At 38.1% G+C, this 72,089-nt stretch overlaps 3 protein-coding genes and 1 long non-coding RNA gene across 4 annotated transcripts; 3 read left to right on the top strand and 1 right to left on the bottom strand.

Annotated features, from left to right (window-relative positions):
- The first annotated feature begins 32,203 nt into the window (after positions 1 to 32,203).
- LOC140036274 (uncharacterized) lies at positions 32,204 to 34,106 on the top strand. The gene is made up of 2 exons (XM_072077625.1): positions 32,204 to 32,217; positions 33,182 to 34,106. Exons 1-2 carry the CDS (start codon positions 32,204 to 32,206, stop codon positions 34,104 to 34,106), a joined length of 939 nt encoding a protein of 312 aa, XP_071933726.1.
- Positions 34,107 to 42,447: 8,341 nt separating this feature from the next.
- LOC113731921 (uncharacterized) lies at positions 42,448 to 44,831 on the top strand. The gene is made up of 3 exons (XR_003458620.2): positions 42,448 to 42,632; positions 43,857 to 43,919; positions 44,601 to 44,831. It is a non-coding gene; the product is annotated as an uncharacterized lncRNA (long non-coding RNA).
- Positions 44,832 to 45,171: 340 nt separating this feature from the next.
- On the top strand, positions 45,172 to 45,940 carry LOC140036273 (uncharacterized). Its single transcript, XM_072077624.1, has 2 exons — positions 45,172 to 45,214; positions 45,339 to 45,940. Exons 1-2 carry the CDS (start codon positions 45,172 to 45,174, stop codon positions 45,938 to 45,940), a joined length of 645 nt encoding a protein of 214 aa, XP_071933725.1.
- A 24,788-nt stretch (positions 45,941 to 70,728) lies between these two features.
- Positions 70,729 to 71,778, bottom strand: LOC113729038 (uncharacterized). Its single transcript, XM_027253365.1, has one exon. The coding sequence runs from the start codon at positions 71,776 to 71,778 to the stop codon at positions 70,729 to 70,731; it is 1,050 nt and encodes a 349-aa protein (XP_027109166.1).
- Between the last annotated feature and the right edge of the window lie 311 nt (positions 71,779 to 72,089).

Raw genomic sequence — 72,089 nt, 5'->3', positions numbered from 1 at the left:
GGCAATTTAGCCCATTTTTAACGGAACTGGTCACGTGAAAATCACATGACCGTTAAGTAAACTTAAATCACATTTTTAACAAAACCTGCCAGTTTCCTGCATGCAATTAGTCAACTTGTGGCAATTTTGACTAAGCAGCCATCAATAAACACTTGCGTCTCGTACGTAAGGGGGGAAAAAGCTAAAATAAGGATAAAATGAAAAATAGGCAAGAAAAGAAATAATCAGCATGAAAAATGAAAAGGGATAATTTCACAAACATCCCTTGAGATTTTTAATAGTTACAAAAAACTCCCCTCAAAATTTAAAAATTACATATACTTTGCATACTTTTACTATTTATATAAGAGCAAATTATTTGAGCAGGCATTGAACTATTTGAATAGTAAAAATTTGGCCCTTCAATTATTCATAACATATATTTAATTTACCCATTGAACTATTAAAAGTATAAACTTTGAGTTATTCATAACATATTTTTACCCATTGAACTAGTATGTTTTGTATTTAACATAAATTAAATATGTGAAAGTTAAAAAAAAATAATAAATTGCCCATAACATACCAGTTCTTTATGGGAAACTGGCAGGTTTTGTAGTATGTTTTGTACCAGCTTTTTATGGGAAACATACCAGCTCTTTATAGGAAAAATTGATTAAATAGTGCCCAAAGGAAAACTAGTATGTTTTGTATTTAATATAAATTAAATATGTGAAAGATAAAAAATAAATAAATTGCCCATAACATACCAGCTCTTTATGGGAAACTGGCAGGTTTTGTAGTATGTTTTGTACTAGCTCTTTATGGGAAACATACCAGCTCTTTATAGGAAAAATTGGTTAAATAGCACCCAAAGGAAAACTAGTATGTTTTGTATTTAACATAAATTAAATATGTGAAAGTTAAAAAAAAATAATAATAAATTGCCCATAATATACCAGCTCTTTATGAGAAACTGACAGGTTTTGTAGTATGTTTTGTACCATCTCTGTATGGGAAACATACCAACTCTTTATAGGAAAAATTGGTTAAATAGCGCTTAAAGGAAAACTAGTATGTTTTGTATTTAACATAAATTAACTATGTGAAAGTTAAAAAAAAATAATAAATTGCCCATAACATACCAGCTCTTTATGGGAAACTGGCAGGTTTTGTTAAAAATGTGATTTAAATTTACTTAATGGTCATGTGATTTTCACGTCACCAGTTCCGTTAAAAATTGGCTAAATTGCCATTTGAGGATGACATTGGTAAAAAATTATTAATTCAGACATCAAATGTGTCGTGCCCAAAAGTTGAGGGACGAAATGTGTCCTTACCCCAAAGTTTGGGGATGAAAACCCGCATTTTCCCTTCTTCAAAATGCACTCGATACTCATAATACTCAATAGAGGGGAAACAATTATACATAAATTTAACCATATACAAATCATTCTCTAACCCTAACTTGTCTTCACAAATAACCGACTCATATAGTCACAAGGTAATATTTTCCTTCATATCCATTTTTTTTTTCAAAATTTTACTACAAAAGGGTATCATAAATATATGCTAAATAGCAACACTTGAACATTGCAAATGCCTTTTTACGCGAAGGTCGACACTTTTAGGTGAAAACCCCCGGTTACTCTGCACTTACATATCAAGTTCACAATACCTTTTTACCCGAAGTATTTTTTTACGTGAAAATCGATATTTTTAGATGAAGATTCCCGGTTGCTCAGTACTTAGTAGTCGGTGCAATTTTATTGCTCTCTCTTTCTCTTTTTTTTTTCTTTTTTCTAGAACATATATATATATACATATATATAACCCTCTTTTATCATGGAAATGAAAAAATATTACCAATAAACTATAGCAATCACCTATTTGTTAATCAAAGTGAAGGGAAAGATCTCATTAAAGATAGAAATAAAGGCATAATTGTCCCTACTTTATTAAGTATACTTTCTAAAATGCACTTATCAGAATCACATAATATTAATCACAAGTCACGAAAGAAATGAATTCTTCAAAAGCATATTTGAATTTGTTCAACCATTAGGAAAATTTGACAATCCATCACGATTTCTTGGGCCAAAGTGCAATTTTGAAAAGGATTTTGGAAAATTTCTGTAGAGTTTCCCCTATAAATAGACGAAACTCCCTGCCAGCAAACCACAATTCAACAAGAATTTAGTCATAATCTATATTTCCATAATCATTTCCAGCATTTCTCAACAAAAGTAAAGAGTTAACATGCACTAACAACCATAGAAACCACACCTTTCTCCACACTTAATAGTCACATTGTCCTCAATGTGAAAAGAGGGTAAAGAAACAATACTCCCCTAATCAATGTGCACGAGAGATCCAACAGTCAATACGAACATTTCGAACATCACGAACATCCCAAAATCTACTTAGACTGTAGGGGGAGAAAGTATATAACAGTAGGGGAGTAAGACAATCCAAAAGACTTAACTAAACAAAACACTTAACTAAAAGAAAAATAAACAAAAGACAATCCAAAACAAAAGAAAACAAAGGAAATTAAGTTGAGTGTCCGCCAAGTTCCAAGGCTTCTTCTTCTTTGACTTCAACATGAGCTTCTTGCTCAACTTCGCCTCTGGGTTCAGGAATGGACCTAGCTTGACCCTCACCATGTGTGGGAGGCGGAGTCGATGTAAGTGAACGGCGAATTTGGAAATGGTCCTCCAATGCACGAAGATGCCAATCATGCCTCTCCAACCTCGCCGTCATAATGCGCTCATGTTGGTCAATGCGCTCCATTACTGTTGTCTCCATACAGGAAATGGCATTGAGGACCTCTTGCCACCGAGACCTAGAGGGAGGTGGTGGAGGTCGTACAGGAGGTGGTTGAGTCAGTTGCGCTTCCGTTTCTTGAGCTTCTGGTCTTGGTTGAAGGTGAGGTGGAGGTTGAGTGGACGTAGAAGCTTCCCCAATAGCGCATTCTTGAAGTAAAGAAGCACCAAAGTCGGTAGAGATGGCTAATGATCTTAGCAAGGTGATAGTCACCACATCAATGGACTTGGTGGTCATTGCCTTGTCAGTACTCACATCGACTTGGAGCTTCTCAAACAACAAGGAGAGGAGTCGAGGAAATTCGAAGCAAGAATCACCGGGTCGCATCCTAGCTGTGGTGCGCATATAACTTATAATTACGCTCGGCAATGGAATGCCAGTCAGTTGTGCGCCCACCCCATGTATCATCTTGTCGAGGAAATAGAGGTCACTATTCTGTAGCTCTCGTTTACCACTTTTCTTAGGAACCACATTGTGAGCAAATAGATAAATATTAAGTGGTGTCGAGCTTCAAAAGAATCGGCATACACTATCTTCTTCCCGGAACATCTTCGATCTCTACATTGCCTCTTAAGGCATGCCACAGCTTCCTCAACTAACCACGGGTCACGCGCCTTGAATTCCTTAGTCAACTTCACGTCATCCCCGTCATTTTTTACCTTGATAAACTTGGCGATTGTTTCCCTTTTTATGACTAAGCACTTCCCACGGACCCAAGAAACAATTTTATTAGCGTTGTGTCCAGGTTTGTCCTCCACATTTGCATAAAATTCCCTCACCAAGTTTGGATAGTAATGTCGCGACAATTGAAGAATGCTTTCCTATCCAAGTCGAGCAAATGCTGCCAACACCTTATAGTAAGCATCCATCTCATGGCGCCAAGTGTTTCTCGATGATAATCTCCTTGAGCAGCCCAACGTCATCCCACTCTTGATTCTCGAGTGATGTGAATCGAGTGACATCATACTCTGGAGGTGCTTCCTCTCGACTTGTGGATGCTTGTTTACGTCTTGACCATGGTGGTTGCTCAGGTGAAGAAGATTCTTCCTCCACTGACGGTGTTGCTTCAGGACTTGGTGAAGGAGTAGGCATTCAAGTAATGGCTCTTCTTGTTCTAACCATCTTACCTTCATTCACAAACAAGTGAGCTTATATGAGTATACAAAAATAGGAGTGGAATTCTAAACAAGTTAAAGGCCCCTTCTTATGCTAATTGTCCTTTTCAAATCCAACCTAATTCACATTAATATGAGTTGAATGGTAACTTAAGCATTTTAGCATTGTCACTCATACAATCAGCTCCAAAATCACCTAAAAATCACCATTCCCTAACATCTTAATATCTTAAAATTGCATCGTTAACTCATGGTATTTCTCTTCAAGTCATGTGAGCAATATTCATACCATTTGCCACAATTGGTCATGCAAAGAAATCAAGATGTTCTAACAATTGCTCAACACATCAAATTCACCAAAAAATAGGGCATTGAAACACATGTGAATTGCACAAATTCTATGAAGTTAATAAATGAGAGAAAATAAGATTACTTCACCAAAGGTACAAATTCCTCAATATTAAGCATCACAACAAGTTTAATGACATTTCTAAGCATCAAAGAGCAACTAAACAACAACAATGCATCATTACAATATACCTCACAAAATATGTCAGAAAACTCAGGAAATGGAATTCTTCAAACTGTAAAATATTATAAGAAATCAAGAAAACTTACCTCAAACGTGTAAAGTGATGTTAGAGGATGCAAAAAATGCAAAATGCAGAACAAACAAGCCCAATTTCAACCCCCAAATGAAAGAAATTCAGTTTGTCCTACTCCTCTTTGGTGACAATCAAAAGCCCTAAATTTGATGTTTATAATGTGACATAGATGGGGGTTAATGATCACAAAAGGTTGGGGGATATTTTTCTTATGAAAGATTGGAAGATTAGTGGTTGAAATGGAAGACTGGGCAAAGGGGACTAGGGTTTGTGGAGAACAGCTAGTGAAGGAAGTGTCGCGCCCCATTTTTCGCGATGGAAAATAAATAAATAATTAATGGTTTAAAAAGTGAATTTTTGATTTGAAAAATGATTTTTGATTTACAAAGAAAGTGGGTCTAAATGGGACTTGAAAATGCGACGATTTGACCCAAAATATAGTTTAAAAGGGTTTTGAAGAAAAATTAGGAGTCGCCACTTGGTATGGAGTTTTGGTGTACCAAGTCACCCAAAAAAATATTTTTTGACAAAAATAAAATAAATCAAAACCCTTTTTGACAACTCCAGGTCTTTGAAAACAAGAGAAAATAGGTTCGGGAGTCACGGTTGAAGAAAGGGAAGACAAAGGTTTAATTGACTCAAACCTAAGGCACTCTTTCAACCTAGTCTAAGCTAGTTGCGAGATATAGTCAAAATTTTCCTAATCTAACCCTTAATTTTATCACGTTTGGATGTTTCCTACATGGATGCAAATCTAAATTTGTAAAAACATCGAAAGGGACAAAATGTTCATTCAAGGGTTTGATTGAACCAATCGCATTAATTGCGAAGGCCAAAATGATTCCTTGAAAGTGTCACGAGTATGCGAATGATGAAATTAAAATAAAAGAAAAGAAATTAAATTATATACATATATAAGTGATCAAAGAAAAAGGGAATGCAACATAAAGGGTATGGGAGGCAAAAACTCGTGACATAATTTTCTTATCCAGGGATCAATGGGGTATTTAAACTAAAAAGCTATAATCACCCATTTTCCATGTTTGAAAAACAATTATCCTAACATGAACAAGCAAATGAACTAGCTTAAATGAGATGCAATTCTAAATGACATGATTAGCGCCTATAGAGGGTAGGGGATAATATAATAAGAAATATCATGCAAATGAGAAAAGATCCTAAAAATAAAAATATGCATGAAGATGTAGTGAATAGCACACAAAGATGAATCTAACGCAAGACGGCCTAAAGGGTCTAGCGTTGGACTAGCCCATTTCTAAAAATCCTTACTAGCATTGGACTAGCAATTAAGCGTAGGGAGAATCCACAACTAGCGTTGGACTAGTGTGGTGACGCCATGCATTAACAATTTATAGCGAAGCAAATAAAGCATAAATTAAAACAAATAAACACATAAGAGCACGTAACACATAACACGTAAGCATAATATCTAGATGCCAAAATCCTAAGAAAAGCGGATAAAACACTTAACACATAAGCCACATAAACACGCAACCTATCTATTACATCGGGGTGCGCCTAACTACAATCTAGGAGGGAAAAATATAATAAAACAAATCTAATTATCCTATCTATTACATTTTTGAGGTATTTAAATACCTCTAGAATCATTATAAAAACTAACTAAAACATATATAAGAAAATTTGAATGAATATTTAAATCAAATAAATAAAGCATATAAAGATATATAAACACATAGGAACACATAGGAGCACATAAGAGCACGTAATTGACATTGAAATAATAAAATAGGAGTACCTCCCGTTTGAAGTGGTGACTAAATGGAGTCAAATTGTCCTAATTATACTCACAATGAACAAAAGGATCATGGCACCAATTTAATTGAAAAAGAAAATAATAATACAAGCACTAAATTCACACTAATATGTCAGACGTAAAGAAATTTAAGCAAATATAAAAATTACAAGTTAAGTATATTCAAAAGTAGCATAATTAGCTATTAAAGAAAAGAAACAATCATAATAAAGAGAGTCAAAATTCACCAGGGACTGAATTGCAAAAATTGAAAAACTTTTGGGGGACAAAAATTATATTTTTCAAAGTTCAGGGGTCAAAATTAAATGAAAGATAAAATTCAGGGACCAAAGTGAAATTAATTTAAGGACCTAGATGAAAGGAATCTAAAATGTTCTGGGCTGCAGTAAAACTACTCCAAAGATCAGGGGTTAAAGTGCAACTTTCGGTTTCTGATTTGAGCAAGGAAAAGGGCCACTGGGCCATCATTTTTATTTCTTTGGGCTGGAGACTACCTAAGCCCAGCCGAAAGCCCAAGCCAAAACACACAGGCCAGCCCGTCTTTTTATCCCTCAAGCCCAACCAAAACCCAAAAAAAATAAACCAAAACCCATTTTCAAAACCCAACCAAAACTACCACAAACCCTCCTAAAAAAAACATTAGCCCAAACCCCCTTTTCTTTTTCCTTCTTTCTTTCTTTCCTTTCTTTTCTTTCTTTTCTTTCTTCCCCAATCGTTTCTTTCTCTGTCAATTTTTGGCGCCGTTGCCGGGGACTGGTGCCAGATTAATTTGTTTCTTTTTGGGTTCATCTTGTTTTTATTTTTTTATTTATTTTTTTTTCTTATTTTTTTCATTATAGTTTATGGCTTCTAACACTCCGTATTTTGGTGATATAATGGATTTTGTTTTCGGGGAAGGCAATGAGACTGATTGTTTTTCTAAGTTTGCATATTTAGAGGCAATAAACTCTATTAAAAAAAGAATGGCTGCTGCAACCTGTGAAATTTGTTATGCCAGGGATCATTCGACCGGTATGTGCCCCGAATATCAAGATAATCTGAGTGTCCCACTCAATAATTATCGAGATTTTTTACCATGGTCTCAAACGTGGTATAACCCTAATCCAAACGGGTATGATCAAGGATGGTGGGATAACTCCAGTTATAATTATACAACAGGGCCAATGAATTTTCAGCAGTATGAGTCTCAAGAATCATCATCTATGTCAGGTATGTCTCTTGAAGAAATAGTTGAATTAATAGCTACTAACACATATCAAATTCAACAGGAGGTACATCAACTTCAACAGGAGACACAAAGGATGAGTGAAGAGATGAAAGAAGGAAGACTTGAATGGGCATCTAAAATGACCAAATTGATTTCTCCAGTTTATGAAGAATTGCCCTCACCGACTATTATCGACCATGAGGAAGATGAGAGTGCAATTATTCTGACAAATGGCATGGTACTGCAAGAGTCTCAAGAAGAAGAATCTAAAGATGTAGTTGAAAAGAAAGTTGAAGAGCAAGAATTGAGACCCCAACATCAAATGGTTCAAGTGAATGAATCCAGTGAACAATCTCCAAATGCGGTGACATCTCCTCCATTCCTCGATCAATATTTTCCTGACTCTTATTCTTTAATTCCTGTTAGTGAGATTGATTTTATTATACCAGACGATTTTGAATTTCATGCCAGGAATGAGTTAAGAGTCATGATGGCAAAATATTTCGAACCAATAAGTGCTCGTGATGGAGGAGTGAGTGAAGATTTAAGATCATCACTTGTTTGTTTGGCGCCATCTACTAATCCATGGAAGACCGTAGCTCGGGTGGTCAAGAATTACTCCATTTACGAGGGCTATCAGGATTACATAGAAGATGAAGCACTGAAGCGAGCTACACGATTTTATCCTCCATGAATAAATATGGCAATGTCTAGCCAAAGACATTAAAGAAAGGCGCTGCTTGGGTGGCAACCCAAGGCTCTTTATTTTAGTTTTCTTATGCTTTTTGGAATTTTTGTTAAGTGTTAGTTGCATTTAGTGATTTGTTGCTTTTGTGGCAGGAAATTGGCAGTTAGACGTGCCCACGTCAGGTGGTCACGCCTGAGGGAAAGAAATTTTCGTGCAGGATCTGCGGACTCTATAGCAGTTAGACGTGCCCACGCCAGGTGGTCACGCCTGAGGGAAAGAAATTTTCGTTCAGAATCTGCGGACTCTATAGCAGTTAGACGTGCCCACGCCGGGTGGTCACGCCTGAGGGAAAGAAATTTTCGTTCAGGTTCTGCGGACTCCATAGCAGTTAGACGTGCCCACGTCAGGTGGTCACGCCTGATAGAAGGAATTTTTGTTCAGGTTCTGCGGACTCTATGGCAGTTGAGCGTGCCCACGCTAGGTGGTCACGCTAAAAAAAAAAAATGAAAAGAAGAAAAAACCGTAGCCCTACTTCTTCTTTTCTTTCTTTTTCTTCTTCTTTCTTTTATTTCTTCTTCCTTTTCTTTTTTTTTCTCCTTTTTCTTCCTTCCTTTCTCCTTAGCCGCCGCCCATCGCGCTGCCGCCGCCGTCCATCGAGCCGCTGTCCAGCCGCGCCTCGCGGCCATCAGCAGCCCGTGCGCGCATCCCCCGCGCAGTCATCCACCAGCGCGCCTCGCCTGCAGCCCAACCCAGCAACCGAGAGCAGCAACTCATCCGCAGCAGCGTCCACAGCGCGCGACCTCCGCTTGCTTGCCTTCGCACGCGCGCTGCTCGATCTCCATCCCTGCCTTCCATTTCACCCACGGCCAGTCAAACACTCCGGTGATTTCTTTCTTTATTTTTCTGTCTCTAAGTAGCTGAGGCCAGATTACTAGCTTTTATTAGCTGATGCCAGATTTTAATTTCTTAGCTGAGGCCAGATTTTTGATTTGCTAGTTGAGGACAGAAAATTTGTGCTTGTTTGGGTGCTGTGACATATTTGTGGATTGATTGTTGATTATTTGGTTAACGTTGTGCCCAACCAGTGATATTTGGGGAAAGTTTTTACTCTAGTTGCCTGTTTAATTAGTTTTTGGGGGAATTTTGCTGTGTTTATCTAATTAATTTTTGGGTTGAATTGGTAGTATTTGGGAAAAATTTGTCGTTTACAGGTTTAATTAGTTTTTGGGGTGTGTTCATCGGCCGTTTCTGCACTTGTCTGTGATTGGAAGCTGTATTTAGTTGTCATTTGCTTTGTTGGCTGTTTGTTGACCTCTTTGGAATCCCATCTCCTTGACTCCACCCTGCCCTCTGATTTCCAATGACTAAATCAAAAAAGGGCACGAGCAAATGGACACTCGTATGGAGCGGATGGAGCGTCAAATAGGCGGGATGGCCCAGAATTTAGCACAGTATCTCCATCACGTGGGTTTTCGCCCGCCTTTTCCTCCACAGCCGTAGTTCAGTTCTGCCCTCCTCCGTTTTAAGGGAAGTGTCGTTGCCCCAATATCTCTGTTTTGCTCTTTCTTTGCTTACATTGAGGGCAATGCAAGATTTAGGTGTGGGGGGGTAGTATATTGGCATTTTATTGAAAAAGTGCAAGTGTAGGCATTTTTGTTGGAATTTTTGTTTGACTTTGTCGAATTTTGTCCAATTTTTGCCTATCTTTGTGCTTATTTGTGATTATTCCTGATAAACGATAGCTAGATGTCTCAAATTTTTCTATTGCTAAGATTTTACATTTTTAAGGTGTTGAGTATGACATGGTTGAGTTTAAGGGTATCTCTTTGGTGAATATTTGAGATTTTGTGACTTTTGCACTTTTTGGTTAACTTTTCTAAGTATTGTAAATATTTGTCTAGCATTTTTTTTTGTGCAAATTGGTTCAGCTATTAATCTTAGTTCTCCATGTTTAAGAAATGAAGCGGGTTTGTGTGGTATTTAATTTTATTTTTGGGTGCTTGTTTATGAATAGTATTCAGCTATACTCCGCTAGTATCGTTGTCTAGTAACCGGAGGTCTTCACCACAAGTGTCGACTTTCGCGTCAAAAAGTGACGATAACTATGAGTATGTGGTTTTTAAGCGATGATGGCTGAGTAACCGGGCTCCTTCATGTGGCCAATGTCGGAGTTCGCGTCAAAACGCTCGAATGGCTGAAAACTAAGCATTCCCCCGAGAAAAAATAAAAAAATCAATCAAGTGGGGATATTAAAAAAAAAAAAAGTGCTAATAGTGAAAAATATGAATGAATTGCTAGCCCGCTGACCCATGAATTTTATTGTTGAGATTTTGCTTAATAGTCGAACCATTTGCTTATGGATGCTGGTTGAATATTTTATATTCTTAGACTAGTTAGTCATAAATTGGAAGAGTTCTTAATCTTGAAGGCTAACTGGAGAGATATTGCTTGAGAAATTATCACTAATACTTGACATATGTTTTAATTGTATCTTGGCAATAGAAGATTTGAGCAATAGCTATTATTTGAATTTGATTTGTTGTTCTCATGCTTGAGGACAAGCATGGTTTAGGTGTGGGGGAAATTGATAGTTCATAATTTGTTGCTAAATTTATAATTATTTTTACCTAGATTTTAGCCAAATATTATTTTAATTGATTGATTCTACTTATATTTGGTATTTGGTACTAATTGCAGGAAGGTGGAGCAAAAAGAGATAAAAAAATGTGATTTTTCAAGAGTTTTCTAATTCAAAATGGAGTCTACGTGGATTATTGACAGAAGATTAGGTGGAAGTCTATTTGGTTTCAAAAAGTTAAAAATTAGGAAAATCAATTCCTTCAATTTCGTGGCTACCAAAAGGAAAAAGAGGGAAGTATTAGACTCCTAGTAGGTCTACTTGGCTTGGCATGAATTTCTGTTTGGATTTGCTATGTGGGGACCATCGAGAGAAAGCCACGGTGGTGGACCTTTGTATTTGGACTTTGGCTAATTTGGACTAGAAACAAAATAGCATTGTAATTGGTCTTGATTTTGCTCCTTTAGCCGACCGAGAAAATAGGAAAAGGGAAGCCGGATCCCGCGTGATTAAGAGTTGAAGGCAGCAACAAATTCGGGGGGAGCAATTTCGGCTGGCACTGAGGTCTTTGTACTTTTCCTTTTTAGCCGACCTTGGGGAGGAATTGCTGGGGGTTTTTTTATTTTCGTCTTTTACTTTTCTTCCTGGGACGCAATTTGGGAGACAGCAATTGTAAGCTTCGAATAGGTTGGTTCTCCATTAATGGAGAACTAGCCTCTCTTATTTCTAGTCAAGGGGACAACTGAAGATTTGGTTCAACAATTACTGTGAGATCTAATTTATTTTAATTGCTTCTTTAATTTATTGGTATTTATATGTTTCCTGCTTTTAACCGTTATAGCTCGTGTGAGTGATTGAATAGATGCGGAATATTTAATTATTCACAAAGGCTATTTTGCTAAATAGGGATAATTGAATCCGTAATTGTTCGTTATCTTTATCCCAGTAGCAACTGGCGTAATTGGGTTTATGTCAGGGAAACATACGATCTAATTTAAACAAACCCTCGTAGCGTGTTTGTTAATTAGGATTGGGCCTTTCTAATTATTAATGCAAACCAGAAATTAAATCCTACGGTCGTACCTGGGGTTGTTTTTGGGTTAGGGAAATAGCTAACGGTCGTACCTTAGCTATCGATAAATTAAGGAAGGGTTGGTTGTTTATCGCGTGCATGACAACTATAACTAATCTATTAATAAATGTTGGAGTTACCTCTGAATCAATGATCAGTTGCATGAACCATTTCTGACGTACACCCTTGGCTAGAGTTTCTCTTAGTTATTTCTTTTAATTAATTATTTTCTGCATTTGATTTGTTTAGTTGGCATTTGATACCAAAACCCCCCATTAATCTTGATTTGAAAAGAAACAAAATATCTTGCTAGTCCCTGAGGAGACGACCCTGCTTACCACTGTCTACTAGTTAGGGAGTTCAGTTAAATAGTTAATTCAGGTATATCGGATTAAGCAAACTCTTCGGGAACATGGTGAATCAAGTAACCCACTGCACACCTAGAGTCCGCGGCCATGGCGGCCGCCGGTGGCGGCGGCGCCACCGGACCGCCGGTCACCGGCGACTTTTCCAGTCGCAAAAATTTCTCAAAATACACCTCCCCACTCCATTTTTCGCGTAGGATCCAATTCCGGAGTTAATTTTTACAAAAGATGACCCGAAGGTGGCCGAAAAGCAAAAAGCCAGTCCAGTTTTTTTATTTTTGAAAACACTATAATCTTCACCAAAAATCTTAAAAATTATGCCAAAACCCTCCTTATAACTTCTACATTACAACTATAAACTAAGTTGAACAAGAAAACAACATAAAAAGGCTGAATTAAGGCAAAACAGTCCCTAAAATTCTTTTTGGCATTTTTTCAAACAATTAATATGCATTCACAGAAATCATCTTTTTCCCTTAATCTGGTTCATGCCATTTCCCAATTTTTTAACAATACAACAACAACAATGCAAGGCAGCCGGCAGAAACGAAAGAAAACTAAACAATGAAGCATTGATTTAATGTGACAAAAAAAACTAAAAGTATACCTCAATAAATATGAAAATCTTTCGGTTGAAGTTTTGATGAAATTTCCAAGCCTTGACCGATAGCTGCCTTTTCCCTTTTTTTGTGTTTGGATTTTGTGGAAGAAAATGTGTAGAGGGAGCCCCTTTTTTTTTGTTCCTCTTGTCTTTTTTCTTCTGCCCAAGTCCGAGAGAGGGAGAGGGTGAGGTGAGGAGCTTTTCTCTTTTTTTTCTTTTTTTTCGGTTGAGACCAAAGAAAGAGCCAAGAGCCCCCTTTTTTTTGTGTGTTTTTCTTTTCTTGTTCTGCGAGGGAGAGAGCCGAGAGTTGTCTGGGAGCTAGAGTGCTTTTTTTTTTTCCTGTCTCTCTGTCTAGAGAACCGAGATGGACTTGTAGCCAAAGTGGAGCTTGTGTGTTGGATTTGCCAAAATGATGATTTCTTAGCTAATGAAAAGAAAAGTCCATGGCAATTGAGTGTGGAATGGGTTAATAGTGGTTTTGGTAGGGAAAATGATGAAAGTGATTTTTTATTTCTTGATTTTTCTCTTTTGTTTTGTGTTTTTTTTTTCTTTTTCCAAAAACAAACCTACAAAAATGAGAAAATCATACATTAATATATATTAAAAAAAATGATAATAATAATAACTTATCAAATAGATAAAATTTCAGGAAACATTAAAAATTGACAAAAATTTGGTGTCTACAGCTTGCCCCTCTTTGTCTAGAGTTTCAAAGAAACTCAAGACAAAGAAATAGACACCAAATTGCTTACCTGTCTCTTCTAGCTGTACCTGAGCTAAAATAAACAAGCCAACACTTGGCTGAAATTATTGGACAAAATGATGCAATAACATTGCAGAAAATGTGACCGAACTCATGTAGAGTTGCCTACGTATCCCACCATGGGAATCAGGTCAAACGTAGTTCGAATGCAAGCTATTCGAACGACTGACGCTTTTGAAATGAGGACTGACCGCAAAATTTTAAAATGGACTGACCCAGACAAAAAATTTAAAACAGGACTGACCCGAACAAAAATTTAAACATGGGACTAGCCCAAACGAGAAATTTTAAATATGGGACTGACCCGAACAAGAAATTTAAACACGGGACTGATCCGAACGAGAATTTACCATGGGACTGACCCGAACAGGAAATTAAACATGGGACTGACCCGAACGAGAAATTAAACATGGGACTGACCCGAACAGGAATTTGCCATGGGACTGACCCGAACGAGAATTTACCATGGGACTGACCCGAACAAGAAATTAAACATGGGACTGACCCGAATGAGAATTTACCATGGGATTGACCCGAACAGGAAATTGAACATGGGACTGACCCGAACAGGAAATTAAACATGGGACTGACCTGAACGAGAAATTAAACATGGGACTGACCCGAACGAGAATTTACCATGGGATTGATCCGAACAGGAAATTGAACATGGGACTGACCCGAACAGGAAATTAAACATGGGACTGACCCGAACGAGAAATTAAACATGGGACTGACCCGAACAAGAATTTAAACATGGGACTGACCCGAATGAGAATTTAAACATGGGATTGACCTGAATGAGAATTTAAACATGGGACTGACCCGAACGAGAAATTAAACATGGGACTGACCCGAACGAGAATTTACCATGGGACTGACCCGAACAGGAAATTAAACATGGGACTGACCCGAACAGGAATTTAAATTGTCAAGAAGGGGAGGTAGAAGGGAGCACGGTGGACGCTGAAACTCACCAACAGGAAATTAAATTGTCAAGAAGGGGAGGTAGAAGGGTGCGCGGTGGACGCTGAGACTGGACGCTGAGACTCACCAACAGGAAATTAAATTGTCAAGAAGGGGAGGTAGAAGGGTGCGCGGTGGACGCTGAAACTCACCAACAGGAAATTAAATTTGTCAAGAAGGGGGATAGAAGGATGCGCGGTGGACGCTGAGACTCACTAACAGGAAATTAAATTTGATCTTCTGACTTTTTTGATTTTTTTTAATTGATTTTTTTTGTTTTTAATTTTTTGATTTTTGATTTTTTTTTTTAAATAACAGATTGGTGGGATAGACCCGGGTCCAATGAAATACTGAAAGAAATGAAAATGCAAGTCCAATACTATCAAACTGAAAGATTAAAATGCATGTTGCTCAAGTTGGTGGATTTGCAATCTTTTTTTTTCTTTTTTTTTTTTCAAACTTTAAAAGGAATGAAAGAAACACACTTTTTTTGAGAATTTTAAAACTTGAAGAATACCAATAACAACTCTCCCTTCAAGAGATTTGAGAGGTACATACATGTGTCACTATCTTCTCGACTTTAAAAAACTCTCTTTTTTTTTTTTCATAAAGCCGATTTAGAATGTATTACTAAAATTGGAGCTCACTCCTTTTGATATTTGCCCCAGTGTAAATCATGTTTAACGAATGCCACATTTTTCATGCTTTTGAAAAAGCAAAAAGAGTGATCATATGATACCAATACCATGTGATTCCTTGTGCTCCTTTTGGCCCTGAGAACCATGCAAGCATGATCTTTCGATGTCAAAATTGCTCCTCAAGAGTTGTGCTGCAACTTGTTTTGAATCTTCTCAATTTTCCAGCATCAGTCAGCCATACCTCACTTTGTACCACAAATCAACTTTTCTAATGATCAGATTTGAATGAATGGCTGGTATCTCAAGTGTCAGCAACCCGCTTTTCGTTCATGATTCTCTTGTTCTCCAAAATCTCACCTTGATGACCTCAACCTTTCGGATTTTCACAAAGGTCACACCTTTTTATTTTATTTTGTTTTTATTTTCTTTTTTTTTCATCCTTCTCTTTTTTTCTTTCTTTTTTCTTTCTTTTTCCAATCCCTTTTTTCTTTTTTTTTTTCATTCTTTTGAAGACACCCTTTCAGGTTTTCACCTAATGAACAAATCTTGTTAACAACATTTATCAACTCAGAAATGTATTTAAAGAAAGGATGGCATCAGCGCGACAACCCTTCCCATGTAAAAATGGTGAAGGTGTTCTGACATCAATTGCCATTTGATTAAGTGATTTTTATTAGAAATACCACTAAAGCGGAGGTCGAGACTTTATGATTTTTATGATGGGGTCATGTGGGGTGTAGAAAAAGTGTTAAGGCTTCAAAGCAAAATCTTCAAAGAGGTTTCAAAAACCCTAGACCGCATTCTATCAATATTTGCCCCAGTATGAGGGTATTAAAACCGAAAAAAAATTGCCCCAGTTTGGCTTTTGACTTCTTTTTTTTTTTTTCTTTTTTCATGACAAATAGAAGATAAAAATTTACCCCAGTATGGGGTTTACAATCTTTAGGAGGGCTATCAAATGAAAGGTTAAATTATTCTGCAGGTTCAATGGGGAAAACTAGGGGTAAGATGTTCAAAGAGAAAAGAAGAATGCTTGCCTTTGATCCGCCATAGATGGTATTTCAAAAAGAAAAATCACATAATCAGAGAAAGAATTTATTACACATGTCTGAATTGATTGGCAGAGGAAAGACCTGTCCATCCAGTTCTGTAAGAATGGACGTTCCTACGGATAGCACTCTTTGAACAATATATGGCCCTTGCCAAGTTGGAGCAAACTTTTCTTTAACCTCCTCTTGAATCGGAAGAATTTACTTCAAAACCATATCCCTCACTTCAAATAAGCGAGATTTGTCTTTCTTGTCATAACTAACGAACCATCCTTTGATGATAGCATTGTCCATGACAAATATTCAACTTCTTTTTCATCAATCAGAGACAACAACTCATTGTGCTCCTTAATCCATTTGATTTCTTCTGCCTGAGCCTTTGTCAAAATGTGCAAGGACGGGATTTCGGTTTTGGCATGTATTACCACTTCCATTTCAGCATAAGAGGGCAAGGTGTTGCCCCAACTTAGAAATGTAATCTCCAATGAAATGCTCCCAGAGTTCAATTGCAAAATTTGCAAAATCGAAGGAAAAACTCTCTTTTTCTTTTCTTTTTTTTTTCAATCCCCCTTTTTTTATTATTCTCTCTTTTTTTCATTTTTTCATTTTTTCCTCCTTTTTTATTATTCTCTTTTTTTTTTCTTTCATTCCCCCTTTCTTTTCTTTTCTCCTTTTTTTATTTTCCCTTTCTTTTCTTTTCTCTTTTATTTTATTCCCCCCTCGTTTTCTCTTTTTTTTTTTATTTCTTTTTTCTCTTTTCAGTCCCCCTTTTTCTTTTTTCTTTTTTTTTATTTTTCTTTTCTTCTCTTTTTTTTTTCAAGTTGGCTGCTGAAGTATGTACTCCTTTTGAGCAAATAGCCGATCCTCCACTTTGCAATGTAGCATCATTGCTCCATTTTTATTCGTGATTAATCTCCAAATTTGCAAGTTTTGAATTGCACTTTTTCCTCGATCTCAATCATAAACACCTGCATAAGGGGAATTTTTCAAAGCACTTGAATTTTTCAATTTTTTTTTGTTTTGTTTTTTTTTGAGCAATGACGTAACAATTAAGATTCATGCAAAGTATTGACTTATCAAGATTTTAAAAAATATATACTTGATCTTGGACATACCCTACAATTGTATTATAAAATTTTCCCTCAATTTGAATTTATTTGGTGAAATCTCACAGATATTACAAAAAAATTTGCCCCGATTTGGCTTATTTTAGTTGCAAAATAATCACATACAATGTGAATAGAAACTACATTTTTCAAATGAAGAATTTAAATATCATATCCAAACTCATGTAGAAGATTCCATGATAAATCCCTCAAAATAAGACCAAATTGAAAAAGATCTCTTCCTTGTTTTGGGATTGGTGTTGAGGGAAAAGGATCACTTTTCTTATAGCTCATCTTTTAGGACCAATCAAATGGATATTATTCAGGATTTTGAGATGGCTCAGGGGAATGGTATGTCAAGATCTGTCTTCTTTTTTTTTTTTTTTTTTTGGTCCCCAAATTGTATCCAACACATTCAATATCACATCTTGGTGAAAGAAAATAGCTTATCACTCTTATTTTTGAGAAAACTCAGTCAACATATAAGCTGTATAGGCTTGTAATATATGGGTAGAAACGATAGCTAAACATATGAAAACAGGTTATGGCCTTATGATCATGAGTCATTGATAGATTCCTTAGAGGCAAGATTTTCACTTCAAATTGTCATGAAAGATAAGTCAGCAATGGACTTTATAAGCTTGTAATGTGGCTTAACAACGATAGTTAAAAGAAATAAAATTTTCAAGGACAACGCACTTAAGATCGTATTCCTTCCCAAAAATTGCCCCAGTTTTGGACTTAAAACTCAGGACCCCATTGACTCCTTTTTTCTTTTTTTTTTCAATCACTAAGGGGAATGCAGCATTGGATGTCTTTGTATTTTTCTTTTCACTTTCATCATTTTTCATTTTTTCACAATTTTCTTTTCTCTCTTTTTCTTTTCTTTTTTAATTAATTAATTTTTTTTTATTTTACCAATACTGATATCCCAATGTCAATGATAAAATTGAAAACTCCCTAATTTGGAGTGTAGATGGCCCCTCTTTCTTTTTGATATTGAAGACCAAATATCAATGTTAGAGTCAACTTCCCCCAACTTGTAGCATTTTCTCCCTTCTTCTTCTTTTCTTTTTTTTTTCTTTTTGAAATCTCCTTCCCCAGTGTAGGGGTGCAATCATAAGTACTTTTGAAACGAACCACCAATTTAGGCTCAAATGAGGATGCAAAGGATAAGAGTGTTTAGATAATAGAAACGATAGCCAAAGCATCATTCTTATTTCTCATGACAACCAAAGTAAAGAATAATCCGTTGGAAAAACCTATTTCCATTTGACATTCGAAAATTTTTCCGTGGAGGGTCATGATCATTGAGGCTTTTATTTGAAACGAAACTCTATTTTTTGAAGTCTCAAATGGGGAAATAAATGATAGAATCTGTATAGATAGAGAGACGAAAGCCTAAAGTATCATTCCAAATTTTCAAAACAAAATAAGAAGTAATGTGCATTTTTGCTTTCACTTAGATGTGAATTGAATCTGGTTAGACACACCGGACATTTTCACGGAAAAAATTATCTCACTTTGAAACTAGTCAGCCAATGCGACTGATCTTGGAGGTTCAATAAAAGTGGACAAAAAAAATGAAAATGAAAAGTGTTGGGGTTGATCTTTTATGACAAGCTATCAAATTTGAATGACCCCTTTTATTTCCGACTATCCTCATTGAATAGTTTAGGCCACAAATCTAGTGTATGCAAAGAATTTTGGGAATTTGACATGCACTCATGAATTTCGAACAAGAGGTCGAAAAATTTCAATTTAGCCTTATTCCTTAAACTCTATCATGAAATCTCTCAATGAGCAAATAAAGAATGAATATATACAAAACAATAATTGTCTAAATAAAAACTTTATTATTCAAATGTTTGAAAATTTTTTTTTTTGTTTTTTTTTGTTTTTTTGTCAAATATAATACATGTGAGCAAATAAAAATCTCTAAAGAATACATTTTCAAATATATACACACACTTTCTCTTTCTATCTTTTGAGACAAAATATATTAGAAACAAAGAATCAAAAGATTTTTGAGATACTTTACATTAGCGTTTTCAAATGGATTTTTCATTCATTTTTTCATCATCATTTTTTTTTTTTTTTTACATTGTAGGATCTGGCCAAGAATCAAGTAACACTTGTAATTTTCAAAATTTATCAGACCAAAAATATTATCAGATATAGGAAAAATATTTTTACCTTGTTGAAACAACTTTTATAAATGCAGGGGAGGGGGAAAAAATAAAAGCAAAACACCCAGAGTTAGTAAGCAAAACTGCAAAATCGGTATGCATGTCCTATGGGGGAACCCTTTTATGCCAAGGGTTGGTCTAGTATGAAAAATGAAATCCTCTGGGGTAGGCACCATACAATACCTGATGGATCCGATCGACTTATTGAGATTCAATGAAAAGACAATTTTGAAAAAACTGGACAATTTGTCCTAACAAAATGAGGACAAAGTCCGAATGGATTGATTGCTTTGATTGACACATAAAATGATATCAAAATCAATTTAGTGTGTAAAACTTACTTTTGAAAGGATTGAAATATCTCGACTAGTTTCTTCAGTGAACCATAGATCGAAACTTTAAAAAAGAATAAACGGGTTAAATGGATCGAATGAAATTGATGGTTAGTTCAAAAAATTGACTGGATTATCCTAAAAATGAATAAAGTTGATCAAATGAATTGGATGGAATTGAGAATTTATTCAAAAAAAAAAATTGATTAAATGAATAATGAATTGAATGGAATTGATGATTAATTCAAAATTGATTGTATTGGCCTAAAAATGAATAAATTGGTCAAATAAATTGGATAGAATTGCCAGTTTATTCAAAAATCGACTTGATCACTGACCAAATGAACAGAATGAAATTGATGATTTATTCAAAATGAAATTGAATGAAGATGAAATTAAAAACGAGCAAAATTGTAAGGATCGAATGATCTATAAAAAAAAATCGACTCAATCATCTTAGATGTAAAAATGAAATGAATGAAATTGATGATTTATTCAAAATCGACCGAATTGCCCTAAAAATAGGTAAACTGGTCACATGAATTGAATGAAATTTAATTTATTCAAAATTGACCGAATCACCCTAAAAAAAGGTAAATTGGTCAAACGAAATTGATGATTTATTCAAAATTGACTTAGTCCTAAAAGTGAAGAAATAGGAAAAAATGGATCGGATGAATTTGATGAATAAAATGGTCCAATGAAATTGATGGTTTATTCCAAAAATTGATTGAATTGTCTACCCATTGAAAATTTTTAAAAATTCATTATGATTCATTAGTCTATGAGCCTTCGGAAATCAAGATTTGACCTTAACATACTTATCATCTCAACAATGAGGAATTTGTGAATTTCTTCAACTTAATGTCCTTTACGCAAGGGATTTTTACCAATTCTGATAAAATGGCCAAAAAGTGATTATTAAAGGCTCATATTCTAATGCGTAAAAACTGTTCCATTATTTTCAATGCCGTCACATGGAAGGGATCGAATCCTACCTTACCTTGTGCACTACCCCTTTGGATAGTACAAAAAATATAAACGTGCAAGTCTCATTGGATTATATATCCGAGACACAAGGCGGTTTATGCCTAACGCGGGATTCCCTAAACGGCGTTCCCTTCTAAGGTGGATGCATGATGCCATTTTATCAAAGCGGGTAAATATGAAATGTAACCTAAAAGGATCCCCTTTTTAATTGTTGGGATAAGCCTAAAATGATATGTTATTATGCTACAAATGCAATACATTGAAATTTAAACGTGTCATAACAAGATGGCTCCTAGAGAGTACCATGCCAGGACTCTTATTTTTTTTTTGGCTTATGAATGCAATTGAGACAAAAACCAAGAAAAGTTAGTTCAATCAGACAATATACACATAACACATTTGTAGCAAAACAATACACAGAGATAAAACAATAAAAGGAAAAGAGAGGTTGGATCCCTCCCCTGTGAATAGTGTCCCTAATAGGGTAAGGCAGACTCTACCCTAGGTAAACTATCATGGATGCATGAGGTATTGGCTCACTAATGCATCTAGACTCGATAGGCTTTAAGGTCCCCGAGCCTTCAGATTTGAAAACCAAAGGTCATCACTCCCAAGATTCCTTGTCGGTGGCTCGAGCGATTCCCCAAACACCGCTACGCACACATCGTGTCACGGCTACGTGTTTGAGTGAATCTATCAAAAATCCTCAACCTTCGATTAAAAGCTAAAGGCTATCAACCCAAAACTTAAAATGGAAGATTGAGTGACCCCTTGGATCATGCTACGCACACATTGTGTCGCGATCACACGTCCCAGTGGGTCGCCTAATCCTAATAGGGAAGAGTGGCTTGACAAGCCACTAAAGAAAAATAAATGAGGGATAAAAAATAAAGCGTATGCACGTATGCTAGTGCTTCGTTTGGAGGGGAGGGATCGAGAACCAATGCAAGGCTCTAGGGTAATATTCCCCACCCCAAATACAAAGCGCGATACAAATAAGTAAATAAACAAAGGTAAATAAATAAATCATTCATCACATACACGAGAAACGATGAACGAATACGAGGTAAATGCAAAACATCCTAAAAAAGAAAAATGCAACCTAAAACATCCAAATATGATAAATATAAGGGTTAAAACGAGAAAAGACGACTAAACCAAGTGCTTGGACTCTCTTACCTCCCCAGTGGAGTCGCCAAGTTGTCGCGCCCCATTTTTCGCGATGGAAAATAAATAAATAATTAATGGTTTAAAAAGTGAATTTTTTATTTGAAAAATGATTTTTGATTTACAAAGAAAGTGGGTCTAAATGGGACTTGAAAATGCGACGATTTGACCCAAAATATAGTTTAAAAGGGTTTTGAAGAAAAATTAGGAGTCGCCACTTGGTATGGAGTTTTGGTGTACCAAGTCACCCAAAAAAATATTTTTTGACAAAAATAAAATAAATCAAAACCCTTTTTGACAACTCCAGATCTTTGAAAACAAGAGAAAATAGGTTCGGGAGTCACGGTTGAAGAAAAGGAAGGCAAAGGTTTAATTGACTCAAACCTAAGGCACCCTTTCAACCAAGTCTAAGCTAGTTGCGAGGTATAGTCAAAATTTTCCTAATCTAACTCTTAATTTTATCACGTTTGGATGTTTCCTACATGGATGCAAAACCCAACCAAAACCCAAAAAAAATAAACCAAAACCCATTTTCAAAACCCAACCAAAATTACCACAAACCCTCCTAAAAAAAACATTAGCCCAAACCCCCTTTTTTTTTTCCTTCTTTCTTTCTTTCCTTTCTTTTCTTTCTTTTCTTTCTTCCCCAATCGTTTCTTTCTCTGCTTCTTCGGCCAGCTGAAGCTTCTTCAGCTGGCGGCCATGGCGGCCGCCGCCGCCACCGGACCGCCGGTCACCGGCGACTTTTCCAGTCGCAAAAATTTCTCAAAATACACCTCCCCACTCCATTTTTCGCTTAGGATCCAATTCCGGAGTTAATTTTTACAAAAGATGACCCGAAGGTGGCCGAAAAGCAAAAAGCCAGTCCAGTTTTTTTATTTTTTAAAACACTATAATCTTCACCAAAAATCTTAAAAATTATGCCAAAACCCTCCTTATAACTTCTACATTACAACTATAAACTAAGTTGAACAAGAAAACAACATAAAAAGGCTGAATTAAGGCAAAACAGTCCCTAAAATTCTTTTTGGCATTTTTTCAAACAATTAATATGCATTCACAGAAATCATCTTTTTCCCTTAATCTGGTTCATACCATTTCCCAATTTTTTAACAATACAACAACAACAATGCAAGGTAGCCAGCAGAAACGAAAGAAAACTAAACAATGAAGCATTGATTTAATGTGACAAAAAAAACTAAAAGTATACCTCAATAAATATGAAAATCTTTCGGTTGAAGTTTTGATGAAATTTCCAAGCCTTGACCGATAGCTGCCTTTTCCCTTTTTTTGTGTTTGGATTTTGTGGAAGAAAATGTGTAGAGGGAGCCCCTTTTTTTTTGTTCCTCTTGTCTTTTTTCTTCTGCCCAAGTCCGAGAGAGGGAGAGGGTGAGGTGAGGAGCTTTTCTCTTTTTTTTTTTCTTTTTTTTCGGTTGAGACCAAAGAAAGAGCCAAGAGCCCCCTTTTTTTTGTGTGTTTTTCTTTTCTTGTTCTGCGAGGGAGAGAGCCGAGAGTTGTCTGGGAGCTAGAGTGCTTTTTTTTTTCCTGTCTCTCTGTCTAGAGAACCGAGAGGGACTTGTAGCCAAAGTGGAGCTTGTGTGTTGGATTTGCCAAAATGATGATTTCTTAGCTAATGAAAAGAAAAGTCCATGGCAATTGAGTGTGGAATGGGTTAATAGTGGTTTTGGTAGGGAAAATGATGAAAGTGATTTTTTATTTCTTGATTTTTCTCTTTTGTTTTGTGTTTTTTTTTTCTTTTTCCAAAAACAAACCTACAAAAATGAGAAAATCATACATTAATATATATTAAAAAAAATGATAATAATAATAACTTATCAAATAGATAAAATTTCAGGAAACATTAAAAATTGACAAAAATTTGGTGTCTACAGGAAGAAGAAAGTTTGAAAAAAAATGGAAGAGAATCGCGCTGGTGTGAAGGCTATCTAGAATGACCCGACCCGAGCTCGGATCCATTCAATCAGGGCTCCAATCGTTTGAATCTCGGATCGGGCTCTGCAGAATCTTATCTGAGCCCTCGGATCCAATGTCTCTGTATTGGATCCGATCTCGGATCGGTTCTTGTCTGCAACAATTGCAGAAACTGCAATTTTTTTCAATTCCGACAACCTTTTATTGCAATTTCCGAATTACACTTTAGATGAAAGTTTTTCAACTTTTTTCTTCACACGCAAGTGTAATATGCCCTAAACAACTATTCCACCCCTCTAAAATGAATCAAAAACATCTAGATCACAAATTGAGATTTCAAGTTGTTGGCTCATTTTTGCACTTTAACATGAAAAATGCGCTTATTAACTTTAAATGCACTTCAAATAAGCACAAAAACATATATATACTGATTAACATCAAAACTCACTTGCACATCATAAAAATACTGCTTTTAAGCTAATATTAAGAACTATCAAGCGCTCAAAAGCAACAAACACAATTACACTTCCCTTTTTTAACTATTGTTCTTCAAGTGCACCCCTAAGATAAACGTTCAAACTCCGGTAGCCCCCTACAAACCAATGAAATACACATAATTAGAAAACCAAATCAAACCAAAATGTAAGAAATACATGAAAAACAACACAACTATAATATTAATATTGGGTTGCTTGCGCTTTGTTTAAAGTTGTTAAGTTCGACTTTCCTCAATCATCTTTAATTTTCAAATGTGTTTCCCAAGGAGTAAATCACTCCTTTAGGAACCTTCTTTCCAGCCAATAAGGTTTCAATCGTTGACTGTTCACTTTGAATGGGGCACTATTTTCCCCTTTAATTTCCACTGCTTCATAAGGAAATGTGCGAACCACTTCAAATGGGCCGGACCATCGAGACTTAAGATTTCCAGGGAACAATCTAAGTCTTGAGTTAAATAATAACACCTTTTGCCCTTCTTCAAAATGCTTAGGGAGGATGTGTTTATCATGCTAAAATTTTACTTTTTCTTTGTAAATCTTGGCATTCTCATACGAAGTTAAACACAATTCCTCCAATTCGCTTAGCTCGAGCATTCTTTTTTCACCTACAGATTTAAAATCAAAATTAAAAACCTTAATGGCCCAATAAGCTTTATGTTCTATTTCTATAGGCAAATGACACATTTTTTCATAAACAAACTTATATGGAGACATTCCCAACGGCGTTTTAAATGTCGTTCTATATGCCCACAAAGTATCTTTTAACTTGTTTGACGAATTCTTTCTCGATCAATTGATGGCTTTCTCCAAAATGAGTTTGATCTCCCTGTTTGCCAACTCCGCTTGGCCATTGGCTTGAGGATGATAGGGATGTGACATTTTATGCCTACATCCATATTTGAGCAACAAAGTGTCAATGGATTTATTACAAAAATGCTTACCTTCGTCGCTTATAATCGCCTTTGGGATTCCAAACTTGCAAAATATATTCTGTTTAAGGAACTTAAGCACCACTTCAGCATCATTAGTTTGTGAAGCAATGGCCTCCATCCATTTAGAGATATAGTCAACTGCTAAAAGAATGTACTTGTTATTAAAAGTGCTAGGAAATGGTCCCATAAAATCAATACTCCAAACGTCAAATAACTCAACTTCCAAATATGTAGTTAGAGGCATTTCATTTTTTTCTCGAGATATTACCAGTTCTTTGGCATTGATCACAACTCTTAATCCAATTTCTAGCATCTCAGTACATAGTAGGCCAGTAAAATCCTGATTGTCATACCTTTGCTATGGTTTTAATTGTACTAAAATGGCCTTCCGTCTCAAGGGTGTGACAATTCATTAAAATACTATGTATCTCTTCTTCCGGAACACGTCTTCTAATTATTCCATCCGCATAATGTTTGTAGAAGAACGGTTCCTTCCAAAAGTAATGTTTAGCATCATTTAAGAATTGTTTCCTTTGTTAAGACTTTAAATCACTTGATAGCACTCCACTAACTACAAAATTAACTAAATCGGCATACCAAGGTGACTTTTGAATAGCCAATAAGAACTCATCTGAAAATTCTTCTTTAATAGGGATATGGTCTTCTTGAGGCATGTTCTTCAGTCTAGAAAGATGATTTGCGACTAAATTCTCGAATTCCTTTTTATCTTTGATCTCCAAATTAAATTCTTGCATTAATAAGATCCACCGAATTAGTCGAGGTTTTGCATCTCTCTTATTTAAAAGATATTTAAGTGTTGCATGATCGGTGTAAACGATGACTTTAGATCTCACTAGATAAGATCTAAACTTATCCAATGCAAATATCACCGCTAGCAACTCCTTCTCCATTGTCGCATAATTGATTTGAGTTTTATTGAGCATTTTACTTGCATAGTAAATGACATGAAGTCTCTTCTCATGTTTTTGCCCAAGAACATCTCCCACCGCAAAATCACTAGCATCACACATCAATTTGAACGGTGAACTCCAATCCGGTGATGTTATTATGGGTGCGGAGACAAATTCCTTTTTCAACCTATTAAAAGCAAGTAAACAGTCATTATTAAAGTGATAAGGATCATATTTTGCAAGTAATTCACATAAAGATTTAGCAATTTTGGAGAAATCCTTAATAAACAGCCGATAGAACCCCACGTGTCCAAAAAAGTTTCGAATGCCTTTCACATTGGTAGGTGGAGGAATTCTCTCAATCACTTCCACCTTGGCTTGATCTATCTCAATACCTTTTGAAGAAATCTTATGGCCTAGAATGATACTCTCACAAACCATGAAGTAACATTTTTTCCAATTGAGTACAAGGTTGTTTCTTCACATCTCTGCAAAATTAGATCTAAATTGTTAAGGCAATGATCATAAGTAGATCCAAAAATAGAAAAGTCATCCATGAAGATTTCCATGATTTTCTTATTAAAATCAGAGAAAATTGCCATCATGCAACGTTGAAAAGTGGCCGGCGCATTGCACAGTCCAAAAGGCATTCTTCGAAATACAAAAGTGCTACAGGGATAGGTGAATGTGATTTTCTCTTTATCTTCCGATGCAATAACTATTTAATTGTATCCTAAAACACCATCCAAGAAACAATAAAATTCATATCCCGCCAACCTTTCTACCATTTGATCAAGAAAAGGAAGAGGAAAATTATCCTTTCTAATAGCTGCATTAAGTTTTTTATAATCAATACAAACTCGCTACCCAACTATAACTTTAGAAGGAATCATTTCATCATTTTTACCACATACTATAGTTATTCCTCCCTTTTTTGGCACCATATGAATAGGAGAAATCCAAAAACTATCAGAGATCGAAAAAATTGTACCTGCATCCAGCCATTTAAGGATTTTTACCCTTACCACTTCTTTCATGTTTGGATTTAACTTTCGTTAAGTCTCAATCACCGGCTTAGCATTTTCTTCTAACAAAATCCGATGCATCCAAATAATTGGACTAATTCCTTTGATATCGAAAATGGTCCATCCTATAGCCTTTAAATATTTCCTCAAAACACATAAGAGTTGTTTCTCATCAAGTGCAGTATTGACAATCACTGGTAATATCTCATTCTTTTCAAGAAATGCATATTTGAATTGTTTAGGAAGTGGTTTAAGCTCAAGCCGTGGATCTTGCTCACACGATGGTGGGGTAGCCCTTTGCTCAACCCTAACTCCTCATAAGCATTGCTCCTTTTGTAAGGGATTTGTGCCTGCAAATATTTGGTCATTTCTTCTATTTTTTTCCTCTTGCAAACCTATACCATTGAGACAAAATTCAAGAGAGTCATAGTCAAGATTAACTTAACTCATCTCTAGTGTCAATTCATCCTATATGTCAACAGAATAAACATGATCGGTAAAAGAGGGATACTTCTGTACTTTACTCAAATCAAACTCTACTTCCTCTTCACCGATTTGGAACTTGAATTTACCGCGTTTAACATCTATTATAGTACCTGCAGTGGCCAAAAATAGTCTACCAAGAATAATAGGCACATTGACACCCTTCTCCATATCTAAAACAATAAAATCAATGGGGATGATGAATTTTTGCACTTTAATAAGCACATTCTCCAATATACCCATGGGATGTCTAATAGACCTATCAGCCAATTGTAAAGAAATATTAGTACGCTTTAACTCTTTCAACCCTAATTGCCTAGTCACAGTCAAAGGAATCAATGAAACACTACCACCAAGGTCACATAGTACTTTAGATAATTCTACATTACCAATAGTGTAAGGAACTGTGAAACTCCCTGGATCTTTCAACTTTGGTGGCAGTTTATTTTGTATGATGGCACTACATTCCTCCGTTACTGCAATAGTCTCGCTATCTTCTAATTGTCGCGCCCCATTTTTGAAAATAGAAAATAAAGTGTTTAGAACAATGAATTTTTTGGTTGATTTTGATTTGAAAAATGTGTTTTGATTTATTTTGAGTAAAAAGGAGTTTTTGATTTTAGAAAATCAGTAAAAAAATGGGGTTTAAAAGTGCGACAATTTTGGCCCAAAATATAGTTTAAAAAGGGTTTTTAATAAAAATTAGGAGTCGCCACTTGGTATCGAGTTAAGGTGTACCAAGTCACTTAAAAATGATTTTTTTTTAAAAAAAAAAGTAAAAAAACCATTTTTAAACGACTCCAAGTCTACGAAAATCAGAGAAAAAGATTCGGGAGTCACATTTGAAGAAAGGAAATGCAAGGATAAAAATCCAAGGCACCCTTTCAACCTAGCCAAGGCTAGTTGCATGATTTAGTCAAAGATTTTCTTATTTTAATCTAAAATTTATCACATTTTGGAGGTATCTACATGAATGCAAACCTAGACCTAATTATCGAGGTCGGAATATCTCTTCGAAGTTAATTGATGCAAATCGCATTAATTGTGACGTCCAAAAGTAAACTTTCGAAGAAGCCACGAATTGTGCAAAAATATGAGACTCAAAGAAGAGAAAATAATAATTATACAAAATGACCTAAAGGAATGCATCATAACGGGCGTGGGGGACTAATACTCGTGACTCAATTTTTCCTTTTATAGAGGAAATACGAGCGTGCTAAGGCTAAAGAGCCAAACTCGTCCATATCCCATATTCAAGAGGTATTTCCTAATCTAATCAAGCAAATGTACTAAACTATCCCTAATTTTCTTATATGAAGTGCAAGTCTAATGTCATGTCTCACACATGGGGTTATATAAAGGGAAATATGGGATAAGGGATATATATAGGGGAAATGTGTGATAAGAGATGTGTATACAAGGGAAATGTCATGCAAAAAATGATAAAAGACCCTAAAAAGTAGAAAATATGAGTGAGAGTGTAGTGATTTTATCACACAAATATGATCTAGCGTGTGAATGGTTCCTAAGGGTCTAGCATTGGACTAGCCCACATTTATGAATTTCCACTAGCGTTGGACTAGCAAAAAATCGAGGGAAAAGGCCACAACTAGCGTTGGACTAGTGTGGTGACGTCACACATTGATTACAACTAAACTAATCATACAAAACCTAATAAAGCAAGTAAACATGTAATATCACATAAACACGTAGCACATAAACATGATATCTAAATGCAAGGCTCTAAGAAAACGAGTAACACGTAACACCTAAACATGCAAAACACACGAAGCAAAATAAAGCAAATAAAGCCCTAACTATTACACTTGGGGGCCCTAACTACAATCTAAAAGGGAATGAATAAAATAAATAATAAAATACCTAACTATTACATATTCTATCTAAATACATGTCTTGAACCCCCTAACTATTACAATTTGGCATTTAAATGCCTTTCAAATAATCAAAATTGAACTAAAATAAATATACAAAAATAAAAACAAATAAAGTGAATAAATAAATAAATAAATAAAATGAAAACATTCAAAAGGCATGCAATTAAACACATAAAGTCACATAGGGGCACATAGGATCAAGTAAAATCAAAATAAGGGATAGAGTGTACCTCCCTTGAATTGGTGTCCTAATGGAATGAAACTTTCTTATTTACCTTCCAAAAACAAAGAAAAAGGTCAAGGCATCACTTTAATTAACAAATAATCACAAAAATGGAAATAAACACAAAATTGAATCAATCAAAGCATTCAAATAAAATAAACAACCTGTATTCAAAAATTAAAACAAACAAAGACCCAAATGAAAGAATTAAAGAAATTTTAGGGATGAAATCATTATTATTGCAAATACTAGGGTCTAAAAGAGAATAAATTAAAATTAAGGGCTTAAGGTGAAACCCAGCCCAAACCAAAATTAAAATTCTCACAAAATAAATGAAAAAACTATTTGTTACAATTAAATACCAAAAATACTTGAAATTTCACTAAAAATCCAAATTAAAATCATAAATTTCTCAAAAAACTATTAAACCTCAATTTCATCCTAAAAATCACTGAAAATCTATCCAAAAATCACAGCAAATCATATCAAAGGAAATTGACATGTTAGAGGTGTGACGCCCCACTTCTCTTTAAGGCGAACCAAAGGGTATTCGCGGAATGCCTGCCTAGCTCTCGCCAGGACTCAAGCCAATCATTCAAGCTTATTATCGAACTACACAACAAAAGCAAGTAACTTAAGTACAGTAAATGCGGAAGCGTTCAAGTTTATCAATAGTCATCCATTATCCAACCCGTACGTCGGTTATTCAAAATACATCATGAATCCCAAATATACATTACGCCCCAAAAGTTACATTTCAATTCCAAAAGTACAATCCAAAACCAAGGGCATAGCCAAAATATAATAGAAACCCTAAAACAAAAGTACATCAGGAGGGTTTCTCCACACTTCCCCGAGATTCAATCCTATTAAGGAAAACAAATCTATAGGGTGAGCAAAATGCTCGTGAGGCCAGGATTACACATCCAAGCACGTAGTTCAAATAACAATCTCAATTACGAGCTAAACAATAATATATTTCAATAATTGACAATTCACCAAAGGAAATTTATCAGAAACAATTCAAGGATATAGTAGCTCTCAGGAGTTAAGTTCCACTCGCTTTGCCGATGTCACTCGTATACCTTCCCCCGATGACACTCCGTCAACTGGGTCGGTATTTCCAATCCGTAGATCACCACTTATTTCTTTCCGTCCACCCAGCACCCACTCGGGCCCGCAAGACATGTATGAGGCAATACTCCACGAGTATGGCAAGCAAGACCTCTCAATAGGTCAAGCTTATTTGTCTCATGGCACGCCTAGGTTCCCGACCAAACCCATGCCGGCTCAAGTCCCAGGTCAGCCTATGAGTTTGGGCGTCCCCCGTTTACAATTGTGTGTTGAGAAGATTCACTCCAGCGACGTACGTAACCATTGCATTCAATCTCATTCAATATCATTCAATATCATTTATTCAAATGAGAACGAGTGAGATAAAGTACACACTCGTCTCCATTCCTAAAATCAATAATCATTCATAACAGTTAAACACGTATTAAGTACTTATACACTTGACACTCACCAAGTATTAAGTGCAAGTAAGGTCAAGGAAAGTTCAAGCGTCCACCGTGGGATCCTCTTGAAGGTTTTCGTGTGAGCCTGAGCAAATAATAGTGAATTATTATTCGCACAACCCAATTATCGAGAAATAATTCGTGCACTATTATAATCTAGAAAATTTTGTGAAAAGAAACCTTAATTACTTGTAAATCGAGGTTCGAGTGGCGTTTCATAAAGTTCAGGAACATTTGGGTTTTTATCTTGGAAATCGAGGTTAAAACGTTGGCATAATGTCGAAAGAATAAAGAGTTCTTGGAAAACTCTATTTCCTTGAAAGTTGAAAATTTTCAGTTTTGATATGGATCTTTGAAAAATTGTATCTCACTCGATACAAGTCTAAAATTGGAAAACTTTATACCGTTGGAAACCTCTTGGAAAGTACTAAAAGTTCTTAGAAGACACTTTTCCACGAATCTAAGTGAAAAGTACTCAAAAATGAGCTTGAAATCACTGTTCCAGAATGTTCAGGATTGAGCTGGGGTTGGTTTTTCGCTAACTTTGGAAATTCGGCAGAATTCACTCGTTGCAAACCAGCCCTTGAAATTTATAACTAAATTAGAGGTGCAATTAAGGCTTAGGACAGAACAAGCAGATCGATAATCGGAGTTTCGAGCACCGAGATACGGTAGCTCAAAGTTGGGGAAAATTAGAGACTGTTGAACAAGTTCCAAATTTGGGTTTCTGACTTTGGACCTTTAGTTAAGTGTCGCAATGGACTTGGATTGGTGCCAAATTTTGTAATATAGTACTCCTATATGAAGGGTATCTCTCTATCAAATTTCGTGGAAAAATACCTTTGGGAAGGTGGTTAACCTATCAACCAAAGTTTTGAAATTACGAAGGCAAAACTGTCTTTAACTCCATTTCTCTCCGTTTCCAAACATTCGGCTAAGGAAAACCTCCAAACATGGTTCATTTGTGCAAGACAAGTCTAAGGAACATACATGGTACATTTGGTAGGTGTTTAGCACTAAGAAATATATTTAGTAAGACCACAACAAGTCTCACATCAAATCTGTCCAAATCCAAGGGTTTTTAAGAACAGGGCAGTCACCGTATTTTGATCATAACTCACTCAATTTAACTCAGAATTGAGTATGGTTGATAGTGTTGGAAAATACATTCATAAGGCTAAAATTTCACAGAAGAAATTGTTTTAAGATTCAGCATGCAACTGGCTCGAAATTAAGCCTAAAGTTGCAGCATCATCAAATCGTTCCAGCAACTAATATGATGAAGAGCTCTCTCTCTCTAGTAGAGAATCCTCTCTCCAATGTGGGAGCCAAATTTTCAAACACACAAAGTTTCAAACACTCAAAAGTTTTAAACTTCAAAAACCAAACACTCAAACTTCAAGACAAAGCTCCAAAACCGAGCCGCCAAATCCGTTTTGTCCGAGGGATCCAAAACACTTGTCCAACTCATCTAGCAAGATACCAAAAAATAGCATTAGATCAAGTTTATTGAAAGCTGTCTAAGCAGGAGGAAGCACGTCGGTGCTCTGTTCCCAGTGTTGAACACAGGAGCTTTGGTGGTGTCGGTCCTGGGGTCATAATAGCAGTTCAATCCCACTTGGTTTTTTAAGATAAAAAAAAAAGCTTTTGACTTTTGGGCTTTGTTTTACTTGTTGGGTTCGCTTTTTTACTTTTTTTACTGCCTGCTAAATTGGTTGTCTTGTGGTTTGCTCAGGTTGCTCGGACTCCAATACATCCAGAAGGTAGCAAACTTGGTCATAGCAGCTGTAATCGATACAGGCAACACTTCGAAGGACTGCAAGATGGAGGGGACCCTTACAGAGGCGTTTAAAAGGTTCGACTTGAGTAACAAAGAAAGGGGTGGTATAGACCTAGAGACAGAGGATGTGCTCGCAGGAGTTCAGGAGTGTAAGTTGAGCTTGGTAGGAAGGATCATGGGTAAAAAGGTTGCAAATTTTACAGGGGTGAAAAACTACACATCACATGTGTGGGGCTACCCCAGGAACCTGCACGTTGTTGAACTCGGCCCCAATGTCTTCCAGTTTAACTTTGCAGAGGACAAAGACAAGGATAAAGCCCTAAATGGTAGGCCATGGGTCATTGATAACCAGCTGCTGGTCATAAAGCCATGGGCTCCAGATATAGAAAAAAGTACAGAAGCTTTCCATATATCCCACATGTGGATACAAGTATGGAATCTCCCAATTCACTGGTTGAGTCAAGCAGTGGGCTTTAAGCTCGGACAAATATTCTCTGCCGTTAAAGAAGTCATCATCCCGCCAGGAGGAGGAAAGGAGGGAAGGCATATGAAAATCTTGGCGGAAGTAGATATCTCTCAACCATTGGCAAGGGGCACCACTATCAACTTCAATGGGAAACAAATCTGGGTGGAATTTCGTTATGAAAAATGCCCAGACTTCTGTTACAAATGTGGAATAATAGGGCATGGAGATAAGACATGCAAAACAACAGTGGAAAAAGAGCAAAATCAGAGAGAAGAGCAGTACGGGGCGTGGATGAGGGCAGGGAACATCATGGCCTCTCCGTTGAGGGCCAGTAGACCAGTAGAGAGCAGCATAATAGGAAGGGTAGATGCACAAAAGAAACAAGGAAGCTTGATACAGGAGGGGGTGGGGTGAGGGATCCAAAAGACAGGAAGGAGGTTAGTCTAGCGAACAGGGGAGGGGAAATGAAAAAAGATGAAAAGAGTAAGGAGCAAAAAGAGGTGAAAAACTCAAAAAAAGATGAAGGAAAAAACAAAAAGAGTGAGGGAGCAGAGAGGGAAGAAGGAACTAGGGGAAGTAAAAACGGAAATGATATGAGAGTAACAAAGGGTGGTATGGAACAACGACATCAACCAGTGGATGAAAACAAAAATGCACTCGTGTTAGTTCAGGTGATGGACACGGATGAATGTGAACAAGGAAATGGATTGAGCAACAATGAGGGACAGAGTGGTCAGGTGAATAAACAAAATGTGATGACAGAGCAGGATAACAAGGCAAGGGGAGAAATGCAGTCGAGAAGAAGACCAAGAGTCACAAGAAAACCTATGGCTGATGTTACAAATAAACCAGGAAATTCCAGAATGAAGGGGAAGAGAAAGCTAGAAAGTGACACTCAGGGAGGAAATCAAATGGAGATTGATGAAGTGGAGGAGCAAAAACCAAAAATGCTGAAACTGGGTGTGATATTACAAACACAACAAGGGGCGACGGAGGCATGCCCAGCTAAGCCTCCACAATGTAAATGAGAGTTGTGGCGTGGAATTGTCGAGGTGCCGGGAGCCCCTTGACAGTTCCCCAACTCAAGGAGGTCATACGCCTCCACTCTCCAATGGTAGTTTTTCTGTCAGAAACAAAAAACCGAAAAAGAGTGATAGATGTTGTTATGAAGCAGATACAGTTTGATGGAAACGTTGTAGTAGAACCAGATGGTAGAGCTGGGGGGCTAGCCATGTTCTGGAAACAGGAGGTAAAAGTCAGAGGGGTCTATACTTCGGAATGCTCAATTGAGATTAAAATTTATGATGAGGAAGTCAGGGATGAATGGTGGTGTATTGGACTCTATGCCAGTACAGATGATGGAATTAGAAGGGGTCAATGGGAGTTTTTGGAGGAACGAATGAAGGTATGGGGTGACAAATGGATGATGATTGGGAACTTCAATGATATCATATCTAATGGAGAAAAATGGGGGGGGGGGTAGAACAAGGAGTGAGGGTAGCTTTAGGTGGCTCAGAAATTTCATACAGAGAAATGGGTTGGTCGACATTCATTTTGAAGGAAACCCGTGGACCTGGTGCAACCAATGGGAAAATGAGGGGGAGATCAAACAAAGGTTGGATAGATGTCTTAGTAGTGTAGGCTGGTTCCAAATGTTTGGGGAGGCAACTTGCAAGCATGTGGAAAATGAGGCATCTGATCATGCAATGTTGGTGCTGACTACTATACCTGAGCAGAAGAAAGTGAGAAAAAGATTTGTGTTCGATCAAAAATGGGCCCAAAATCAAGAGACAGAAGTGGTAGTGAAAAATGCTTGGGAAAAGCCACAGGTGGGATCAAGAATGTTCAAAATTACTAGGAAAATCAGAGAGTGCCGGATAGCCCTTTTAAGTTGGAATAGAATGCATCAACAAAATACAGCTACACTAATCAGGGAGATAAAAAAGAAGATACATGAGCTCAAGGAATCCAACGATAAGGGGAAAAGAGGGAAGATGGTGGAAATGAAACTAAAGTTGAGCAGTGCTTACAAAGCTGAGGAAATCTTCTGGGCACAAAAGGCAAGAAGCAGATGGCTTAAGGAAGGAGATAAAAATACAGCTTATTTCCACGCTTGTGTGAAGACAAGAAGAAAGAGAAATAAAATAACCAGCTTGCAGAAAGGAAATGGTGAATGGTGTAAGGATAATCAACAAATTGTCCAGGAGATTTGCAGGTACTATGAAGAAATGTACACCACATCCCAGCCAAAAAATATAGAAGAAGTGCTAGAAGGGGTGCCTGTATCAATTACAAGCAGACTAAACCAAAGTTTGATACAACCAGTGGAGGAAAATGAGGTCAGAGCAGCTGTGTTCTCCATGCACCCAAACAAAGCACTTGGACCTGATGGTATGTCACCTTTATTTTTTCAAAGATATTGGCATACTATTAAAAATGATGTGGTGTCTGCTATCCAAAGCTTTTTGAGTAATGGCCATCTTTTGAAGAGCATAAATGAGACTAGTATTACTCTCATTCCTAAAGTAGATAATCCTATCTCTCTGGCAAATTATAGGCCTATTAGTCTCTGTAATGTGCTCTATAGAATCATAGCAAAAATCCTGGCCAATAGAATGAAAAGAGTTATTGCCTTATGCATTAGTTACTCCCAGTCAGCCTTTGTACCTGGTAGACAGATTGTGGATAATGTTATTTTGGCCCATGAAATTATGCATTTTTTAAAAAGCAAAAGGAAGGGCAATACTGCTTTTATGACCCTAAAACTTGACATGTCAAAGGCTTATGACCGTATAGAGTGGAAATTTGTGGGCAGAATGATGCTAAAAATGGGTTTCTGCCCTATCTTTGTAAGATGGATTATGAACTGCATGTCATCCGTGACTTACTCCTTCAATGTTAATGGGGAAAGAGTAGGATATGTGAAGCCTAGTAGAGGCATTAGACAAGGGGATCCCTTATCCCCATATCTTTTTTTGTGCTGTTCAGAAGGTTTGTACAATCTAATGGCAAAGGCAATTGAGAATAGGAAGATCACAGGACTTAAAGTGAGTAGAAGTGGACCAGTTCTTTCCCATTTATTCTTTGCAGATGACTCCTTGTTTTGCTGTAAGGTGCACCCACAGGAAGCTAGTGTTATGAAAGGAATCCTTGCTAAATATGAACTAGCTTCAGGGCAATGCATAAACTATGACAAGTCTGCAGCTTACTTTAGCAGGAATTGCAGTAGACAACAAAGGAGGCAAACATGCGAACAGCTGAACAATATCAAAGAGGCAAACAATGGCAAGTACCTAGGACTCCCCCTAGTGATAACAGGATCCAAGAAGGAAGTTTTTGCCTATATTGTTGATAAAGCAAAATCCAAAATGCAAGGATGGAAGCACAACTTACTCAGCTATGCAGGGAAAGAGGTACTCTTAAAGTCAATTGTTATGGCACTACCTACTTACATAATGTCATGTTGCAGGTTGCCTAAAGGACTTTGTAAAGAAATATGTGGGTACATGGCAAAATTCTGGAGAGGTCAAAATGAAGGGGAAAGAAAGATGCAATGGATAAGTTGGGAAAAAATCACACAGGTGAAAGGAAGTGGTGGCTTGGGTTTCAGGGACTTAGAGCATTTTAATAGTGCCCTATTAGCAAAGCAATTATGGAGGATACTAATGCAGCCAGATTCATTAGTAAGTGGAGTACTGGCGGCGAAGTACAAAGTTTCACAAACAGGCTGGGAAGGGGAAGCTCCAAAGAACGCATCATGGGTATGGAGGAGTATAGCTAGTTCTAGTTCGGTTTTGCAAAAAGGAATGTGGAAAAGAGTGGGTGATGGGACCTCTATCAACATATGGAGGGATAAATGGATTATGGAGTCACCAACTGGGAAGATAACAACAAGGAAACATCCAGACTGTAGGATACAACTAGTGGCAGAGTTGATAAAAGAAAGGAAATGGAATAAGGAACTGATTGAAGGAACCTTCTCAGAGGGGGAAGCTTCACAAATTATGCAGATACCTCTGAGTCTGTTCCCCAGACAAGACACGATCTACTGGAAATACTCAAAATCAGGGATATATTCAGTGAAATCAGGTTATGCAGTGAAAAAGGAGGAGATAGGAAAAAGAAGCAAGGAAGTACAGGGAGGGGAAGGAACTAGCTATGCACAGAATTCGGACAAGGTGTGGAAGAGCTTATGGGGATTGAAAATGAAACCAAAAATTAAACATTTCATATGGAGATGCTTACACAACAGCATTCCTGTGAATGAACTGATACACAGGCGGACAGGAACAGGATCCCTTTTGTGCAAATGCTGTGGGGAAGGAGAGAAAACAGTGGAACATATGATTTTCTTCTGCAAAATGGCGGAACCTATATGGAAGTTGGCCCTGTAAGGCCCGAAGACAACCAATGAGACAGTTGATAAGAAAGCACAAGTGCTTGTGAGTAAAAGAGATAAACAAATTAAAGATCATAAACGTAACAATAAATAAATAAAAAGGAAAGAGTTGCAAACCAATTAACTACCCAACTCCTCTTGAGCTTGTAGATTAATTGAGACAAGCTACTTCAAGTTGATGAATTATAATCACTCTTGTGTACAAAGGAAGGTTCATCTCCTCCTTGCCCCGAACTCCACTCGGTCAAGCCAGGACGTTTTACTATCCCTCAAGACAACCCTCACAGAGCTACACTCATGAAAGATTCACTCATAAATGAAAAGCTTACAATGAACCTCACACCACTAAGACTACAAATCTAGCTTTGGAGACTATTTTCTAGCTAAAATATCTCTTGAGATCTTGTAAACAAAGTGTGCAAAAGTTATCTGAAATATCTGACCAACCACTATTTATATAGGACCAAGAAAGTGCCTCATTAAAGCATCCAACGGATAGAAAGTAGCTGAATAGTCAACTAGCCGTTGGGGACGTCAGACGTCCGACAGATTAAACACCGTCCGATCCCATCGTCCGAAAATCAGCCAAGTTGTCGTTCGGACGTCCGATGGTATTTATCGTCCGAGCTTCTGTGTCCGAACGTCGTCCAGAGAGTTATCAAATCTTCGTGGAATTTTTAGGACGTCCGATGAGATTGATGTGCGTCCGAAGCATGCGTTAGATCCTTCAGGACGTCCGATGCTTCCTTAGGAGCGTCCGACAGAGTTTCCTTCTTGATGTTCTTCATCCTTTCGGACGTCCGATCCTGACTATTTGAGCGTCCGACAGCTTCAGCATACTTAGTCCCCTTTCAATTGCACTTGTTCATGGAATCAAACAACTTCAAAACTGAAAGTATATCTTGAAGAAATATTAGTATCATCCATTTGTTTTGTAAACATCAAAAGATAGGGATCAAGATCAACATTCTCTCCCTTTTTGATGATGAAAAAACAATGGATGGAAGGAAGGAAAAAGATTGAGCATATGAGCATAGACTCCCCCTCACTCATTGCAACCAAACTTATAATTTCAGAATAACTCCCCCTAACACATAGCATCCATTTCTCCCCCTTTTTGTCATCATAAGATGAGAGTAATACCCAACAACCATAATCCAACAATAATAACAGAGAATCCAATATTCAAAATAAAATAGAGAAATGATACCAGAATTCAGTAATACCAACATACCAACATATCACAGAGAGATAAGCAAAACATCGTTAGATCAGAATAGTTCTTTTCTCTCCCTTTTTGACACCATACAAATTCAGTAGTATTCAAAAATATCAGCGAAAACACAAATCAAAGTATCGGAAATATCAAAAAAAATATTGTGAACAAGAATCACTGCAATGATTAACAAAATCTCCTATTTGTTAAAGTTAGCATCATGTCTAACTATCCACATGCATTTCATGCTTCTTCTCATATTCTTTCTCACATAACAATCACTTTTCATGTGACCTTTTTGACAACAAAAATTACACATAACCAAAGAGTTATCTACATGAACAGGTTTAATAAATCTTACTTGTCTTCTCCTATGGATAGCAAATTCGTTGGAATTAGAATTCAACCTATTCTTTTGAAAACAGACTTGTTTCTTGTGTTTAAGCAACTCATTTAGACCATCCATTCTTCTTTTCAAATCACCTTGTTCCTTTTTGAACAAATCACAAAGTTTTGTTTTTCTATCAAGTTCAAAATGTAAAGCAGTCTCACTCTTTTTGAAGTAATCATTTTCAGATTTCAACTTTTTATTTTGTTGAAAAAGATTTGCATTATCTCGAAGCAAAAAATCAATTTTCTGTTTTAACCCATTGTTTCTAGCATAGGACTGTTTCAAACTATCATGCAATTTTATAATGAAAGATTCAATATCATCATCAGTTTCTTCATCACTTTCAACTTGAGAGTTATAAGATGTTACCTCATCATCTCCAATGGCCATTAGTGCCATTTGGGCCAACTCTTCTTTTTCTCTTTTTGAATTGCATTCATCCCATGTAATTTTGCAATCTCCTCTTGTTGAAGATCTTCTTGAAACATTTGATGTGAGGAGTTATATCATTGTCCACTTCCATGTTTTCATTACCCATGAAGGATGGGTTATCCCCCACTTGAGATGCTTTAAAAGCTATGCCACTCTTATACATTCTTGCATTTTCTTCCTCTTGCACTTTGAATTTCAGCTTTAATTTATAAGAGATTAGGGAATTCACAAGAGATTCAATGGACATAGAATTTAAATCCTTTGCCTCTTCTATAGCATTTATTTTGTTTTCCCATTCTTTTGGCAAGGCATTCAAAATCTTTCTATTTTTCTCACCCAAAGAATATTCTTTTCCAAGCAATTTAAGATCTTGAATAATGTCACAAAATCTAGTACACATCTTATCAACATTTTCAAGAGGATGCATTTTGAAAAATTCATATTGAGAAACAAGCAAAGATTTCTTTTGTTCTTTAGTATCTTGGTTACCTTCATGAAATTCACACAATTTATCCCAAATATCTTTAGCTGATTTACAACCTTTAATCCTACTAGATTCATTTACATCTAATGCATTGTACAATATATACATGGCCTTGGCATTCAAAGAAAGGTATCTCTTGTCTTTTTCATTCAATTCTTGTCTAGTCTTTAATCTACTCAAATTAGTGGTAGAGTCAACTATTCTAACTTCATAAGGACCATCTTCTACCACATACCATAATTCAATATAAACGGATTGTAAGAAAATCATCATTCTTTGTTTCTACATGCTAAAATGAGAACCATTAAACATAGGTGGTCTATCAATAGATTGCCCTTCTAAAAAAGAAACATTTATGGTTGCCATGATCTTTACTCTAAGCGGTTAAGCTTAATCTCTAGGAGACCAAGCTCTGATGCCAATTGTAAGACCCGAAGACAACCAATGAGACAGTTGATAAGAAAGCACAAGTGCTTGTGAGTAGAAGAGATAAACAAATTAAAGATCATAAACGTAACAATAAGTAAATAAAAAGGAAAGAGTTGCAAACCAATTAACTACCCAACTCCTCTTGAGCTTGTAGATTAATTGAGACAAGCTACTTCAAGTTGATGAATTATAATCACTCTTGTGTACAAAGGAAGGTTCACCTCCTCCTTGCCCCGAACTCCACTCGGTCAAGCCAGGACGTTTTACTATCCCTCAGGACAACCCTCACAGAGCTACACTCATAAAAGATTCACTCACAAATAAAAAGCTTACAATGAACCTCACACCACTAAGACTACAAATCTAGCTTTGGAGACTATTTTCTAGCTAAAATATCTCTTGAGATCTTATAAACAAAGTGTGCAAAAGTTATCTGAAGTATCTGACCAACCACTATTTATATAGGACCAAGAAAGTGCCTCATTAAAGCATCCAACGGATAGAAAGTAGCTGAATAGTCAACTAGCCGTTGGGGACGTCAGACGTCCGAAGATTAAACACCGTCCGATCCCATCGTCCGAAAATCAGCCAAGTTGTCGTTCGGACGTCCGATGGTATTTTATCGTCCGAGCTTCTGTGTCCGAACGTCGTCCAGAGAGTTATCAAATCTTCGTGGAATTTTTAGGACGTCCGATGAGATTGATGTGCGTCCGAAGCATGCGTCCGATCCTTCAGGACGTCCGATGCTTCCTTACGAGCGTCCGACAGAGTTTCCTTCTTGATGTTCTTCATCCTTTCGGACGTCCGATCCTGACTATTTGAGCGTCCGACAGCTTCAGCATACTTAGTCCCCTTTCAATTGCACTTGTTCATGGAATCAAACAATTTCAAAACTGAAAGTATATCTTGAAAAATATTAGTATCATCCATTTGTTTTGTGTGAGAACCCGTTTTGCCCTAATATTTTCCTAGGGTTTTTCCCCCCCTTAAATTTCATGTTTTCTGCATTTTCTGGCCTAGGAATATTTTCTTGGTGGATTTCATGAGCAGTTATAGTTTTTTTAGATGATTTTTCTAGTATTGGAGAGTTTTTAGAAAATTAAGACTAGATATTGGACGTGGGACCCACTAGTGCGAAAAGTTCGGGAAAATTCGGCCAATACGGTTAAGTTTCGGATACTGTGGAAAATTTATCGGGTGTTAAGAGATAAGTAGTATGTGTGAAGTGATTGATGTGAGAGAGAAAAGAATGATAAGAATGCATTTAATGAGGTGACAAGTGTCACATAAGTATTGGTTTGACCTTAAGAAATACTATTCACATTTTTGACCTTTGACCCAACTTGGTTATATATCTTCAAAAATCACAAAAATGCACCATTTTTCACTCTTGATGGCCGAACCTCTCAAGCTCAAAGAAGGAAGGAAATTCTTCAACTTTTAGCTTCCATTTCACTCAATCTTCCACAACTAATCACCTAGAATAGATTCTACTCCATAAAATTCTTCCTTCTAGTGATAGTAAGTTGTTTGGTGAACTTTGTTTGAAGGACTAAGGTGCACAACATCTTCCTCTCTCTTGGTTCTTGGTAAGTGAAGCTTGAAACACCCTACTACACTTAATGATGCTTATGTTGTGCTTATTAGTGATAAGAGTGCTGAAATTTCTGGTTTTTATCTTGATTTGAAGAGTTTTGGTGAAGTTTTTATTTTATTGGGAATTTTTCTGGTTTAATATGAATGGGATGTTGTGGCCTTGTATGATGAATGGTAATGGCTGATAATGACTCTATGAGGTGTATTGGATAGGAAAATATAATCAATTTTGGATTTGGATGGAAAATGGAAAGTTAGGGTTCATATTATTCCCAATTCTGTCCGAAATTTTAGGTCATAGCTAGAGGCCGAATTGGACTTTGCTCAAAACATGAAAGTTGTAGGTATTGGTGAGTATGAAGTGCCTACAAAATTTCAGGGCATTTGGAGTAGTATAGAGAGAGTTATGCCGTTTTTACTGTTGCTGTTTTTGGTGAACAGAATGTGCGGAACTGCGATAGTAATTGCCTATTTTGACTGGATTTGGTTTGGATTTTTAAGTTGGTGTCTTCTGATGAAATGTAGCTGGATATCTTAGCTAACTTATGCCTTTGGAATTTCGGCATTTGGACCTGTGTAGGCTGAGATTTACGTATTACAGTTTTGTGTGATTTGGGAACCTGCAATTTCGGTTCTGGTTTGGTATTTGGCACTTTTGACCTAGTTGTGCTAGGATTTGGACTGAGAGATCTTCTACATTGTTGTAGCCCTGTTTCATAGCTTCGAAACGGTGGGTCTTACACCCCCAACCGATAATTGTAGTGAGAGTTGTGCCATTACCGCATTATGACGTCAAAACCGGTTTTCTTATCAAGGCCAACATTAAAGCCTTTCTTAATTTCTGGTTTGCTTTCATGCTAGTATATGTTTATAAAACCCTATTGGGGTTGTGAATTGGTGTTGTTTATGGCTCGGTATGGTTTCTTGTTTTATGATATTGTGAGCTATGGAACGGCTCTTGACATGAAATGCTTATATGTGTGTTGTTGGGTTGTGATTGAAGAAAAATAATGAAGCCTTATGGCTGGAGAATTTGGTAAACACAAAGGGCATGCTGCCCGCATTTTTACTCGAAATTTAGAAAACTATATTCTCGACTTGAGTAAAGGTTACGTATTTAACACTTGAATTTCCATGCATGAAACCCTAATGGGTTATAATTGGCTTGGCTTTGTGACTCGTTATCGAGTCTTATGGTAATTGTTCACTTGTTCTAGGAGGAAACGGTGGTGCACGACGTTCGTTTAACGACGGTGCATGAAACATCATTTTCTCACTTGGTGAGTATACTACTCACCTACTTGTTATAATGTGGCTTTGTGCTATGTGTATTTGATGCCTTGAAGGCTTACTTGGTTATTGGGAATGATTGAGGTGAGGGTGTACTTGATCGCCCTCACCCCTTGTGATTTTATTCATGACTATTAATTGTTTTACTGAAAGACTGCACTGGATATATGAGATACTGCATTCCATTCATGGAAACTGATTTGGTGTCGTTGGACGAGTATCCAATGGCTTTACTGCATTTATGAGCTCAACCCCGTATGGTAGTTAATTGGATCGAGCCGGCGAGGGCTTGGTCGTGAAAATTATCATGCCACGGGGACTGTACTGGGGAACCTTGTGGTAATGAGACCCTTGGTTCCGGTAAACTCGAGTATTACCAAAATGACTGAATGGAGTGCGGGCGCGGTTGGGGTATGTTGGGTGGAAGGAATGGAAGTGAAGTGAGGTCTACGGTTTGGTACTTTTAACATTGACGGAGGGTCAATGAGTGTGGATCAAGAATGTAAGCGTGGAAATGGGCTCTTGAGAGCCGACCGTATCCTTTCACTGAATTGCTTTACTTCGAAATTGTATACTTGACTTGAATGGTTATGCTTATGTGATCTTAACTGCTATTGTGATAGTTGCTCACTGAGCTTTAGCTCACACCGTTCCATTTGTTTTCCTTACAGGAAAATGAACACTTTTGGAAAAGATTGTAATAGTTGAATGACAAGTTGAGCTCATGTACATGTATTTTGAATAGCTCCTTGAGGGTGAAACCCTAAGTGTTTTGTTTCCTCCAATGTTTGGTTTGTAATTGGTTATTGTACATGTATGGATTAGTTGGATATTTTGGTATGCCGATTTGGCTTGGAATGTTGGATTTCAATGTATATATGCTTGGTTGATGTTTGGCTGAACTTTGAATCGATTTGGATTTCAAACGGCAAAAGGAAAATTTTGAACGAAAAGTCACTGGACTGAATCCGGCCGGATTCTGACGTGGCCTGCACTATTCATCTTCGGCAAATTTTTTCGTTTTTTTTATTTTGACTCTTTTGACTTGTTTACGTGCAATGGGATGTTCCGGAACGTTATAGATCAACGTAAACTATACCGTAGTCCTGGCGAGAGTTGGGCAGGCAGTCCGCTAACCCCTTTGGTTCGCCTTAGGGAAAAGTGGGGCTGTCACATTTTGTAAACATCAAAAGATAGGGATCAAGATCAACAGGCCCCAATACAGTGGGACGGCTTATTAGAATGGCGGGCAAATTTCTGGAGGTGGTGGGAAGGGATACTACAGGCAAGGAAAAGAACAAGAGGAGAAGATCACATTACACTCACAGCAAACATCATCTGGCAATTGTGGAAAGCACGAAATGCTCGACAGTATGAAGGGAAGTATAGAGATCATCTGTCTATAATAGAAATAGCAAACAATGAATGGCTGGAATTTCAAGAGGAGCAGACGGAGCAGGAGGCAAAGCACAGAACAGGAACAAGACACCAATTGCTCAACCACCAATGGAGGCCACCAGATATAGGTATAGTGAGAATCAACACTGATGCTGCCGTTCCTATTAAATTAGCAGGAGCGGGGCTAGGAATGGTAGCGAGGGACAGTCATGGGAACTTTGTAGAAGCTAGAGGTATCAGGAAGTATAGCAGATGTGGAGCTGAACTAGAAGAGGCAGATGCAATCCGACAGGGGCTGGTGATGGCTAAGGAAGCTGGATGGCGAGAAATAGAGGTGCAATCTGATTGCAAAGCTGTCATTGAGAGAATCCATACGAAAGGTAGGGAGGAAGCCCCAATTGGTACAATACTGGAAGATATCAAACAACTATGTGGTATGTTCCAATGTTGTACCTTTTTGTTTATTAATAGAGATGGAAATAGATGTGCTCATCAAATGGCACAATTTGCAACCAAGCTTGTTTCCAATGTGATATGGAAGCAAAGCTTCCCTCTGTGGCTCAAAGAGAGCATACAGGAGGACAATAGGATGAATATCCACTTTTGTACTTAACAACTTGTATTATCAAGTTCACTAAATATATAAAGAGAATACCGTTTGACAAAAAAAAAAAAATCAAATCGTTCTAGCAGAACAGAGAAACGGGGCAGCCTTCTTAAAACGATTGGTTTGGCTCACACACTTGGAACCAAAACTTGCATTTTATACCGTTGGAAAGGTGTGGATGTCTAGTTTCAAATACCACCAACGGCACTCAATTTTGACATCGGATGACAGAGTTACGGCCAAAACACTATCGCTGGTCAGAGCTACACGGGAACAGTTTTCCAGCTTGACTAGTTTTACAAAGAAATTCATTTGCCCAACCAAACCTCAATATTTTCCAACGAAAATTTTTACACAACTAATACAACATATAAAAATCATATTCAAGCCATTAGATCATCAAAAATTGGCCTTAAAATAACCGAACAAGGCAGGGGAAAAATCGAAAATTTCTATCCCATGAGTTCCTTGAAGTTTCTACTAATAATACACCATTTTAAACATTAAACCAGCATTATATCCAACATCAATCATTTCATCAGCCATCAAGCCAAGGGTGGGAGTTCATAGAGCCCACCATCAAAATTTTCCAACAATAAAAGTTACCCATATAAAGATTCAAGCTCATATGTGTAATTTAACCTCCATAGGACAAGTTTAGAGTGTTGGATCATTACCTACTTTGGTGGTTGTTCAAGTCAGAATTTTCGGCCCTTTGAAGCCTGAAGAAAACTGTGGAGAGCTCCTTTCTTTTGCAGCTAGATGGACTTCCCAAGTGTTGAGCTAAGTGGTGCTAAAATTTGAGAGGATTTGGTAGTGATTTGAGCAAGATTTTAGAGTGAAAAGTTGAAGAACTTTGGTTGTTTCTTTGCAGCTTGATGGCCGGCCAAGAGAGCTAGGAGAAAGAGAGGTATGGTCTGACTTTTTGGCTTACGAAGGAAGCTTAATGACTAAGAGTTTAGATGCGCAAGAGTCAACCGCAAATAGTGCGCATACGCGCGCGTTTTGTGCTCGATTCCTCTTGCATTTGTTTCACTAGTGCACTAAACCTCTAATGCACTTATATTCATACAAATATTACTCACTCTTAATTGTCCCAAAATAATGGTCTAAAGTCCCACAATTAAGCGCGCGTGTGAAAACGCATATTTCCAAATTAGGCGCGATAAAGTGAAACCTTCGAGAAATTCTTTTAACGATCGTACCACCAACTATCACTTGAGTACTTGAACCTAAATTTACCTATTTTAAGACCGTTGTACATGTCTCAAAGTTTTGAACTTACTGTACTTCCAAAAGGCTAAAGTTTTCAGACACGTTTTCACTATTTTCAATAATCGAGCTTCCAAAAAAAAATTAATTTTTGAAACGAGTTACTTTAAAAATATAATGAAATTATAACTCCATGTATTTAAATCTAATAAGGTTAGAAAATAATAATCGAAACAAATATTTGAATAAATAATTAAATGAGCAAAAATAGGAGTCGAAAATAATACTTTTACGGGTCCTCACATCCTCTCCCCCTTAAGAAAATTTCGTCCTCGAAATTTACCTTGATTGGTGAACAGGTTTGGATACTTTTCTCGAATTGCTTCTTCGACCTCCCAAATTACTTCCTCCAACCCATGGTTCTTCCAAAGGACTTTTGCTAATGGTATCTGTTTATTCCTCAATTCCTTCACCTTCCTATCCAGAAGTTTAATTGGTTTTTCCTCATAGGTTAAAGTCTCATCAATCTCAACATTTTCCGGTTGTAAGACGTGAGAAGGGTCCGGATGATACTTCTTAAGCATAGATACATGGAACACATTATGGATTCGAGATAAATTCGGCGGTAATTCCAACTTATAGGCTACGCTCCCCACACGTTGGATAATCTTGTAAGGCCCTACAAACCTTGGCTGTAACTTCTTCCCTTTTCCGGACATCAAACTTGCTTTCAAAGGTGTAATCTTGAGAAATACCAAATCTCCAACAGTAAATTCCAAATCTTTTCTTCGATTATCGGCGTAACTCTTTTGGTGGCTCTGGGCGGTCTGAATTCTTTGGCGTACCAACCTTACTTTCTCACTAGTTTCTTCAATCCAAGATACTGTGGTCGGGTCTAAGATTTTTCGTTCACCTATTTCGTCCCAACAAATTGGAGACCAACATTTTCAACCATAAAGTGCCTCATACGGGACCATCTGAATAGAAGAGTAGAAACTATTATTGTAGGCAAACTCCACTAAAGTCAAAAACTTACTCCAATTCTCTCCAAAGTCCAGAACACAAGTCCGTAACATGTCCTCAAGAGTTTGAATTGTCCTCTCCGACTGTCCATCCGTCTGGGGATGATAAGTGGTACTAAAGTTCAATTTAGTCCCTAACACTTCTTGCATCTTTTGCCAGAACCTTGAAACAAATCTTGGATCTCTATCCGACACGATACTTACAGGTATTCCATGCAACCTAATGATCTCATCCAAATACAACCTGGTCAACTTCTCTAATGGGTATTTCATATTAATCGATAAAAAATGAGCCGATTTGGTCAATCTATCCACTATTACCCAAATCGCATCATGGCCTCTCTATGTCCTTGGTAATTCTGATACAAAATCCATGGTGATATTCTCCCATTTTCACTCAGGTATTTCTAGAGGTTGCAAAAGTCCCGATGGTTTCTGATGTTCGGCTTTAACCTGTTGACAAATTAAGCATGTTTGGACAAATTGAGCAATCTCCTTCTTCATATTCTCCCACCAATAAAGAGTCTTCAAGTCCTGGTACATTTTATTCCCTCCTGGATGTACCGTAAACTTTGATCGGTGTGCCTCTTCTAAAATTTTCTTTTTAAGCCCTTCATCCTTTGGCACAACTACCCGATTCCGAAATCTCAATACACCATTCGGTCCCAAGTTAAAATCCGATTTGTCCCTCTTTTTACCCTTTTCCGACCATTTCTGTACTTCAGTGTCCTTTCCTTGAGATTCCTTGATACGTTCCATCAAAGGAGAATTCAATACAATGTTTCCCAGAATTACTTTCCTCGGTTCCAGTCGAGGATTCCACTGACTAATTTCTTCCAACAATTCGAATTCCTTAATCATCAATCCAGCCATCTATACTTGACGACTCAAAATATCAGCCACTACATTAGCTTTCCCTGGATGGTACTTAATCGTACAGTCATAGTCTTCCAAAAATTTCATCCATCTACGTTGCCTCAAATTCAGTTCCTTTTGAGAAAATAAGTATTTAAAACTTTTGTGGTCTGTGAAAACCTCAAATGTCATTCAATACAGATAATGCCTCCATTTCTTTAAAGCAAAAACCACAGCTGCTAACTCCAAATCATGAGTCGGGTAATTCCCTTCATGCGATTTCAATTTCCTAGAGGCATATGCTATCACTCTGTCATTTTGCATTAGAAGACACCCCAATCCTTCCTTAGATGCATCTGTGTAAACCACAAAACTATCCTTTCCGTTTGGCAAAGCTAACACAGGCGCTCTTGTCAACCGTCTTTTCAACTCCTGAAAACTTTTTCACACTTAGAACTCCATAGAAACTTCCCATTCTTCTTGGTCAATTCAGTCATGGGTCCAGCAATTCTAGAGAAATCTTTGATAAATTTCCGGTAGTACCCTGCTAATCCAATAAAACTTCGAACCTCGGTAGGATTTTCCGGTCGTTTCCATTTCGAAATAGCTTCCACTTTAGCTGGATTCACTTTAATCCCATCCTTAGAAATTATGTGTCCCAAGAAAGTCACTTCTTTTAGCCAGAATTCGCACTTGCTAAATTTAGCATATAATTGATGTTCCCTCAAAGTTTGCAAAACAATTCTCAAATGCTTCTCATGATCCTTCACATTCTTAGAATACACAAATATGTCATCAATAAAGACCACCACAAATTGATCTAGGTAAGGTTTAAAGACCCTATGCATTAAATCCATAAAAGCAGCAGGTGCATTAGTTAACCCAAACGGCATCACGGCAAATTCAAAATGCCCATATCTCGAGTTAAAAGCAGTTTTGGGTATGTCTTTCTCCAAGATCCTCCACTGATAGTAACCCTGTCTCAAATCTAACTTCGAGAATACTACTACCCCTTGCAACTGGTCAAACAACTCGTCAAAGTGGGGCAGTGGGTATTTATTATTAATGGTGACGTCATTCAAACCTCTATAGTCTATACACAGTCTCAAACTCCCGGAATCACATCGATCTTAAAAGCTATTTCCCGTTCCGAGGGTAGAGACTCCAATTCTTCAGGAAAAACATCTGAAAAATCCTTTACTACCGGTGTGTCTTCCAAATTCACCTTATCACTAGGAGTGTTAATAAGAAAAGTCAAATACCCTTAGCTCCTTTATTTAAAAATTTTCCAGCCCGAATTCCTGGAATAAGTGCAGACGAAGCAAATTTACCCCTTACATCCAGTTTCAGGGTTGCTTCTCCTGGAATACGTAACTCTACAATCTTCGTCCTACAGTTTAACTGAGCATTATAACGGGCTAACCAATCCATTCCCAAGATTACATCGTATCCATTAATCGTCAAACCTATCAAATCGGCCCATAATTTTCGTTCCCCTACATAGATTTCACTATTCCTATACTCCAGATTAGCAATTAAGCTTTTGTCTCCAGTGGGTGTTTTAACCTCAAAGTCATAGGGTAACTTAATCGGCTTCAAGTCTATTCCATTCATGAAATTAGGGTTTACAAAGGAATGAGTTGCACCCGGATCAATTAAAACCCTAGCTAGTCGATGAAAAATTGGAATTGTACCTTCCACAACCTCAGTTGCCTCAGGAACCTGTTGATGGTCCAGTGCATAAACCCTAGCCGGTACTTTTGATCGGCTTCCTCTGGCACTGGCCTGCTTAGAAGTTGACTTTTCTGGCCTTTGAGCATTTCCTCCTGTCTTTGGTGATTTTGGACAATTGGCGACTTGATCCTCAGCACTACCACAAAACAAACATTTACCCAACTTCCTCCAGCAATCGTTCTCAGAGTGGTTGAATTTATCACAATACCTACAAGTGACTTGAGGAGTCACAGCCGATCTAGTAGAAGGTGCTTCCCTAACTTGAGTTGTCTCACTACGGCCCTCTCTAGTTAGAGCTCCCCTAGAAGCTCCAGTAATCCTTGCTCCTCCATTTCCTCTTCCTGCTTTGGAAGGTTGTACATTCTTACTAGCCTGTCCGGAAGTTCGGCTAGAAAAGTTTCATTTTCTGTTGTGGAAGTCTCTCACTTGAGATCTTGCACTCTCAACTCTCTGTGCTTTCTCTAAAACCACCGTAAATGTAGAGATTTGGGCCGCCGCTAAGCCCTCCTGGATTTCTACATTAAGTCCCTGAACAAACCGTCTAATCCTCTTTCGTTCATTGACCACTAGCTCAGGGGCATACTTGGAAAGCTTAGTGAATTTTTCCTCGTATTCTGCAACGGTAAGGGTTCCTTGCTTCAATTTAATAAATCCATCATCCCTCTTCTCTTGGATTAAGGGCGGAAGAAACTTTTCATTACTTTCCCTTGTGAAATTCTCCCAAGTCCAAGGGGTTTGAGCCCTCTCCCATTTTCCTTTTATTAAATCCCACCAAGCACGGGCTACTCCCTCAAACCCCTAAGCAGCGAAGTTCACTCGCCTATCCTCAGTGTAATCTAAAACAGCGAATATGTTGGTCATCCTTTCTAACCAATTCTCCGCTACCTCAGGATCAGGTTCGCCAAGGAACTTAGGCGGGTTAAATTTTAAGAACCTCTCTAAGGCTCTATCCTCTCCTCTTTCTTGACCCCCAGGTTGGTTGAACGGTCCAGGTCCTTGTCTATCAGCTAAGCGCTCTAGGATATCAGTCATCCTGTTAATGGCAGTAGCCACTTGATTACCCTCAATATTTTTCTGGCCCTGGGTCGGTCCAGTTGCCCATTCCTGGTCATTCCCCTGAGGTTGGGCCGGTCTAGTCCCTCGCCCACGGACTCGACCACGGCCTCGACCCCTTCTTAGCCCTTCCATAACCTAGGCGTGCCTAGTGCAAGAAATAAATAAATTATGCGATGCAAAGTAGAGAGCAGGAACCAATCAAGAAAACATTGGAATTAACAATAATTTACATTCATTAGCATATCAAATTCATACAATTAGCAAGTCATAGGATAGTCACAAAAATATAGTACACAGGTGCCACAGAAGTACTTTTAGTCACAGAAGACTAAAGTAAGAGCAAGTGCTTCAAAAATAAGCCACACAGTCATGCAAAATACAATGGTCTCAGCACTTAGCATCACCCCAGCTAATTCTAGCTATACTGGTCAAAAGAGTCAAAAGAGTGGTCAAACTGCCTAGACCTAGTCCACAGTAGGACTATCAGGAGGAACCTCCTCCTCAGGATCCTCCTCCTCAGAGTCCTAAGCTCCACCCATCGCCTCGTCCACTAGTCTAGTGGCATCAGCTACGATATCGGAAGCCCTACTACGGACCTCCTCTCTCAACCTAGTAAGATGAGCCCTAGTGCTCCAGAGCTCCTCATTAACCACAACAGATGTGGCCACCTCGCTCTCAATCACCTCCTCGAGCTCGGCGACCCTCTCGCCCTAAGCGCTCACCATCTGTCTAAGCTCGTCTACCTCCGCCTGAAGATCCCTGTTAAGATCCACTAGCTGACGACGCTCGTCATCCAGAGCAAGTACAAGGTGATTCGGGTAGGCAAAGGTTACCGTACACGCGCACTGTGGGCGCCTATCAGTAGGCGAGTAACGCACTCGAGCTCCCCCTCCAAGAGCTCGGTAGTAGATAGGCCTCGGAGGTACTACATGGCCATTAGCGTGGCCATTCCCATTAGCTGCCGGCACTTCATTCCCGTTTTCCATCCCTGCAAAATAATAGCACTTTTCGGGTTAGAAATTTAAATCACTATCTAGTTCGGATATCCTGTAATGCATGCTTACTTATTCACTAATTCGTCTCCAAGTATCACTCGAGGTAAAACTAACTTAGTTGCTAGTTCGCCCCGAGTATCATTTTAGGTATGACTAAATCATCCCATATCGAGTCTTAAAGGTAGAGTATCTACTATGTCCCCCATATAGATCTCTAACCTAGCGCTCTGATACCAACTGTGACGCCCCACTTCTCTCTAAGGCGAACCAAAGGGTATCCGCGGAACGTCTGCCTAGCTCTCGCCAGGACTCAAGCCAAATCATTCAAGCTTATTATCGAACTACACAACAAAAGCAAGTAACTTAAGTACAGAAAATGCGGAAGCGTTCAAACTTATCAATAGTCATCCATTATCCAACCCGCACGCCGGTTATTCAAAATACATCATGAATCCCAAATATACATTACGTCCCAAAAGTTATATTTCAATTCCAAAAGTACAATCCAAAACCAAGGGCATAGCCAAAATATAATAGAAACCCTAAAACAAAAGTACATCAGGAGGGTTTCTCCACACTTCCCCGAGATTCAATCCTGTTAAGGAAAACAAATCTATAGGGTGAGCAAAACGCTCGTGAGGTCAGGATCACACATGCAAGCACGTAGTTCAAATAACAATCTCAATTACGAGTTAAACAATAATATATTTCAATAATTGATAATTCACCAAAGGAAATTTATCAGAAACAATTCAAGAATATAGTTGCTCTTAGGAGCTAAGTTCCACTCGCTTTGCTGATGTCACTCGTATACCTTCCTCCGATGACACTCCATCAACTGGATCGGTATTTCCAATCCGTAGATCACCACTTACTTCTTTCCGTCCACCCAACACCCACTCGGGCCCGCAAGACATGTATGCGGCAATACTCCACGAGTATGCCAAGCAAGATCTCTCAATAGGTCGAGCTTATTTGTCTCATGGCACGCCTAGGTTCCCGACCAAGCCCATGCCGGCTTGAGTCCCAGGTCAGCCTATGGGTTTGGGCGTCCCCCGTTTACAATTGTGTGTCGAGGAGACTCACTCCAACGACGTACGTAACCATTGCATTCAATCTCATTCAATATCATTTATTCAAATGAGAACGAGTGAGATAAAATACACACTCGTCTCCATTCCTAAAATCAATAATCATTCATAACAGTTAAACACGTATTAAGTACTCATACACTTGACGCTCACCAAGTATTAAGTGCAAGTAAGGCCAAGGAAAGTTCAAGCTTCCACCGTGAGATCCTCTTGAAGGTCCTCGTGTGAACCTGAGCAAATAATAGTGAATTATTATTCACACAACCCAATTATCGAGAATTAATTCGTGCACTATTATAATCTAGGAAATTTTGTGAAAAGAAACCTTAATTACCTGTAAATCGAGATTCGAGTGGCATTTCATAAAGTACTGGAGCATTTGGGTTTTTATCTTGGAAATTGAGGTTAAAACGTTGGCATAATGTCGAAAGAATAAAGAGTTCTTGGAAAACTCTATTTCCTTGAAAGTTGGAAAATTTCAGTTTTGATATGGATCTTTGAAAAATCGTATCTCACTCGATACAAGTTCAAAATTGGAAAACTTTATACCGTTGGAAACCTCTTGGAAAGTACTAAAAGTTCTTAGAAGACACTTTTCCACGAATCTAAGTGAAAGTACTCAAAAATGAGCTTGAATCACTGTTCCAGAATGTTCAGGATTGAGCTGGGGTTGGTTTTTCGCTAACTTTGGAAATTCGGCAGAATTCACTCGTTGCAAACCAGCCTTTGAAATTTATAAATCAATTAGAGGTGCAATTAAGGCTTAGGATAGAACAAGCGGATCGAGAATCGGAGTTTCGAGCACCGAGATACGGTTGCTCAAAGTTGAGGAAAATTCGAGACGGTTGAACAAGTTCCAGATTTGGGTTTCCGACTTTGGACCTTTAGTTAAGTGTCGAAACGGACTTGTTTTAGTGCCAAATTTTGTAATATGGTACTCCTATATGAAGGGTATCTCTCTATCAAATTTCATGGAAAAATACCATCGGGAAGGTGGTTAACCTATCAACCAAAGTTTTGAAATTACTAAGGCAAAACTGTCTTTAACTCCATTTCTCTCCGTTTCCAAACATTCGGCTAAGGAAAACCTCCAAACATGGTTCATTTGTGCAAGACAAGTCTAAGGAACATACATGGTACATTTGGCAGGTGTTTAGCACTAAGAAATACATTTAGTAAGACCACAACAAGTCTCACATCAAATCTGTCCAAATCCAAGGGTTTTCAAGAACAGGGCAGTCACAGTATTTTGATCATAACTCACTCAATTTAACTCAGAATTGAGTATGGTGGATAGTGTTGGAAAATAAATTCACAAGGTTAAAATTTCACAGAAGAAATCGTTTTAAGATTCAGCATGCAACTGACTCGAAATTAAGCCTAAAGTTGCAGCATCATCAAATCGTTCCAGCAGAACAGAGAAACGGGGCAGCCTTCTTAAAATGACTGGTTTGGCTCACACACTTTAAAAAAAACATGCATTTTATTCCGTTGGAAAGGTGTGGATGTCTAGTTTCAAATGCCACTGACGGCACTTGATTTCGGCATCGGATGACAGAGTTAGGGCCAAAACACTATCGCTGGTCAGAGCTACACGGGAACAGTTTTCCAACTTGACTAGTTTTACAAAGAAATTCATGTGCCCAACCAAACCTCAATATTTTCCAACGAAAATTTTTACACAACTAATACAATATATAAACATCATATTCAAGCCATTAGATCATCAAAAATTGGCCTTAAAATAACCGAACAAGGCAGGGGTAAAATCAGAAATTTCTATCCCATGAGTTCCTTGAAGTTTCTACTAATAATACACCATTAATCCACCATTTAAAACACTAAACCAGCATTATATCCAACATCAATCATTTCATCAGCTATCAAGCCAAGGGTGGGAGTTCATAGAGCCCACCATCAAAATTTTCCAACTATACAAGTTACCCATATAAAGATTCAAGCTCATATGTGTAATTTAACCTCCATAGGACAAGTTTAGAGTGTTGGATCATTACCTACTTTGGTGGTTGTTCAAGTCAGAATTTTTGGCCCTTTGAAGCCTGAAGAAAACCATGGAGAGCTCCTTTCTTTTGCAGCTAGATGGACTTCCCAAGTGTTGAGCTAAGTGGTGCTAAAATTTGAGAGGATTTGGTAGTGATTTGAGCAAGATTTTAGAGTGAAAAGTTGAAGAACTTTGGTTGTTTCTTTGCAGCTTGATGGCCGGCCAAGAGAGCTAGGAGAAAGAGAGGTTTGGTCTGACTTTTTGGCTTACGAAGGAAGCTTAATGACTAAGAGTTTAGATGCGCAAAAGTAAACCGCAAATAGTGCGTATACGCGCGCGTTTGTGCTCGATTCCTCTTGCATTTGTTTCACTAGTGCACTAAACCTCTAATGCACTTATATTCATACAAATATTATTCACTCTTAATTGTCCCAAAATAATGGTCTAAAGTCCCACAATTAAGCGCGCGTGTGAAAACGCGTATTTCCAAATTAGGCGCGATAAAGTGAAACCTTCGAGAAATTCTTATAACGATCGTACCACCAACTATCACTTGAGTACTTAAACCTAAATTTACCTATTTTAAGACCATTGTACATGTCTCAAAGTTTTGAACTTACTGTACTCCCAAAAGGCTAAAGTTTTCAGACACGTTTTCACTATTTTCATTAATCGAGCTTCCAAAAAAAAATTAATTTTTGAAACGAATCACTTTAAAAATATAATGAAGTCATAACTACATGTATTTAATTCTAATAAGGCTAGAAAATAATAATCGAAGCAAATATTTGAATAAATAATTAAATGAGCAAAAATAGGAGTCGAAAATAATACTTTTAAGAGTCCTCACATCCTCTCCCCCTTAAGAAAATTTCGTCCTCGAAATTTACCTTGATTGGTGAACAGGTCTGGATACTTTTCTCGAATTGCTTCTTCGACCTCCCAAGTTGCTTCCTCCAACCCATGGTTCTTCCAAAGGACTTTTACTAATGGTATTTGTTTATTCCTCAATTCCTTCACCTTCCTATCCAGAAGCTTAACTGGTTTTTCCTCATAGGTTAAAGTCTCATCAATCTCAACATTTTTCGGTTGTAAGACGTGAGAAGGGTCCGGATGATACTTCTTAAGCATAGATACATGGAACACATTATGGATTCGAGATAAATTCGGCGGTAATTCCAACTTATAGGCTACGCTTCCCACACGTTGGATAATCTTGTAAGGCCCTACAAACCTTGGATGTAACTTCTTCCCTTTTCCGGACAACAAACTTGCTTTCAAAGGTGTAATTTTGAGAAATACCAAATCTCCAACAGTAAATTCCAAATCTTTTCTTCGATTATCGGCGTAACTCTTTTGGTGGCTCTGGGCGGTCTGAATTCTTTGGCGTACCAACCTTACTTTCTCACTAGTTTCTTCAATCCAAGATACTGTGGTCGGGTCTAAGATTTTTCGTTCACCTATTTCGTCCCAACAAATTGGAGACCAACATTTTCAACCATAAAGTGCCTCATACGGGACCATCTGAATAGAAGAGTAGAAACTATTATTGTAGGCAAACTCCACTAAAGTCAAAAACTTACTCCAATTCTCTCCAAAGTCCAGAACACAAGTCCGTAACATGTCCTCAAGAGTTTGAATTGTCCTCTCCGACTGTCCATCCGTCTGGGGATGATAAGTGGTACTAAAGTTCAATTTAGTCCCTAACACTTCTTGCATCTTTTGCCAGAATCTCGAAACAAATCTTGGATCTCTATCCGACACGATACTGACAGGTATTCCATGCAACCTAATGATCTCATCCAAATACAACCTGGCCAACTTCTTTAATGGGTAGTTCATATTAATCGACAGAAAATGAGCCGATTTGGTCAATCTATCCACTATTACCCAAATCGCATCATGACCTCTCTGTGTCCTTGGTAATCCTGATACAAAATTCATGGTGATATTCTCCCATTTCCACTCAGGTATTTCTAGAGGTTGCAAAAGTCCAGATGGTTTCTAATGTTCGGCTTTAACCTGTTGACAAATTAAGCATGTTTGGACAAATTGAGCAATCTCCTTCTTCATATTCTCTCACCAATAAAGACTCTTCAAGTCCTGGTACATTTTATTCCCTCCTGGATGTACCGTAAACTTTGATCGGTGTGTCTCTTCTAAAATTTCCTTTCTAAGCCCTTCATCCTTTGGCACAACTACCCGATTCCGAAATCTCAATACACCATTCGGTCCCAAGTTAAAATTCGATTTGTCCCTCTTTTTACCCTTTTCCGATCATTTCTGTACTTCAGTGTCCTTTCCTTGAGATTCCTTGATACGTTCCATCAAAGGAGAATTCAATACAATGTTTCCCAAAATTACTTTCCTCGGTTCCAGTCGAGGATTCCACTGACTAACTTCTTCCAACAATTCGAATTCCTTAATCATCAATCCAGCCATCTGTACTTGACGACTCAAAACATCAGCCACTACATTAGCTTTCCCTGGATGGTATTTAATCGTACAGTCATAGTCTTCCAAAAATTCCATCCATCTACGTTGCCTCAAATTCAGTTCCTTTTGAGAAAATAAGTACTTAAGGCTTTTGTGGTCTGTAAAAACCTCAAATGTCTCTCCGTACATATAATGCCTCCATTTCTTTAAAGCAAAAACCCCAGCTGCTAACTCCAAATCATGAGTCGGATAATTCCCTTCATGCGGTTTCAATTTCCTAGAGGCATATGCTATCACTCTGTCATTTTGCATTAGAACACAGCACAATCCTTCCTTAGATGCATCTGTGTAAACCACAAAACTATCCTTTCCGTTTGGCAAAGCTAACACAGGCGCTCTTGTCAACCGTCTTTTCAACTCCTGAAAACTTTCTTCGCACTTAGAACTCCATAGAAACTTCCCATTCTTCTTGGTCAATTCAGTCATGGGTCCAGCAATTCTAGAGAAATCTTTGATAAATTTCCGGTAGTACCCTACTAATCCAATAAAACTTCGAACCTCGGTAGGGTTTTCCGGTCGTTTCCATTTCGAAATAGCCTCCACTTTAGCTGGATCCACTGTAATCCCATCCTTAGAAATTATGTGTCCCAAGAAAGTCACTTCTTTTAATCAGAATTCACACTTGCTAAACTTAGCATATAATTGATGTTCCCTCAAAGTTTGCAAAACAATTCTCAAATGCTTCTCATGATCCTTCACATTCTTAGAATACACCAATATGTCATCAATAAAGACCACCACAAATTGATCTAGGTAAGGTTTAAAGACCCTATGCATTAAATCCATAAAAGCAGCAGGTGCATTCGTTAACCCAAACGGCATCACGGCAAATTCAAAATGCCCATATCTCGAGTTAAAAGCAGTTTTGGGTATGTCTTTCTCCAAGATCCTCAACTGATAGTAACCCTGTTTCAAATCTAATTTCGAGAATACTACTACCCCTTGAAACTGGTCAAACAACTCGTCAATGTGGGGCAGTGGGTATTTATTCTTAATGGTGACGTCATTCAAACCTCTATAGTCTATACACAGTCTCAAACTCCCATCCTTTTTCTTAACTAACAAAACTGGGGCTCCCCACGGAGAATCACTCTCTTTTATAAATCCCCTTTCCAACAGGTCTTGCAGTAGCAATTTCAACTCTTTCAATTCCTCTAGAGCCATCCGATATGGCGTTCTAGAAATAGGTGCCACTCCCGGAATCACATCGATCTTAAAAATTATTTCCCGTTCCGGGGGTAGAGACTCCAATTCTTCAGGAAAATCCTTTACTACCGGTTTGTCTTCCAAATTCACCTTATCACTAGGAGTGTTAATAAGAAAAGCCAAATACCCTTGAGCTCCTTTACTTAAAAATTTTCCAGCCCGAATTCCTGAAATAAGTGCAGACGAAACTAATTTACCCCTTACATCCAGTTTCAGGGTTGCTTCTCCTGGAATACGCAACTCTACAATCTTCGTCCTACAGTTTAACTGAGCATTATAACGGGCTAACCAATCCATTCCCAAGATTACATTGTATCCATTAAACGTCAAACCTATCAAATCGGCCCATAATTTTCGTTCCCCTACATAGATTTCACTATTCCTATACTCCAGATTAGCAATTAAGCTTTTGTCTCCAGTGGGTGTTTTAACCTCCAAGTCATAGGGTAACTTAATCGGCTTGAAGTCTATTCCATTCATGAAGTTAGGGTTTACAAAGGAATGAGTTGCACCCGGATCAATTAAAACCCTAGCTAGTCGATGAAAAATTGGAATTGTACCTTCCACAACCTCAGTTGCCTCAGGAACCTGTTGATGGTCCAGTGCATAAACCCTAGCCGGTACTTTCGGTCGACTTCCTCCGGCACTGGCCTGCTTAGAAGTTGACTTTTCTGGCCTTTGAGCATTTCCTCCTGTCTTTGGTGATTTTGGACAATTGGCGATTTGATATTCAGCACTACCACAAAACAAACATTTACCCAACTTCCTCCAGCAATCGTTCTCAGAGTGGTTAAATTTACCACAATACCCACAAGTGACTTGAGGAGTCACAGCCGATCCAGTAGAAGGTGCTTCCCTAACTTGAGTTGTCCCACTACGGCCCCCTCTAGTTAGAGCTCCCCTAGAAGCTCCAATAATCCTTGCTCCTTCATTTCCTCTTCCCGCTTTGGAAGGTTGTACATTCTTACTAGCCTGTCCAGAAGTTCGGCTAGAAAAGTTTCATTTTCTGTTGTGGAAGTCTCTCACTTGAGATCTTGCACTCTCAACTCTCTGTGCTTTCTCTAAAGCCTCCGTAAATGTAGAGATTTGGGATGCCGCTAAGCCCACCTGGATTTCTGCATTAAGTCCCTAAACAAACCGTCTAATCCTCTTTCGTTCATTGACCACTAGCTCAGGGGCATACTTGGAAAGTTTAGTGAATTTTCCATCGTATTCTGCTACGGTAAGGGTTCCTTGCTTCAATTTAATAAATTCATCCTCCCTCTTCTCTTGGATTAAGGGCGGAAGAAATTTTTCATTAAATTCCCTTGTAAAATTCTCCCAAGTCCAAGGGGTTTGAGCCCTCTCCCATTTTTCTTTTATTAGATCCCACCAACCACGGGCTACTCCCTCAAATTGGAAAGCAGCGAAGTTCACTCGCCTATACTCAGTGTAATCTAAAACAGCGAATATGTTGGTCATCCTTTCTAACCAATTCTCCGCTACCTCAGGATCAGGTTCGCCACGGAACTTAGGCGGGTTAAATTTTAAGAACCTCTCTGAGGCTCTATCCTCTTCTCTTTCTTGACCCCCAGGTTGGTTGAACGGTTCCGGTCCTTGTCTATCAACTAAGCGCTCTAGGATATCAGTCATCCTGTTAATGGCAGTAGCCACTTGATTACCCTCAATATTTTCCTGGCCCTGGGTCAGTCCAGTTGCCGATCCCTGGTCATTCCCCTGAGGTTGGGCCGGTCTAGTCCCTCGCCCACGGACTCGACCACGGCTTTGACCCCTTCTTAGCCCTTCCATAGGCTAGGCGTGCCTAGTGCAAGAAATAAATAAATTATGCGATGCAGAGTAGAGAGCAGGAACCAATCAAGAAAACATTGGAATTAACAATAATTTACATTCATTAGCATATCAAATTCATACAATTAGCAAGTCATGGGGTAGTCACAAAAATATATCACACAGGTGCCACAGAAGTACTTTTAGTCACAGAAGACTAAAATAAGAGCAAGTGTTTCAAAAATAAGCCACACAGTCATGCAAAATACAATGGACTCAGCACTTAGCATCACCTCAGCTAATTCTAGCTATACTGGTCAAAAGAGTCAAAAGAGTGGTCAAACTGCCTAGACCTAGTCCACAGTAGTTCTATCAGGAGGAACCTCCTCCTCAGGATCCTCCTCCTCAGAGTCCTGAGCTCCACCCATCGCCTCGTCCACTAGTCTAGTGGCATTAGCTACGATATCGGAAGCCCGACTACGGACCTCCTCAACCTAGTAAGCTGAGCCCTAGTGCTCCGGAGCTCCTCATTAACCACAGCAGATGTGGCCACCTCGCCCTCAATCACCTCCTCGAGCTTGGCGACCCTCTCGCCCTGAGCGCTCACCATCTGTCTAAGCTCGTCTATCTCCGCCTGGAGATCCCTGTTAAGATCCACTAGCTGACGACGCTCGTCGTCCAGAGCAAGTACAAGGTGATTCGGGTAGGCAAAGGTTACCCTACACGCGCACTGTGGGCGCCTATCAGTAGGCGAGTAACGCACTCGAGCTCCCCCTCCAAGAGCTTGGTAGTAGATAGGCCTCGGAGGTACTACATGGCCATTAGCGTGGCCATTCCCATTAGCTGCCGGCACTTCATTCCCGTTTTCCATCCCTGCAAAATAATAGCACTTTTCGGGTTAGAAATTTAAATCACTATCTAGTTCGGATATCCTGTAATGCATGCTTACTTATTCACTAATTCGTCTCCAAGTATCACTCGAGGTAAAACTAACTTAGTTGCTAGTTCACCCCGAGTATCATTTTAGGTATGACTAAGTCATCCCATATCGAGTCTTAAAGGTAGAGTATCTAATATGTCCCCCATATAGATCTCTAACCTAGCGCTCTGATACCAACTGTGACGCCCCACTTCTCTCTAAGGCGAACCAAAGGGTATCCGTGGAATGCCTGCCTAACTCTCGCCAGGACTCAAGCCAAATCATTCAAGCTTATTATCGAACTACACAACAAAAGCAAGTAACTTAAGTACAGTAAATGCGGAAGCGTTCAAGTTTATCAATAGTCATCCATTATCCAACCCGCACGTCGGTTATTCAAAATACATAATGAATCCCAAATATACATTACGCCCCAAAAGTTACATTTTAATTCCAAAAGTACAATCCAAAACCAAGGGCATAGCCAAAATATAATAGAAACCCTAAAACAAAAGTACATCAGGAGGGTTTCTCCACACTTCCCCGAGATTCAATCCTGTTAAGGAAAACAAATCTATAGGGTGAGCAAAACGCTCGTGAGGCCAGGATCACACACGCAAGCACGTAGTTCAAATAACAATCTTAATTACGAGTTAAACAATAATATATTTCAATAATTGACAATTCACCAAAGGAAATTTATCAGAAACAATTCAAGGATATAGTAGCTCTCAGGAGCTAAGTTCCACTCGCTTTGCCGATGTCACTCGTATACCTTCCCCCGATGACACTCCGTCAACTGGGTCGGTATTTTCAATCCGTAGATCACCACTTACTTCTTTCCGTCCACCCAACACCCACTCGGGCCCCAAGACATGTATGAGGCAATACTCTACGAGTATGCCATGCAAGATCTCTCAATAAGTCGAGCTTATTTGTCTCATGGCACGCCTAGGTTTCCGACCAAGCCCATGCCGGCTCGAGTCCCAGGTCAGCCTATGAGTTTGGGCGTCCCCCGTTTACAATTGTGTGTCGAGGAGATTCACTCCAGTGACGTACGTAACCATTGCATTCAATCTCATTCAATATCATTTAATATTATTCAATATCGTTTATTCAAATGAGAACGAGTGAGATAAAGTACACACTCGTCTCCATTCCTAAAATCAATAATCATTCATAATAGTTAAACACGTATTAAGTACTCATGCACTTGACACTCACCAAGTATTAAGTGTAAGTAAGGTCAAGGAAAGTTCAAGCGTCCACCGTGGGATCCTCTTGAAGGTCCTCGTGTGAGCCTGAGCAAATAATAGTGAATTATTATTCGCACAACCCAATTATCGAGAAATAATTCGTGCACTATTATAATCTAGGAAATTTTGTGAAAAGAAACCTTAATTACTTGTAAATCGAGGTTCGAGTGGCGTTTCATAAAGTACAGGAGCATTTGGGTTTTTATCTTGGAAATTGAGGTTAAAACGTTGGCATAATGTCGAAAGAATAAAGAGTTCTTGGAAAACTCTATTTCCTTGAAAGTTGGAAAATTTCAGTTTTGATATGGATTTTTGAAAAATCGTATCTCACTCGATACAAGTTCAAAATTGGAAAACTTTATACCGTTGGAAACCTCTTGGAAAGTACTAAAAGTTCTTAGAAGACACTTTTCCACGAATCTAAGTGAAAGTACTCAAAAATGAGCTTGAATCACTGTTCCAGAATGTTCAGGATTGAGCTGGGGTTGGTTTTTCTCTAACTTTGGAAATTCGGCAGAATTCACTCGTTGCAAACCAGCCTTTGAAATTTATAACTCAATTAGAGGTGCAATTAAGGCTTAGGATAGAACAAGCGGATCGAGAATCGGAGTTTCGAGCTCCGAGATACGGTAGCTCAAAGTTGGGGAAAATTCGAGACTGTTGAACAAGTTCCAGATTTGGGTTTCCGACTTTGGACCTTTAGTTAAGTGTCGAAAAGGACTTGGATTGGTGCCAAATTTTGTAGTACAGTACTCCTATATGAATGGTATCTCTCTATCAAATTTTGTGGAAAAATACCTTCGGGAAGGTGGTTAACCTATCAACCAAAGTTTTGAAATTACTAAGGCAAAACTGTCTTTAACTCCATTTCTCTCCGTTTCCAAACATTCGGCTAAGGAAAACCTCCAAACATGGTTTATTTGTGCAAGACAAGTCTAAGGAACATACATGGTACATTTGGTAGGTGTTTAGCACTAAGAAATACATTTAGTAAGACCACAACTAGTCTCACATCAAATCTGTCCAAATCCAAGGGTTTTCAAGAACAGGGCAGTCACCGTATTTTGATCATAACTCACTCAATTTAACTCGGAATTGAGTATGGTTGATAGTGTTGGAAAACACATTCATAAGGCTAAACTTTCACAGAAGAAATAGTTTCAAGATTCAGCATACAACTAGCTCGAAATTAAGCCTAAAGTTGCAGCATCATCAAATCGTTCCAGCAGAACAGAGAAACGGGGCAGCCTTCTTAAAATGACTGGTTTGGCTCACACACTTAAAACAAAAACGTACTTTTTATACCGTTGGAAAGGTGTGGATGTCTAGTTTCAAATGCCACTGACGGCACTCAATTTCGACATCGGATGACAGAGTTAGGGTCAAAACACTATCGCTGGTCAGAGCTACACGGGAACAGTTTTCCAGCTTGACTAGTTTTACAAAGAAATTCACTTGCCCAACCAAGCCTCAATATTTTCCAACGAAAATTTTTACACAACTAATACAACATATAAAAATCATATTCAAGCATCAAAAATTGGCCTTAAAATAACCGAACAAGGCAGGGGCAAAATCAGAAATTTCTATCCCATGAGTTCCTTGAAGTTTCTACTAATAATACACCATTAATCCACCATTTTAAACACTAAACCAGCATTATATCCAACATCAATCATTTCATCAGCCATCAAGCCAAGGGTGGGAGTTCATAGAGCCCACCATCAAAATTTTTCAACAATACAAGTTACCCATATAAAGATTCAAGCTCATATGTGTAATTTAACCCCCATAGGACAAGTTTATAGTGTTGGATCATTACCTACTTTGGTGGTTGTTCAAGTCAGAATTTTCGGCCCTTTGAAGCCTGAAGAAAACCGTGGAGAGCTCCTTTCTTTTGCAGCTAGATGGACTTCCCAAGTGTTGAGCTAAGTGGTGCTAAAATTTGAGAGGATTTGGTAGTGATTTGAGCAAGATTTTAGAGTGAAAAGTTGAAGAACTTTGGTTGTTTCTTTGCAGCTTGATGGCCGGCCAAGAGAGCTAGGAGAAAGAGAGGTTTGGTCTGACTTTTTGGCTTACGAAGGAAGCTTAATGACTAAGAGTTTAGATGCGCAAGAGTCAACCGCAAATAGTGCGCATATGCGCGCGTTTTGTGCTCGATTCCTCTTGCATTTGTTTTACTAGTGCACTAAAACTCTAATGCACTTATATTCATACAAATATTATTCACTCTTAATTGTCCCAAAATAATGGTCTAAAGTCCCACAATTAAGCGCGCGTGTGAAAACGCGTATTTCCAAATTAGGCGCGATAAAGTGAAACCTTCGAGAAATTCTTATAATGATCGTACCACCAACTATCACTTGAGTACTTAAACCTAAATTTACCTATTTTAAGACCGTTGTACATGTCTCAAAGTTTTGAACTTAATGTACTCCCAAAAGGCTAAAGTTTTCAGACACGTTTTCGCTATTTTCATTAATCGAGCTTCCAAAAAAAAATTAATTTTTGAAACGAGTCACTTTAAAAATATAATGAAATCATAACTCCATGTATTTAAATCTAATAAGGCTAGAAAATAATAATCGAAGCAAATATTTGAATAAATAATTAAATGAGCAAAAATAGGAGTCGAAAATAATACTTTTACGAGTCCTCACAAGAGTGACACAATTGATTAGTTTTTCCGATTTTCTAGGCCAAAGTAGCATTATGGGAAACTTGAGGGGCCAAAGTGTAATTTTCGGAAACTACTTCATGCATGCAACGAAGCTTTCTTTATTTCTGCTGGTTTCATTCTTTTGCAACATACTGGGTTTCTCAAATGCAATCCTAACGCAAGTAACATCTCAGCCAACCAATCAAAGCCTCGATTATTAAGCAAAAGACAATCACAAAACTCAACAAGCCAACAACTTAGAATGAGGTTATGCAAATTCTGGAAAACTTTCATACAAAATGGTTGGAAAGCTTTCTTATTCTCTGCTGCAACTTTGCAGCTTCAACCCACGTGGATTTCATGTCAATTATGGGTTATTCTACAGAAGCTCACTTATTTGATTAACACATCTCACATGCTTTGCATCATGAAAAGGAAAACAACAATTAAAGTCTCGCTTCACGGTAAACCAAACCAAAATCTCTCAAACAAGTTCTTGAGCAATCAACAAGACTCCACAGAAACGCAGGAAAATAGCTACTGGAGCAAATGAACAAACAAGAGAAAGAAAAATGGATACAGCCCAACAAAAGGCAGCAAGCATGCGTAACTACGGGAACCCAAATCCTATCAATTTTCTCATGCAATCATCGAAAACATTTGCTGCATTTTCCATCCGTAGCTTTTGCTGCAACTTTCCTTGATGCTTTGTTGTTTTAACAAGTTCATGCACTAGTCATTGACAACACCAGAAAACAAACCCAAATCTTTGTTAATCTTGCTATGAAACCCACGAAAGACCAGAGTGAGCACCCACGAAAGAAAGCAAGATCTGAATTAGAAAAAACTTGCAAACCCAGATTCATCCCAAAACTTTCTATGCATTTCTCAGTTTATCATCAACATATAGACGGTTCGAATCAGTCCCAAACCGAAAAAAAAAACGCATCTTATACCCATTACTGCTAAGTGACAAGAAACGGTAATCTTATTCATTGTAAAAAACTGTTTTGCTCTGGTACAGCCGAAAGCTTATATAAAGAATAAGCAGCAGACTCCTAGTCTAAGTAGTAGGCGGACTCCTAGACTAATTCTTCTAGACGTACTGGAGTTAACTAATACAACTAGTTTCATATATGAACACAAAGACTAATTCTATCTTCAGTGTATAGTTAACAAGATAAGAGATATGGATGAAGTTGGCTAACAGCCCCCCTCAAGCTGGAGTGTGGAGGAACGAAACACCAAGCTTGCCTAACAAGCGTTGAAAGGAACTAAAACCAAGCGCTTTGGTGAACAAGTCAGCAGGTTGATCCTCTGAACGAATGAAATGGGTACAAAGCTCATTGGACTGAATCCGTTCACGAACAAAGTGACAATCCAACTCAATATGTTTGGTACGCTTGTGGAAGACAGGATTGGCAGCAATATGAAGTGCAGCTTGGTTGTCACAAAACAGATGCATCGACTGCGGATGAAGAATGGTGAGATCAAATAATAAAGCTCGTAGCCATAACAATTCACTGGTGGTACCGACCATGGCACGATATTCGGCTTCAGCAGACGAGCGGCTCACAGTTGGTTGTTTCTTAGTATGCCAGGAGATAGGCGCATTCCTAAGAGAAATGTAATAACCCGTGATAGAGCATCGCGTCTTAGGACAAGCACCCTAATCAGCATCACAATAACCAGTGAGCTGCAAATTGTTTTGAGAAGGGAAAAATAATCCCTGGCCTGGAGAATTCTTAATGTATCGAACAACCTTCATTGCTGCATCATGATGATCTAATCTAGGGGAATGCATGTACTGACTCAAAATGTTAACAGCATACAGTATATCTGGTCGTGTGATAGTGAGGTACAAAAGTTGACCCACAAGACAACGATAAGACGAGGGATCGGCCAAGGGCGTACTGGTTGAATGCCCCAATTGGTGTTGTTGAGACATTGGAAACGGACTAGGTTTTGCACCACTGAGACCAGTATCTGTTAAAATATCCAAAGCATACTTCCGCTGACTCAAAAAAATTCCTTCAGGATTCCTGGCAACTTCAAGACCGAGGAAGAATTTAAGGGGGCCAAGATCTTTCAGATGGAACTGTCCATGCAAGAATTGTTTAAATTTTTGGCATTGAAAGGGATCATTACCTACAATTATCATATCATCGACATACACCAAAACTGCAAGAAAACTGGTATTAGTCTTCATGGTAAATAAAGTAGTATCTGCTTGAGACTGAATAAAACCATATTGTTTGAGAGCAAGAGTCAATTTAGAAAACCACTCCCTGGATGCCTGTTTAAGACCATAAAGAGATTTACGAAGTCGACAAACCCTCTTGTCACCAGATGGTAAATATCCAGGGGAAGGGATCATGTATATTTCCTCATGCAAATCACCATGGAGAATGGCATTATTCACATCAAGTTGATGTAATTCCCAATTTTTAGCCGCAGCAACAGCCATTAAACACCGCACTGTAGTTAGCTTTGCTACAGGAGAAAATGTTTCAGTGTAATCCAGTCCCTCCTCTTGGGTATATCCTTTGGCCACTAACCGAGCTGTATAACGCTCCACAGTACCATCTGACTTATATTTAATTTTATACACCCATTTACAACCAATGGCTTTCTTTCCTATTGGCAAGAGTGCGAGATCCCATGTATGATTTGCAGCTAAGGCATCAAGTTCAATTTGTATGGCAGACCTCCACTTTTCATCTTGACTAGCCGCAAAGTAAGTAGAAGGCTCAATCTCAATTAATAAGGCTGCAAGAAAAGCTTGATGGGATGGAGAAAAACGCTGATTGGAGAGATAAGAATTAAGAGGATAGGGAGTACTTGATGCTCTGGAAGTGGAAACTGAATTGGAGTGGCAGGCACTATTAGGATAATCACAGACATAGTCTTTTAGGTAAACAGGTGGTCTTCGGATCCGCTGTTCTTGGCATGGTAGAGAAATCTAAATCTCTTCAACACGATTATTCGTAGTAGAGAGCTCATGATTGGGACTTGAGGAAAGAGTGGCATCAAAATTATGCACTTCAGGACTAGAATTAGAAAGAGAATCAACACATTGATCATCATTATCACGAACAGGTGGGGGACTGTTAGGTGTTAAAGTGGAAGACAGTGTCGAAGATGATGTACTAGAAGGAATTTTGAAAGGAAAGGAGGTTTCATGAAAGTGCACATCATGGGAAAAAAAGAATCTTTTTGTCTCCAAATTATAAACTTTGAAACCTCTTTTATTTTGAGGGTAGCCTACAAACACACAGGGCCTAGACCTGGGTTGAAACTTGTCCAAGAGTTGTAGAGGACTAACAGCATAACACAAACAACCAAATACTCTAAAATGATTATATGTTGGTGGCTTGCCAAAAAACACTTCAAAAGGGGTTTTACCTCCAAGTGCTAATGTGGGGAGTCGATTGAGAATATATGTAGCAGTTAAAACACATTCCCCCCAAAATTTAATAGGCAAGTTGCTCTGAAACCAAAGAGCACGAGCCACATTAAGGATGTCTCTATGCTTTTTTTTGACAACCCCATTTTGTTGAGGTGTACTAGCACAAGAGGTTTGATTAACAATCCCTTTATTCCTAAAGAATAATGCCATGGCCCCTTCAGTAAGTTCTAGTGTATTATCGTTTCTGACTTGTTTAATTTGAAACCCAAATTGAGTTTGAATCAAAGAATAAAAATTTTGAAAAACATGACAAGCTTCATTCTTGTGTTTTAATAAATATGTCCAGACTGCTCTAGTACAGTCATCCACAAGAGTTAAGAAAAAACGAGCCCCAGAACTTGAAGGTGTTTGATAGGGTCCCCATATATCAATATGAACCAAATGAAAAGGAGTCATAGATTTATGAATGTTTGGAGAAAAAACTTGTCTAGAAGCCTTTGCCAAAGGGCACACAGTACATTCTTGGCAAATTTTATCAGAACGAATATCAGAAAAGTTGGGTATTGACGCCAACCGGCCGTGTGAAGGATGTCCTTGCCTTTGATGCCAGAGAACAGCGGATCCTACTGCCGTATTAGCTTTGCCATGACGTGACTCATCATAGTCTGTGTTGAAGTAGTAAAGACCATCCCATTTCTTACCTACCCCAATCAGTTTCCTTGAGCGTAGGTCCTGGACAACACAAAAATCAGGAAAAATAGGGCAACACAATTGTGTTCTTTAGTGAGACGACTGACAGAAATAAGGTTACAATGAAAACTTGGAGCATGCAAAATATTATGCAAAGTAATCAAGGAGTTCAAATGATGACTACCATATTCGCAAAGTTGTTTCACAATGCCATCAGGTAGGAATATATTAGTGGATTTTTTTTATTTAACTAGGTCAAACAAGAAAGTTTTATCACCTATAAAGTGATAAGTAGTACTTGTGTCTCGTAACCAAATGCAGCAAGAGGATGAGGAATTTGGAGTTGAAGGATGGGTTACGTTACCAGCAAAATTAACCGAGCCAGCATTTTTGTCACTATTTAACAATGACAAAAGTTGCTCATACTATGCGGCTGTCAAACCATTAACTGAAGTAGTGGAATTTGAAGAATTTGTTGTATCATCTGAGCACACATTTGCAGCGGTGGGATTTTTCTTTGAAGACTGCCAATTATTCGGATACCCTATAAGCTCCCAACACCTATCCATTGTATGGCCAGCCTTATTACAATGATCACATCGTAAATTGGGTTGTTTCGAAGATTGATTTCCATTCTGACGTGGTTGGCCTTGCTGTCGCCGAACACGAAACATCTCAGAACTGTATTGAGATGGTTGCCGTCTAACTGAACTAGATCGTGGTTGCTGCTGCTGAACATAGAAAGCTCCTGCCCCATCAAAATTGTGTGGACTAAGAAGACTCAGTTGCTTCTCTTCCGTTTTAACCATGTTAAATATACGATTAAGTGAAGGGAGAGGCTTAGTTGCCAATATTTGAGATCGAATGGTTTTAAATTTTTCATCCAATCCCATCAAAAATTGGTGTGAGCTCTCTTTGTCCCTTTCAGCAAGCCATTCTTTCAGTCCCCCACATGAGCAATTTGAAGGGTTTGAATAGGCACTCAACTCATCCCATAAGGCCTTAAGTTTGGAGTAAAAAGTGGTCACTGAAACTGTTCCTTGAGTAGACAAAGCAATGTCCTTTCTTATTTCATAGATTCTGGGTTCATTGCTTTGACCAAAACGTACTTCCAAATCCACCCAAAGTTCCCTAGCCGAGTCATGATAAGTGATTGAATCATGTAGATCCGGACTAATCGAATTGATAAGCCACGAAAGAACAAGCCCATCACATTTACTCCAAAACAATGCTTCACAGCTTCCAACTTTTGGTTGCAGCAATTCTCCATTCACAAATGGGATTTTATTTTTGCTTCTCAAGGAATTTAAAATATTTCGTTTCCACCGTTGGTAATTGTCATCGTCAAGCAACGTTGGAACTAACGAAGCATTGGTGTAATCGGCAGAGGTCAAAAAATATGGGGAGCTTGGATCACGGAGCAAATCACCTGTCGAGGAATCTCCTCGATTCTGTGATTCGTTTTGCTCCGCCATTGTTCCAAGAACGTAACAAGAAGCAAACACAAAAGAGAATCAAAAAATGGAGAGTAGAGCAAGGAGGATCATTGCTCTGATACCATGACAAGAAACTGTAATCTTATTCATTGTAAAAAACTATTTTGCTCTGGTACAGCCGAAAACTTATATAAAGAATAAACAGCAGACTCCTAGTCTAAGTAGCAGCAGACTCCTAGTCTAAGTAACAGTCGGACTCCTAGACTAATTCTTCTAGACGTACTGGAGTTAACTAATACAACTAGTTTCATATATGAACACAAAGACTAATTCTATCTTCAGTGTATAGT

This window comes from Coffea arabica, chromosome 2e, assembly GCF_036785885.1.
Source record: "Coffea arabica cultivar ET-39 chromosome 2e, Coffea Arabica ET-39 HiFi, whole genome shotgun sequence".
NCBI classification, from domain to species: Eukaryota; Viridiplantae; Streptophyta; class Magnoliopsida; order Gentianales; family Rubiaceae; genus Coffea; species Coffea arabica.
This window is presented reverse-complemented; position numbering and strand designations above follow the sequence as displayed.

Bases quoted from the DNA above. Each gene is read 5' to 3' on its own strand.
- LOC140036273 (XM_072077624.1), top strand. From the start codon at position 45,172: ATGGCGGGCAAATTTCTGGAGGTGGTGGGAAGGGATACTACAG. The intron at 45,215-45,338 runs GCAAGGAAAAGA...TGTCTATAATAG, and splicing joins GGTGGGAAGGGATACTACAG to AAATAGCAAACAATGAATGG.
- LOC113729038 (XM_027253365.1), bottom strand. From the start codon at position 71,778: ATGGCGGAGCAAAACGAATCACAGAATCGAGGAGATTCCTCGACAGGT.